Genomic DNA, 72,089 nt, shown 5'->3' with positions numbered 1-72,089 from the left:
TATTATTTATTGTTCTAGTTTTCTGTCTCCTGCTGCATTAGGTCTCTATTCTGACGCCATATTTTTGAATATCTGTCTATAGAGCTTTCCTTACGCTGTCTTCAACAACTTTCCCCAGGAGGTTTTCTTTGGTTAATAACATTCTGTAAGTAATTAATGTGACATTATGATTTGTTGCAAGAGTAGCCTGAACAGAGCCTGACCTCATACAGTCCTGTAGATCACTACTGATTTAAAGTGGCAGACCAAATTCTCCACATTAGCCTGCCCCACATTTTTAATACACCAATAAAACAGAATTACTCCAAAGGAAATAATTCTGTCAGTGGCTCTAGAGCAGTAAATAGAGTACGAATATCAGGGTATTTTCCTAAGTTACTGATAAATATATCTAAGAACCAAATTATGTATCACAGAAAATCATTGTTTCACACAATATTTTGTAGGGAAAACATAAAACATTGGCTCTCCTATCAGGGAACTATTTCAAAAGGTTGAGTATGTCCAAAATGACTAGAAATAATATTTTGGTTTTAGTTAAAAATATACTTATTTTTGGTCCCCATTTAAACAAAAGTGGATGTCCTTTGCAGTGTGCTGCAGTTTATTTAAATAAAATTAAACCAAAAACATCTCTCCATTATTTCAAATGAGGAAATTACCAAGATAGGTACCCCTCACTTTGCTGAATTGTCTAAATCATGGTTCACCATTAAATTAAATTCTCAGAATAATAGTTAAACATGGCAGTTGAGAACACTTCCTTTCCAAATTTCTAATAATAATTCTTCTTCTGCCTAATATCATTCCTTTGATCTTAATCCATGTAATCCAGCATATTTAATAAATGTAGGTGAATAACACATTTTAGGTGAATAACACATTTTAACAATAGTATAAAAATTATGGGTTCTAACTAAATATTGTTTAGTTAACTGTTGAATCTCTTTTGTAGTTTACATTTGCAAATACTAAAATATTAAATAGGACTTGATCATCATGTCCTTGTGTTCTCTTCTTTTTTTTGTGACCCTATAACTATCTTATACAACTGAATGGAATTATGGTTCTGTTCTCATTTTTTGGTTTTTAAAATTAATACATAAGAGTTGCATTTGTTATGGCATACATGTGATTTTGATACAAACAAATAATGTCTAATCCTTTCGATCAAATTGAAATAATTGCAATATTCATCACCTCAAACAAGTATTATTTATTTGTGTTAGGAAAATTCCAGATACTCTCTTCTATTTTGAAATATACAATATGTTATTAACTATAATAGTCCTACTGTGCTATTGAACATAGGAACTTATTACTTCTGCTAATTGTATTTTTGTACTTATTAACCAACCCTTTTTACCTCCACCTCTCCCACCCTTCCCATACTCTGGTAACCAATCTCCTATTCTCTGCTTTCATGATATCAGGTTTTTTAGCTTCCACATATGAATTAGAATATGCAATGTATGTATTATTGTGTCTGGCTTATTTCCCTTAATATAATTTGCTCCAATTCCACCCATGTTGCTGCAAATGAAAAATTTTTACTTTTTTATGGCTATTATTCCAGTGTGTATGTATCTTCTTAATCCATTTATAATATAATGAACACTTAAGTTAATTCTCTGTCTTGGCTATTGTGAATAGTGTCGTGATAAATATGAGAGTGGAGACATCTTTTCAATATACAAATTTTCTTTTCATTTTTTGAATATATACCCAGCAATTCCATTGCTGGGTCACATGGTAGTTCTATTTTGGGTTTTTGGGGAACCACTATTGTTCTCTACAGTGGTTTTACTAATTTACATAAATCATATTACTTGTTGTTATTGTTTTTGTCTTGTGTTTCCAGGTTTGATGATCTGTTCATCTAAACATTTTTGTTCTTACATTTTATTAATGCCACTTCATTCCAGGTCAATATTTGCCTTCATAAATTTTATTTGTGATAGTATTATTTTATTGTTTCATAGAGATGCAAGAATCATTGCTGTTGGAAGTGAAGTTTCTCTTGTTGAAGTTATTATCTTGAAAATGACTATCTCAAGAACTTAGCTGGTATCCCTCTGGATGTTCTATCAGATAGACCTGAAGATGCTGCTCTCACAAAAGTGATGATGTAACAAAGTGATGATGCAACAGTTTACTCAGTTTCTCTAAAAGGAATAATGCTTCTCCATCCATACTTCTCCATTAATTATATAACCCTGAACGAATTTTCCATTGGCCAATCAGTCTTTCCATTGAGATAGATAACTGTGTTGGGGTTTATTACAATTACCTGTTTTCATATCTGAATTTTCCGTGACTGTAAGCTCCTCAAGTCTAGGTGTTCTTTGTTTCCTTAAATTTACAGTACCAAGCAAATGTTCCACAGAGGATTGTTTGAAATAAAAACTTAGTGCATAACTAATTCTTTAGGAAAATCTGACATTTATCTTGGTACTCTAGATATACTCAGAGTTGTCTATTCAAAAGCATGTTTTCCATGACAAGTATGCTAAGAAAGAAATAAGTATATAAGGGGTTTATTGATATGTAAGGTAAAATAATGAAGGCCAAGTGATTGAGAAAATACAAATTTTAGCAACTTAGTACTTTATAAAAATATATTTTATCAATTAGTATACACTTCATTGTTCTCTGTTCCTAGATGGTAATAACAGGCATACTTGGGGATATTGCAGTTTCAGTTTCAAACACTACAATGAAATAAATATCACCACCATAAAGCAAACTGTACAATTATTTTTTGTTTCCAAGTGCGTGTAAAAGTTATGTTTATACTATACTGAAGTCTATTAAGTGCATGGTAGCACAATATATAAGAAAATAAGGTACATACCTTAATTTAAAAATACTTCACTGCTAAAAATGCTAACAATTATCTGAGCCTTAAGCAAGTTGCAATTTGTCTGCTGGTGTAGGCTCTTGACTCAGTGTTGATGGCTACTGGCCAATGAGGATGATGATTGCTGAAGGTTGGGGTGGCTGTTACAATTTCTTAAAATAGAATAACAGCAAAGTCTGCCACAATGATTGTCTCTTCCTTTCACAAAAGCTTTTGTTGTAGAATGCAACACTGATTGATAACATTTTGCCCACTATAAAATTTATGTCAAAATTAGTGAGTCTTCTCAAATCCTGCCACTGCTTTGCCAACTATGTGTACATGGGATTATTAAACTTTTGTTGTCATTTCAACAACGTTCATAGCATTTTCACCATACCTAGATTTCATCTCAAGAAATCATTTCCTTTGCTCATTCGTAAGAAGTATCTCTTCATCAGTTCAAGTTTTATCATGAGATTTCCACAACTCAAGTCACATCTTTACTCTTCTATTGAATTCTAGTTCTCTTGGTATTGCTATCACATCTCAGTAACTTACTTCACTGACGTCTTGAACCCCTTAAATTCATTCATGAAGGATGGAATCAACTTCTAAATTTCTGTTAATGTTGACATTTTTGCAACTTGCAATAAATCAAGTTGCAACTTGCAATAAATAATGCTCTCAGTGGCATCTAGAAACTTCTTTCCAGAAGGTTTTCAATTTACTTTCCCCGGATCTATAAGAGGAATTGCTGTATATGGTAGGCTACACATTATGAAATACATTTCTTAAAGAATAAGAATTAAGGGTCAAAGCCACTCCTTGACCCATAGACTGAAGAATGAATGTTGTGAGTGAGACTATCTTGAATCACCCAACCACACAAAATTTAGAAAGAAGAATTGCTTATTTAAGTCACAGGATTTTAAGAAATAAAAATGTTTGTTGCTTTAAGAAAATTAGAGTTGTGGTTTTAAGCCACTTATCTCAGTAACCGAATTCTGTAGGCATACCACCCAAGGATTAGGGATATCAACTGGCCTTGTTTATTACTACACTGAAAGATTCTGTAAGAATTTTCCAATAGAATTTGGTTCTGCACTGAATATTAATATTTATTATAAAATTTATTCCAAAAGAGAAGTAAACATTCATGGAGAATACTGTTAGTTACTTAAGATCTGGTGAAGATGTGTTTACTCTCTCTTTTAGAGTTAGGCATGCCCTCTCTCACCACTCCTATTCAATATAGTACTGAAAGTTCTAACCAGAGCAATCAGGCAAGAAAAAGAAATAAAGGGTATTCAAAGAGGAAAGGAGGAAGCCAAATTGTCTCTATCTGCAGACAACATAATAGTATATCTAGAAGACCCCATCGTCTCAGCCCCAAAATTCTTGAAACTGATAAGCAACTTCAGCAAAGTCTCAGGATACAAAATCAATGTGCAAAAATCAGAAACATTCCTATACACCAATAACAGACTTAGAGCCAAATCAAGAACGAACAGCCATTCACAATAGCTAAAAAGAGAATAAAATACTTAGGAATACAACTAACAAGGAACGTAAAGGACCTCTTCAAGAAGAACTACAAATCACTGCTCAACGAAATAAGAGTGGACACAAACAGATGGAGAAATATTACATGTTCATGGTTAGGAAGAATCAATATTGTGAAAATGGTCATACTGCCCGAAGTAATTTACAGATTCAATGCTATTCCCATCAAGCTACCAATGACCTTCTTCATAGAACTAGAAAAAAACCACCTTAAACTTCATATGGAACCAAGAGAGGCTGCATAGCCAATTCAATTCTAAGCAAAAAGAACACAGTGGGAGACATCACACTATTGGACTTCAAACTATACTACAAGGCTAGAGTAATCAAAACAGCATGCTACTGGTACCAAAACAGAGATATAGACCAATGGAACAGAATAGAGGCATCGGAGGCAACACAGCATATCTACAACCATACAATCTTGGATAAACCTGACAAAAACAGGCAATGGGGAAAGGATTTCCTGTTTAATAAATGGTGTTGGGAAAACCAGCTAGCCATGTGCAGAAAGCAGAAACTGGACCCCTACCTGACACCTTACACTAAAATTAACTCCAGATGGATTAAATACTTAAACATAAGACCTGGCACCATAAAAAACCTAGAAGAAAATCTAAGCAAAACCATTCGGGACATAGGAGTAGGCAAGGACTTCATGACCAAAACACCAAAAGCATTGGCAACAAAAGCCAAAATAGACAAAAGGGACCTAATCAAACTCCACATCTTCTGCACAGCAAAAGAAACAGTCATTAGAGTGAATTGGCAACCAACAGAATGGGAAAAAATTTTTGCAGTTTACCCATCTGACAAAGGGCTGATATCCAGAATTTACAAAGAACTCAAACAGATTTAAAAGAAAAAAACAAACAAGCCCGTTCAAAAATGGGCAAAGGATATGAACAGACACTTTACAAAAGAAGACATACATGATGCCAACAAACATATGAAAAAATACTCGTTATCACTGGTCATTAGAGAAATGCAAATCAAAACTACATTGAGATACTATCTCACACCACTTAGAATGGTGATTATTAAAAAATTTGGAGACAGCAGATGCTGGAAAGGATGTGGAGAAATAGGAACACTTTTACACTGCTGGTGGGAGTGTAAATTAGTTCAACCATTGTGGAAGACAGTGTGGTGATTCCTCAAGGACCTAGAGATAGAAATTCCATTTGACTCAGCAATCCCATTACTGGGTATATATCCAAAAGACTATAAATCGTTCTACTATAAGGACACATGTTCATTGCAGCACTGTTTACAATAGCAAAGACCTGGAACCAACCCAAATGCCCATCAATGATAGACTGGACTGCAAAAATATGGCACATATACACCATGGAATATTATGCAGTAATCAAGAATAATGAGTTCATGTCCTTTGTAAGGACATGGATGAATCTGGAGAACATCATTCTCAGCAAACTGACACAAAAACAGAAAATGAAATACCACATGTTCTCATTCACAGGTGGGTGATGAACAATGAGAACAGATGGACACAGCGAGGGGAGCACTACACACTGGGGTCTATTGGGGGGAATAGGGGAGGGACAGTGAGGGGGGAGAGTTGGGGAGAAATAGCATGGGGAGAAATGCCAGATGTAGGTGAAGGGGAGGAAGGCAGCAAATCACACTGCCACATGTGTACCTATGCAACTATCTTCCATGTTCTGTGCATGTACCCCAAAACCTAAAATGCAATAATATATATATGAAACTTGTCTCAGGTTACCAAAAAGAAGATATTAGAGCTGAAGCTAATCTCTTGTGACAAAATTAATGTTCTTCCTAGTATTTTCAGATATTTATGAGTTAGCAAGGTTTTGTTAATGTTGGGATAGCTTGTGGAGTCAACAGAACATGTTTTGAAGCTTAACTTTGCTGTCTTATTAGCTATGTGATGTTAAATTCTTGAATCTCTGGATTATATTCTTCTACAAGGTAGGACTACTAGACATCTATTGTGCAGGTTTAAATATTATATTTGGCATAATCCTGAAAACATAGCCTCATTAATGGTATTTATTGTTATCAATAAACCAACCTTGAAAAAACTCTCTATTTAAACTTCTTTGGAATAAATGAGAGAGAACCTGGCACTCTGGCACTCTTGAATATAGAAAAGACAAAGATCTAGACTCTGCCTGAAATCTGCCCACTCAGTATTTGGAGGATATATCTTTTGTTTGCATTGGAAAACTCCAAGGAACTCTGTACGTGTTGATAAGAAGTTCCTATTCAGCATGTTTAACATCACCTGCCTTACCCAAGGTGGAAAATGCTGATGTTTTTAATGGCCATAGATTAATATCTCTTTTATAATGGGTACAAATATAGACACTACAATTAAAATTAATTTAATAACTGGTGTATCAAAAAATATTAAATGATAAAAATGATAGCTGTAATATCCAATCCTATAAGCTGAACAGAGTATGTAAATATAATTTTTAGTCTTTTGTTTTCATTTTTTTATTTTTGTTTGTTTACAACCAAACTTTTATATTATTTTATTTTTATTTTTTTGAGATAGAAAGGAAAGAATAAATAAAGCAAGAGAGAAAGAAAGAAAAAAAGAATGAAAGGTAGAAAGAAAGAGAAAGAGGGAGAGAGAATGGAAATCTTGCTGTATTGCCCAGGCTAGAATGCAGTATAAAAATAAGTATTAAAAACCTCTTTTATGCCAATAACTGTGCTTACCAATGGAGACAGGAAGGAATAAGGGAGGAAAATAACAAACAAGTAGCCAACCAATATTTCATTTAAACCTGTGAAATGCTATGCGATTGCTGAGGAGTGATTTACTTCCAATTATGTGGTCACTTTTAGAATAGGTGTGATGGGATTCTGAGAAGAATGTACGTTTTGTGGATTTGGAGTGGAGAGTTCTGTAAATGTTTATTAAATTTACTCGTTCCAGGTCTGAGTTCAAGTCCTGGATATTCTTGTTAATTTTCTATCTCCTTGATCTGTCTAATACTGACAATGTGGAGTTAAAGTCTCCCACTATTATTGTGTGGGAGGCTAAGTCTCTTTGTAAGTCATGAAGAACTTGCCTTATATATCTGGGTGCTTCTGTATTGGGTGCATATATATTTAGGATCCTTAGCTCTTCTTGTTGCATTGATTCTTTTACCATTATGTAATGTCCTTCTTTGTCTCTTTTGGTCTTTGTTACTTTACACTCTACTTTATCAGAGATGAGAATTGCATCTCCTACTTTTTTTTTTTTTTTGATCTTCATTTGGTTGGTAAATCTTCCTCCATCCCTTTGTTTTGAGTCTTTGTAGATAATTACATGTGAGATAGGTGGATATTCTTGTTAATTTTCTATCTCCTTGATCTGTCTAATACTGACAATGTGGAGTTAAAGTCTCCCACTATTACTGTGTGGGAGGCTAAGTCTCTTTGTAAGTCATGAAGAACTTGCCTTGTGTATCTGGGTGCTTCTGTATTGGGTGCATATACAATATGTATACAATACATGTGGATAATTACATGCAGCATACCGATGGGTTTTGGCTTTTTATCCAATTTGGCTCTCTGTGTCTTTTGATTGGGGCATTTAGTCCATTTAAATTTGGGATTAATATTGATATATGTGAGTTTAATACTGCCATTTAAGAATAGCTAGCTGTTTTGCCCATTAATTGATGTAGATTCTTCATTATGGTGATGCTCTTTACCCTTTGGTATGTTTTTGGAATGGCTGATACTGGTTGTTCCTTTCTATGCGTAGTGCTTCTTTCAGAAGCTCTTGTAAAGCAGGCCTGGTGATGATGAAGTCTCTGAGTACTTGTTTGTTCACAAATAATTTTATTTTTCCTTCACTTATGAAGCTTTATTTGGCTGGATATGAAATTCTGGGTTGAAAATTCTTTTCTTTATGGATGTTGAATGTTGGCCCCCACTATCTTCTGGATTCTAGGGTTTCTGCTGAGAGATCTGCTGTGAGACTGATAGGTTTCCCTTTGTGGGTAACCTGACCTTTCTCTCTGGCTGCCCTTAGTATTTTGTCCTGCATTTCAACCCTGGTGAATCTAACGATTATGTGCCTTGGGGTTGCTCTTCTTGAGGAATATCTTTGTGGTGTTCTCTGTATTACCTGGAGTTGAGTGTTGTCCTGTCTTGCTAGGTTGGAAAAGATTTCCTGGATAATATCCTGAAGAATATTTTCCATCTTGGATTCATTCTCTTTGTCACATTCAGGTACACCTATCAAACATAGACTAGGTCTTTTCACATAGTCCCATATTCCTTGGAGAATTTGCTCATTGCTTTTTATCTTTTATTCTCTAATCTTGTCTTCTCATTTTATTTCATTGAGTTGGTCTTCGACCTCTGATATCCTTTCTTCTGCTTGGTCAATTCGACTGTTAAAACTTGTGCATACTTCGTGAAGTTTTCGTATTGTGTTTTTCAGCTCCATTAATTCACTTATATTCCTCTCTAAATTGTCTATTCTTGTTAGCATTTCGTCAAACCTTTATTCAAAGTTCTTAGTTTCTTTACATTGGGTTAGAACATGTTCTTTTAGTTCACAGAAGTTTCTTATTATCCACTTTCTGAAGCCTGAGTCTGTCAGTTCATCACACTCATTCTCCATCAGGCCTTGTTCCCTTGCTGATGAGGAGCTGTGATCCCTTGTAGGAGGACAGACATTCTGATTTTGGGTGTTTTCAGCCTTTTTCCACTGGTTTCTTCCCATCTTTGTGGATTTATCCACCTGTCGTCTTTGTAATTGCTGACTTCCGATTGGGTTTCTGAGTGGACATCCAGCTTGTTGGTGATGACGTTTTTTCTGTTTCTTAGTCTTCCTTTGGTGGATGCCCCTCTCCCACAGAGCTGGACCTTCCCAGGTTCAGCTGTGCTTGCTGTGAAACTCTCAATTCTCAGCATTTCTAATTGCTGTTTTTTTGTGGTGGTGGGACAAGCCGGGCCTGACCACCTGGCTCCCTGTCTCAGAGCCTTTTTTTTTTCTTATTGTTGTTGTTGAATGGTAGATTCTCTTTGAGGTATTCCAGACACCTATTGAAAGGGCTCCAGAATCTGTGTAATTTCCCTTGCGGTGTCACACTGCGTCAGCTGAAACAGCAGCGTTGAGATTCGTGGTGCTTTTTTGCCCGGGAATCTCCTGGTTTGGCTCCCTGTTTCAGTCCCCTTTTCAATTAGCTGAATGGGCAACTCTGCCTTCCTGGAGCTCCAAATGCCAACTAAAAGGGCCCCCAGTCCTGTATACTCCACACTGAGAACCGCCACACTGGCCAAAAGAGTTGCACTGGCAACCTGTGGGCCTCCTCCACTGGGAATCTCCTGGTTCCTGGGCAACAAAAATTCATCTGGGAGTGTGGTGTCCACTCACTCTCTGCACTTTCACTGGGAGCTGCAATCCTGAGCTGCTGTTAATTGGCCGTCTTGGATCTCTCAAAAGTTTAGATGTTTTATTTTATGATATTTTATCAAGAGACATTTTCTTTTTTAGTACCTTTTTACTCAACTTACTGACTGTTCATTCAAATCCAACATAGATTCAATTTCAAATAATTTTTTTCAGTGGTTGAGAATGACATCTTGTGAGATAGTTTTTAAAAGTTAGAGCTGAAGGAGGTTTTTGCACTAATTTTGTAGACAATAAAACTGAGTCCTAAAGTTATGAAATGATTTGTTCCAGGTCCCACAATGTAGAAGGAATGTGGTTAGAATAAGAAAGTGTAAGCCTTCTTATATTTTATAAGTGCCAAAATTTAAAAGTTTGCTAGAAGAAGGGTATTTCCTTTTATTAGAATAGAATTCTAAAAGATGAATTATAATATTTCCAAAATATTTAAAAATATATAAACTGACATATTGAATATTCCTATATAAGATCACTCTTAATTGGTCTAATTCATAGTAAAATCTTTTAGTCTGTTACCAATCATTCTGTTATTTGACATAAAGAAAAAAATAGGTCAGAGCAGTCTGAGCTATTGAGGCATGCAGGCCCAGAGACACATGAGCATGGGACTTCAGCACACCCTCTCTGTACCTGCACCTGTGCCATTGTCTTTGTTTCTGGAATTGTAATACAAAGAACAATGTATTGCCAATCAATAGCTTATGTTATTTTAATGTAAATTCTTGGTAGACAACTCAAAAAGTGCCTCTTCCTTTCCTTTAAAAATCTACTTGTGCCATGGATGGTGGCTCATGCCTGTAATCCCAGCACTTTGGGAGGTAGAGGTGGGCGGATCACCTGAGGTTGGGAGTTCGAGACCAGACTAACCAACATAGAATAAACCCCATCTCTAAAAAAATAATCCACTTGTGACAACCACTAGTCAGAGTGCATATTCAGGGCAACTTGAATCTATGCTACTGGGTTGCAGTCCTCAAGCTTGGCCCAATAAACTCTCTACTTATATTAATTTTTCCCCAGCTTCTCCCTTTAGGTCAGCAATATTATAATGTATTTTAAGAGATTGGGCTTTGTCATAAATTTTGTAGCTCATCTATGTTGCTACAAGTGTTGTCATTTATGTTAATACCTCTTCTATCAAGACCCCAGGACACTGTAATTCCTTTAAACTATTCATTGTATTTGTCTCACAAAAAAGTCAGTTACGATGTATTGGGGGCAATATTTGTATTCATCTTCCCAGCTCTGGTATCTCTTTTTTACAATAGTTGTTCCTTCTTTTGAGCCCCTTTCCCACTAATAAATGTGTAGCTACACAATGCATTGTTGCTACTAAAACTAGACACCTCTTCATCCTCAGGGCCTATACCATCACTGAATAAATGTGGCAGCACATTTATTAGTGGGAAAGAGGGGTCATTTTTTCTGGAAAAAAAAGGAAGACAGTCTCCCCATGTTCTGATGTGAGAAACAAAATATTGTATCCTCCCTTGTGGGTTACATTATTTTGAGTAGTTTTCAAAGCAGCATTGTTTATGTCTCAATATTTAACAGATTTTCTTTTTTCATGATGCTTCCTTCATATTTTGTCTATAACTCAATAAATCTCCTAGAAGAAAACTCAGCTAAAAGAAGATTGTTCAAGCAAGCTTAGACGAGTTATCTTGGACTCAGAAAAGAGAAAATATTCTGGGAAAAGCATGACACTTTTTATTCCACATACCACGTGCCCAATCTTTCCTGGAACTGGGTCTGTGTTGAAGCAATACAATGACAGGACTGAAAATTAGAAATACCCTCTGCAGCATATATAGTTTATGCTATTTTTTGTTTATTTTTAATATAATATAATTTATATTAGGGAAATAAATACTGAGTTTTAAGTGCAACTGTAAATGAATTCGCATACATGCACAGTATACATGGGATTATTTTAAGTCATGAATTTTAAAAAGAACTTCCTCAGAGAGATGAGAACAGATTTAAAACCAGCTGGTGCCAGGCTATATTTGGCATATGGAACCTAGATTTAGTTATTCTCTTCAAAGTCCATGAAAACCATTCTAAAAATACTATTCAGCATGTAGGACAAATGATTGAGGAATTCCTTTAAGCAATCTCCAAGTGATGGGAACAAGGTCAAATGTCATCACAATGTGCTGTAGCTCTCAAGGTTTGAATCCCTAACTAGGTTCTCTGAAGCAGCCAGAGCTATCAGTGCTGCAGGGAAGCCAGTGGTATTTTGAAAGATGTAAGGGCAGCAGAATGTTTTTCTGCATTTTTGTGTGCTGGCATAGACTTGTGGTTTTGTTATATAAAAATATGTGGAAGATGCTAAGTTCTGAGAACCAGACTACTGGGACAAAAGGTGGTGCCTATCTTCCCCTCACAAACAGGCACCAACACACTCTGTGTGCCTTTGTTCTCAGAGACCTCTGTGTTAATTGCTGAACACATGGAGTTTCTCTGTGTCAGGATTTTTATTAAATCATCTCATGTCCCATCAGTATCCCCTACCTTATTAGTACTTATTTTAAAGAAAACTGATTTTTTTCTACACTCTGATTGTAAATGCCCAAGATTCTTTTACTAACTTCTCTGAAAAATTCTTACCCCAACCAGCTTTGCCTTCTGACTACCTTTCAGAAAATTCCAGCTTTCTGAATCTTAGTATACAAACAATTGGACAAGGGATAGACCTCTGGTTCAATCTGTTTCAATAAGATTACCTCTCTCAGAAATTTAGACTTGCAACCTAGAAAATTCAGTTTGCTTCTATCTGTTAAAACCTAGGAATTTATTTAAATTCTAGGCCTAAATGGCTGTATTTCTCTTTTATTCAAGTTCAGCAAAGAGTGGGCTGCAGTTGGCTCCAGTTCCTCTTAAGAACTTGTACTTACTTGGCTTCTGTATGACAATTCTCTTGGAGTTTTCAGATACATTCTCTTATTATGCTTACCTCAGCTTGGGTGGATTCTCTTTCTTGCTATTAAATACTTACAGTTAAATACAGCTTGGGAGAGAATTGTTTATTTAGCTAAGATGAAGTTTTGGAATCCCCATATTCAGAATGGCCATTGGAAACAGGCTTTCTTCTTCCACATAGATTCTGCTGTTCATTATTTCACAGCAGTTTTATGGTCCTGCAAACGTGAAGACAGATACGTATGGTGGCCCCATTATCTCCTTAGAAATTGAAATCTCATGGAAAGAGATTGCTTCAAAACTTGGCTTCATCTAGACCTTTATATGTAAAGTCGATTTCATTCATGCTTCATCATTTTTTGGAAAGATGTATCTTTTAGAGAATGCATTTGAATCCAAATAGCATTTTCTCATCATTACTGATTTTTAAAGTTTCTATGAATCCTGGTATATAGGATTCAGTGTCAACTTGGATGTTTTATATAAAAACCTAACTCTCTCATATGGATCTGGCTTTTTCAGATTTATATATTGTTATGAAACCATGGGCCTATTATTTGTATCTCCTCTTATTTTTACCTGTATAAACAGAAGGTTTTTTTTTCCAGCTATTTACACAGCTCAGTCCAAAAAGTATTCATATTCTTCCCATTATAGATTATTTGAAATTAAAAAAATCTCCAAAAAAAGTGCATGCAAAATTATATCACCAACTACTTCAGTTAAGCAGAGCCAAAATATCTCTGAAAGCATCTTGTGTTAATAAAGTTGAGTCTATCTTCTTACAAAGAAAAGTGCAATTATTATTTGTTATTAAGAATTAGAAACTTTACAGCAGAAAACAAATGCAAGTGCTAAAAGTCACTTGCAAATGTTCTTAAGAGAAAGAAAAATATTGTTTGTGCATAATTCAAAAGTTTGTGATGTATTTCCAAATACCCTGATGTCTTCCATTATTTCACAGCTTTTTTTTTTTAGGAGAAAAGAACACCATAGCAACCAGTTTTGACTGGTAATAAAAGGATGACTTAACTGGTTTCTTATCATTTTGCTACAAAATTAACAATTTTCTCTTAACCTTACTTTTCAATATCTTCTGATATTCTGTAACCAACCATCTGGAATATTTGTATGGTCAGAGGAAAAATGTGACATATGACTCCCTATAACTTAAAAATTTACAAAAATAAAATCTCTGTGAGAAAATGGTGTGTGTGTGTGTGTGTGTGTGTGTGTGTGTGTGTGTGTGTGTCTAAGTTCCTATCATTTCCAGGCACCAATAATCTTCTTTACTGTGGTTCTCTTTTTATATAGTTACAATACACAATGTTAGAATATATTAGATAAAATTAGGCTAAGTATCTCCAAAAGAGTTACTGCTGAAAGTCAAATGAAAAATAAAACCATTTTTGTTTGTATAAATAACTTGAGAGTAATCAAGATAAATGGAAGGTACCAAGAAACTGGACGATGGCTGATGCCAATTCATGAAGTAAAGGAAATTCATTTGCTATCATAGTATTGTAGACAGATTGGATTTCCTTAGGCGATCCAGATGAAAGAAAATGAAGTTTAAGTAATACAAAAAAATATGTAATATTAGTGAAAAAGAGAGTGGGTGCATAAATCATGGCTGGAAGATGATATCACATCAGTGAGGTATATTGAGAGAATTTTTAAGATGCCAAAAGTTACAAAAGGCTCTAGTAAAAACATTTTTACACTATTGTTTAATGGATTAAATAATAGCTTCCATCACTATCTCTTGAGTAAAAATACATGTTAATTATAAATTCATAAGACTGTTTTGTCTTACATGAAGAGTTGCTAACTTTAAAGAAATAATGAAATGTCTGAGTTCCTTATTTAAGAAATGAGTTATACTTAGAAGTAATTTATAAAGAAGTAGAAAGTGGATTCAGACATGAAATTATGTGTACATATGCCTTCCAGGAATTAAAAAGCATTTTTTTAATCATAAGACTTTAACATGGATTTGGAGGTGTCTTATCTCTTGATAGAATCAAGAGATGATAAGACAGATGATAGGATCAGAAATCTCCAAACTCTATCTAATCTATCTCCAAACTCTGTGTAGATTACAAATAAAATTTTACATAGTATCCATAAGTGAGTACAGATCTTGGTTTGGAAATCTGAGGTATATATTCCCTAGGAATAAACATACAAGGGCTTGTCTTGAGAACGCATGGGATACCAACATCAGCTATCACCTGTCATTCGGACTGTGGAAACATGCGGGAAATGGTTTATATCGATGTAAGCTTTAACATAAGTAAACATTGGCTTAAGACAATGCTTTAGTGTGGGAAAAGAAAGATTATTCTGACTATGGTACACAACAAATTTTAGATTGTCCTAAGACATGTAGACATATACTTGAGATATATGGAGAGAAGATTACGTTGATATGTGAGTACAAACTATTAAAAGCCACTTTATAAATTACATTGTATGTGAGATAGCCAGAAATATAGTAAGCGAATGAAGTCCTCCATTCTGAAGAAAAATCTATGAGGCTTTAAAAAAACAAGCAGAAATAGCTATGCACTGGTACTGAATCATTAATGTCTCTAGATATGGCATGATAATTCCAAGAAGCCACCTTTTACAAGCTTCATATCAGCTTCTGAGAGGTAATAGAAACTGTGGCCTAGGTCTCAATAAACTTAGAGATGGTACTTCAGCCTTCTTACAGCTGACATCAAATAGGGGTCCAGGTCAAGGCACAACAAACATGATTCATAACATGTAGTAGCAGAAATAATGGCTTTAGTGTAGATGAAAATTTCCTTAGGGACTTTTAGATCTGCTTTTGGAAGAACTCCAGGAATGGACAAGACACTACAATCAGGTTGCCACTGGAGTAGATAAGGATTTAAGACACCAGAATAAAATTATTTTCTTTTTTGTGGGGGGTGCTAGGGCATGGAGTCTCACTCTGTCACAGGCTGGAGTGCAGTGGGGTGATCTCAGCTCACTGCAATCTCTGCCTCCCATTTTCAAGCGATTATCCTACCTCAGCCTCTCGAGTAGCTGGGATTACAGGCGCGAACCATCACACCCAACTAATTTTTGCGTTTTTAGTAGAGTCAGAGCTTTGCCATGTTGGCCATGCTGGTCCAGAATAAAATTACCTTCTAATCCTATAGGAATATTGGCATTCTAGTTTTTTTTGTTTTGTTTTCCTTTATTCTTGTTGTTGTTGAGCTCATGCCAGCTACAATTGCAAATAAGAAGAAATATTTCAAGTCCTTTCAGAATATTGATGAGATATAGTTTCTTAACACAAGGATTATTGTTTAACCAATATTCTTTTCTTTTTCCTGGAAAACACTCAACATCTAAGATATTAAGAAATAAGAATGTATGTGTAGCAAAGGTACAGTTATATCCTGTAAAGGAAAACCAATATCTTGTTATTTTTGATAGGTACCGATAGATGAATGATTTTGTTTTTAAGGGTTGAATAGATATAATAGGTGAAGTCTGGCTCTGGTCTCAGCCAACCACTGGAACATAATATCCTAGCATTATAGATATAACTTGAAGAACATGACTGTGTATGTATTTGCACAGTGTTATTAGCTACTTGTCAGTATAACATATATACTATAGTTGTCATGCAATATGTGGACCAAAAGATTTGGTGGTATAGACCTATAGCACTTAACTGAAATACCCAGATTCACAAAGCAAATGTTACTAGAACTAAAGGGAGAGATAGACTCCAATACAATAATAGTTAGGAACTTCAAAACCCAACTCTTAGTGTTAGACAGATCATTTAGTCAGAAAAGCAACAAAGAAACATGAAATTTAAACTGTACTGTAGACCAAATTGACTTAAGAGATATTTACACCTGCAGAATACTCTTTCTTTTCATCAGTGCAAGGAACATTGTCCATAATATACTCTATTTTAGGACACAAAAAATCCTGGTCAAAATGTACAAAAAACTGAAATCGTATCAAGTATCTTTCCTGACCTCAGTGAAATAAAACTAAAAATCAAATCAGAAACTGCGCAATACATGGAAACATGTTCCTGAATGACCAATGAGTCAATAAAGAAAGTAATGAGAAAAGTTAAAACTTTCTTAAACAAATTAAAATAGATACCCAGCATTCCAAACCCTGTGTAATACAGCAAAAGTAGTATTAAGAGAAAACTCCATGGCAACAAATGCCTACATCACAAAAGTTATTGAGAGGTGGAGGCAGGAGGATCACTTGAGTCCAGGAATTTGGGAGAAATCTTGGCAAAATTGCAAGACTCTATCTCTAAAAAAGAGAAAATTAAATGTTAAAATAAATGAGCCAGGTGTGGTATAATGTAGCTGTAGTCCTAGCTATGTAGCAGGAAAAGTGCTTGAGCCTGAGAGCTGAAGTGAACTATGATTGCCTTACGGTACTCCAACCTGATATTTAGAGTGCATTCCTGTATTTAAAAAATTGTTAAAAATTTCAAAGAAACAACCAAATAATGCACCTTAAGGATCTACAAAAGCAAGAAAAAACAAACAAACAAATCTTACAAATAGTGGAATAAAATAGACAATAAAAATCAAAGCAGAAATGTAAGTAAGACCCAAAATAAAAAAGATTAAGGAAAATGAAAGTATTTTATTTTTATTTTTGTAAAGATAAACAGAACTGACAAACCATTGGCTAGAGTAAGGAGGAAAATAAGACCCAAATAAAAAAATTCAGAAGCAGAATAGGAGATATTACAACTGATATTACATACATAAAGCATAATTAGAGACTATTATGAACAACTGTATACCAACAAATTGAAAATCAGAGGAAATGGGTAAATTCTGGAAACATACAACCTACCTACACTGAACCAAGAAGAAATAGAAAATGGGGGCATACCAATAACAAGTAATGAAATAGAGTCAATCAAATGTCTCCAAACAGAAAAAAAATCAGGACTAGATGGCTTTACTGCTCAAGTATACAAAGCTTTTAAAGAAGAAATAATACAATTTTTTCTCAAGCTAGCCCAAAATATGAGAAGAAATTATTTCAATTTCAGTTTACAAGATTACCTTTGCCCTAATATCCAAACCAGACAAAGACACAACAACGAAAAAGATAAAGGTACAGAGCAATATCTCTGATGAGCATAGATGCAAAAATTTTCAACAAAAGACTAGCAAACAGAATCCAATTATACACCAAAAAGACTATACATTGTAACCAAGTGGGACTTATTCCAAGAATCCAAGTATGGCTCAACACTTATAAATCAATAAACACAATATATCACAACAATGGAATAAAGGACAAAAACTGGATGATCATCTCAATAGACACAGAAAAAGCACTTGATAAAATACAATATCACTTTATGCTAAAAACTCTCAACAAGTTAGGTACAGTAGGAAGGTATCTCATCACATTAAAAACCACATAAGACAAATGCATAGTTAACATCATTCCAAATATGGAAGAGCTGACAACTTTTCCTGTAAGAACTGAAACATGAAAAGAATGCTCACTCTCAATACTCTTACTTAAAATAACATTGGAAGTCCTAGACAGAGCAATTAGGGAAAAGAAAAAAATAAAGGGCATTCAGATTGGCAAGAAGGAAGTCAAACTGCCAGTTTGCAGATAATATATTTTATTTTATATAGAAAAACCTAAAGACACCACTAGAAAACTCTTAGAACTAATAAACTCAATAGATTTGCAGGAAATAAAATCAACATAGACAAATAAGTAGTGTTTTGATATACCAACAATGAAGTAGCTGAAAAAGAAATAAAAAATAATTCCACTTAAAATAACTACCCCCAATATCTAAGACATTTAATAAAGGTGGTAAAAGATTGAGGCAAGTAAAACTATATAATATATACAAAAAATTAAATGGGACAAAATGGAAAGACATCCAATAATGAATTAGAAAAAATACTACTGTTAAATAGCCATACTACCTACAGTGATCTTCAGATTCAATTCAATCTCTATCAATAACAGTCTTCATAGAAAGACAAAAAATTCTTAAATTTGTATTGACCCAAAAAAGATCCTGAAGAGCCAGAGAAATTTTGTGTAAAAGGATGAAGCTAAAGGTATCACATTACCAGACATTTATGCTGTTTAGCTATATTAAACAAAACAGTATGATACTGACATAAAACAAATTCATAAACCAATGGAAAGGAATAGAGAACCCATAAATAAACCCATGTGTTTACAGCCAATGGATTTTTTACAAAATCACCAATAACATTCATTGAAGAAAGGCTAGTCCTTTCAAAAAATGATACTTGGAAAACTGGCTATCTATTTTTTGAAAAAAATTAGGCTTCTATTTCTCACCATATACATAAATAAATTCAAAATTGGTAAAGATGTAAATGTAAGACCTCAAATGACAATAAAAGAAAACTGAGGGGAAACACTTTTGAACATTAGTCTTTTCAAAGATTTTACAAATAAGACCTCAAAACACAGGCAACATAAGCAAAATTAGACAGATGGGAAAATTTCAAACAAAAATCTCTGTAAAGCAAAGAACATAATCAACAGAGTAAGGAGACAACTTTCAAAATAGAAGAAAATACTTTGAAACTATTCATTGGCAAGGGATTAATATAAAAAATGTACCTATGCAACAATCCTGTATGATCTTAACATGTACCCCATAACCTAAAGTACAATAATAATAATATGTGTGTGTGTGTGTGTGTGTGTGTGTGTGTAAGGAACTCAACAACTCAACAACAAAGTAAACAATCCAAATAAAAAAACAAGCAAACAAACTAGAAACATAACTCAAAAGAAGACAAACAAATGACCAAAGAGCATATTTGAAAATGTTCAAAAGCACTAATCGTCAGGGAAATGCAAATCAGAACCACAAAGAGATAACATGTTACTCCAGTTAGAATGGCTATTACCAAAAAGAACAAAATAGCAAATGCTGGTGAGGATATGGAGAAAAAGGAATTTTGGTAAACTCTTGGTAGTACAGGCAATATGAAAAATGGTATGGCGATTCCTCAAGAAAACTAAAAATAGAGTTAATATATCTTCCAGCAATCCTATTGCTGGGTGGGTATATATCTAAAAAATGGTACCAATATGTCAAAGAGATATCTGCACTCCCCTGTTTATTCAATGCCATTCACAATCTCTGAGATATTTAATCAACATAGTGCCTATCAACAGATGAATGGATAAGGTAAAATAATAAATATGCACAGTGAAATACTTCTCAGCTATAAAAATGATACAAATTTGTCATTCGCAGCAGCATGAATGAGCCCAGAGGACATTACATTAAGTGAAATAAGCCTGGAACAGAAAAATAAATATTACATGTTCTCACTCATATGTAGAAGCTAAAAAAGTTGATCTCATAAAAGTAGAAAGTAAAATAATTGTTATCAGAGACAGAAAGGTAGAGGGAAGGAGAGATATAAAGAGGTTTGTTAACTGATACAAAATTACAGCTAAATAGAAGGAAAAAGTTCTAATGTTCTATAGCCCTGTATGGTGCACTTTACTGCATATTTTCAAATAACTAGAAGAAAGAATTTGGAATGTTTCCGACACAAAAAAATGATAAATTTTTGCAGTGGTAGTGTCTCTAATCAACCTGATTTGTTTATTTAACTGATTGTATACATGTATTCAAATATCACACAGTACTACACAGATATTTCCAATTATTATATGTCAGTTGATAATATAACTATAAAAAGAATTAGATTCTACAGTTTATACTCCTCTGTGTCATTTTCTTTCTCTATATCTTACATATAAGTATAGGTGAATCCACATTGTTTCCTCATATGTTATGATAGTGAAACCATTTGTGCAGTAATCTAAAATGAATTCTCCACCATTGTTCATGAAAACAAATCTACTCTCTTGCACTTATACTAGCAATTTTATTTTATGTCTTTTATATCATTATTGTTTTCTTTCTAATGAGTCATTTCAATTAACGTGTAGCAATGGTATTTTGTCTACTCTCTACATGAAAATCAAATCAAAACAAAAAAAACCCTACTTTTGTTCCCACAATTTTCTTGTCTTACTTGTTTTTGCTTTTTGGAATATAAAAGATAACTCATAAAGGGATTTATAAAACAAGCTTTTAGATAAAATTTGCTGATTTGTAAACATTCTTTGAGCTTAACTGATAAAAACTTCTAACACATCGTTTTTGATCACATCCCTCATCTATTATTTTGATTGTGCTATAGGAATGCATTGAATATTAGTTAATTTTATTCCTTATGGTATGGTTTGGATCTGTGTCCCGCTCAAATCTCATGTTGAAATGTAATTCCTAATGCTGGAGGTGGGGTCTTGTGGGAGGTGATTGAATCATAGGGGTGGTTTCTCATGGTTTAGCACCATCCTCGGCTTCTTGCTGTTGTTGGGATAGTGTGTAGCACCTTTGCCCTCTTTCACTTGATCCTGTTCCAGCTGTGCTACGTACACCGGCTTCCCTTTCATCTTTTATCATGATTGTAAGTTTTCTGAGGCCTCCCCAGAAACAGAGGCCTCCCCAGAAGCAGAAGACACTTATGTTTGCTGTACAGCCTGCAGATCTGTGAGTCCACTGAACTTCTTTTCTTTATAAATTATCCAGTCTCCAGTATTTCTTTATAGCAGTGAGAGAATGGACTAATACACATATTAATATATTTTAGTGGACATATAAAAATTCTCACAGTGAGAGGGGTCAACATGTCAGACTAGAAGCATCTCTTGTGCACTGCTCTCAAGGAGAGGAAACAAAAGGGCTAGAGAACATTGACCCTGCAGGCCTATCATCTTAGAAACCACATGGGGATCTATCAAGGCATCAGGGAGACACAGAGAGCAGAGAGGAGCAGAGCTGAGGATCAGCCTGTTTTGGCTCACCATGCAGCCAAGAGAACTTTTCCAACGCAGGAAAGGCTGAGTGCTCGAGAGCCCCCTGGGGGATTCACACTATCTAAAGGCATCAGTGCAAATCTAGGAATGGTAAAATCCCCCTGCCTCCCCTCACTCCCTTACTGCACTTCTAGACAGACGCAGAGAGCCACCGAGATGTTTTGTGGACATAACTCTTTAGTCCAAGGGGACTTTACAAGGCTTGAGCCTCAGAGTGGACCAGCACCATTGCCATATCCCTAATAGAGGCTGCGGTCAGGGTGCCTGGAAAGTGTAAAATTGCTTTACCCCCACTCATCAGATGGGGCTCAGCACCAGCTTCTGACCCGGTAGTCCCATTTCTGCCTGAACTTGGCCTGCAGCCGCATCCTCCTACTGTCTCAGGAAACACCCAGATAGTGGAGCGTGCAACTCCACCCACTCTGTCACTGCTAGCCAGGCAGGCAATGCCAGGTAGAGCTTCCGGCCTAATGGTTTTGCTTCAGTGTGAACTCATCCAGACGGTGTAGTCTCCTGATATCCCAGGAAATACCCAGAGGTCAGAGCAGGTGACCACACCCCCCCCCCCGGCCATACATGGCCTGGTGGAATGGCTGGGTAGGCTTCTGGCCCAAAAGTTAAACTTTGTGAAGACAGAGGAAGGGCATAACCTCCTGTTGTGCCCAGAAACACCTGTACAGCAGGGTAGGGAACCTCACCAATCCTACCACTGGTAGACAGCAGGACAATGCTTGTTAGAGCTTCTAACCCAGTGATCCTGCTTCTGTGTGAACTCAGAAGGCTAATAGGTGCAACCTCCTATTGTTCCAGGAAACGTGTGAATAGCAGGGCAGGTGACCCCATCTACTCCTGACACTTGTAGCCAGGTAGGAAACACTGGCTAGAACTTTTAGCCTTTCACTGTTCTTTCTGTGTGAACTCAGGTAGGCAGAGACACTTGTGATCCTGGGAAGCATTCGAATGGCAGGCTGGGAGAACCCACCCACCCCCACCATTGGTAACCAGGTGAGCAATGCCTGCTAGTGCTTCTGGCTTAGCAGTCCCACTTCTGTCTGAACTCAGCCAGTGGGCAAAGCCTCCTGTTGTCTTGAAAGCACCTGGATGGCAAGTGACCTAACACCTAGCCCAGCTTCCATCTTAATTTGCTCAGGGATATAGCCTTCTGTTGCCCTAGAAACATGCAGATAGCAGGGCAGGCAACTCCATTTACCTCTGCTTCTTGTAGCCGGATGGCCCAGACCCAATAGAGTCTCCAGCGTGCTGGTCCCACATCTGCCTGAAATATGCTGTTAGGTGCCACCCTGTGCTCCCAGAAGAAACACTCAGAGAGCAAATTAAGGCTGAACCAGCAAGGATAAGCTGTTTGTCAACTGCAGTCCTTGCCTTATGTAACCTCATAGACCAGAACACCCAATGAAAGATATACAAGCACAGAGACAGTAATTGCAGGGGGTGACTCCAAGTCCTAAGAGTGTAGTAGTAATAGAAACTAGTCTACTAAACCCACTTTACACAACAATCAAACCCCCAGGTAATCAAAGAAGATAAAAAAGGAAAAACAATCTAAAAGATTGCAACTTCAAAGACTGAAGGAACATCAGCCCACACAGATGAGAAAAATACCAGTATAAGAACTCTAGCAACTCAGAAAGCCAGAGGTGTCTTCTTATCTCCAAATGATCACACTAGTTCACCAGCAATGGTTCCTAACCAGGCTCAAATAAAAGAATTCAGTCGGTATTAAAAGGATAGTAATGAAATCTTATGATGAATAGGAACAACATTATCAACATTCAAGAGGAAGTTGAAAACCAATTGAAGGAATCCAAGAAATATAAAAATAAAAAGACACAAAAGATAAAAGATGAAATGACCATTTTAAGAAAGAACCAAACTGAACTGATAAAGGTGAAAAATTCACTTTAAGAATATCGTAACACAGTCTCATGTTTTAACAGCAGAATTGACCATACTGAACAAATAATTTCAAAGCTCAAAGACCAGTTCCTCAACATAAACAGACAAAAACAAAGAAAAACTAATAAAGAAGGAACAAAACCTTTGAGGAATATGGAACTATGGAAACAGACCAAATCTACTACTCATTGGCATCCCTGAAAGAGAAGGAGATAAAACAAGCAACTTGGAAAACATATCTGAAGATTTCATTCATGAAAATTTCCCCAATCTCATTAGTGAGGCCAACATTCAAATCCAGGAAATGCAGAGAAACCCTGCGAGACACTATGCAAGGTGACCTTCCAGAAGACATGTAGTCATCAGTTTCTCAAAGGCCAAAATGATAGAAAAAATATTAAGTGTAGCTAGACAGAAGGGACAGGTCACCTACAAAGGGAATCCCATCAGGCTAACAACAGACCTTTTTCAGCAGAAACACTATAAGCCAGAAGAGATTGGGGGCCTATATTCGGCATTCTTAAAAAAATTTCCAACCAATAATTTAATATCGAGCCAAACTAAGCTTAATAAGCAAAAGAAAAATAAGATACTTTTCAGAGAAGCAAATGCTAAGAGAATTCATTACCACCAGACCTGCCTTACAAGAGGTCCTTAAAGGAATGCTAAATACGGAAAGGGAAGACTGTTTCTGGCCACCACAAAAATACACTTGGGTACATAGACCACTGATGCTATAATGCAACTATACAATCAGATATTCATAATAACTGAAAATAGAAGTACCATTTAATCCAACAATCCCATTACTGGGTATATACCCAAAGGAATACAAATCATTTTACTGTAAACACACATGCATGCCTATGTTCATTGCAGCACTCTTCACAATAGTAAAGTCATGAAATCAATCTAAATGCCCATCAACGATAGACTGGATAAAGAAAATATGGTATATATACACCATTGAATATTATGCAGCCACAAAAAAGGTACAAGATTATGTTCTTTGCAGCAACATGAATGGAGCTGAAAACCACAACTCTAAGCAAACTAATTCAGGAACTTAACATCAAATACCAGCGGGGCACAGTGGCTCACATCTGTAATCCCAGCATGTTGGGAGGCCAACACTGGTGGATCACAAGGTTGGGAGCTAGAGACCAGCCTGACCAATATGGTCAAATTTTATATCTACTAAAAATACAAAAATTAGCTGGGAATGGTGGCAGGAGCCTGCAGTCCCAGCTCTTTGGGAGACTGAGACAGGAGAATCAATTCAAACTAGGAGGCGGAGGTTGCAGTGAGCCGAGATCACAATACTGCATTCTAGCCTGGGTGACAGAACAAGACTCCATCTCAAAAAATAAATGAATGAATGGATGAATGAATAAATAAATAAATAAATGAAACCAAATATCACATGCTCTCATTTATAAGTGGCAACTAAACACTGAGTGCATGTGAACACAAAAAAGGGAACAACAACACTCAGGCCTCCTTGAGGGAGAAAAGTGGGAGGAGGCAGAGGATCAAAAAGCTACCTATGAGATAATACATTTTTTACCTGAGTGACTAAGTAATCCATACACCAAACCCTCATGACACGCAATTTACCTATATAACAAACTTGCACACGTGTTTCTCAACCTAAAAGGTTAAATCAATATTTTGTCTTAAAGTTATATTGTCATCATGTATAGATACACTTGTTCTATAACAAGTTTATTGAAAGCAGGAGAAAACTATTTCATAGGGACTCTGGTAGTGACTTTATTACTTTAGAAAATGTGTGAGCTCCTATACATTATGTTCCTGCTTCGATATTAACAGAAAATTAATGGGTTGACTGAAGAAAGATATTTTGTCCTCTCTTATCTAACTGTTTTCTAAGCGAATCAAAAATCAGTAATATAACTGAAAAAAAAAAACTAGTGTGTTTATTTTCTGTCACCTGATTAATAAAGATTTTTGTAGTTCTCTGAATTCATTGTCAGTCAGAAACATTTTATTTCTTTCAGTGAGATTAGTATATAAGAGTATGTTGTATTGTGCGGAAACATCAGCATTTTCTTGCCTGATTTTATAGGTAAGAGTATCTAATGTGCTTTAAGATCAAGGGAAAATGTTTATGTTTGAGCATCTCTCTGATAGTTTTTAAAATTAACTTGTCATTCTGTAATGTTTGCATGGCAGTAACAGAGATTAGATAAATCCCAAAAGAGTGAATTGTGACAGATAAGAAATTAGTGAACAAAAAAGACTTGACTCATATAGATTCAGTTACTAGCACCTACAAGAATAAAATCAATAATAGTTCAAGTGAAAAATAAACATTACTCTTTAGTTATAGCTTTGGCATTCTTAACAAAGATGTGGCTTTACACTACTGTGTAACTACTGAGATAACACATAAGATTAAGTAGTAAAAATAAAAATATAGCAGTTTTAATATTGTCATTAAGAAAACTTTTAAAAATGAATACAGTTGCTTGTTTTAGATAAATTATTTATTTTCATGACTCTTAGAACATTATTTAAATGTTATGTCTCCTAAGAAATAAATATGCTGTGACATAGATATATAGTACAAATTATTAGAAAATCTATACTTAAAATAAAATTTACTATCCCAGTAAATCTACAGACACCAAACTGAAATAATGTGCTTTGAAAACAAATATGTACACATTTTCTAATCATAGATTTCAATTGTATGATGGCTTGAAAAAAATAGTTTGCGTGTATGTATGTGTGGTGATTTCAAGCATATTTAAAAATATAGCAAAACTTTATGTGCCAAAATATGCCAAATATGCAAAATATGTCTAGTTGGTGAAACTGTATATGATTTAATATTTTAGTGTTTCATTTGTTATCATTTTTATGGTTAGTTTTTAGAAGCCTGAAACAAAAATTCATATTTCTGTTCAGTTCCCTATTTGAACAATAAAACCAAAGCTCACAGATATAACATGGAAAATGTCTTACCAAAGCAAATTCCTAAAATACTGTAAATCATTTAAACTTTATAACTACATTTATATATACCAATATATATTTTTTCAGGGAGGGGAGAGGGCACAATTCAACTACCAAAAATACCCACCAAAAAGTTATTTAAAATATCAAAGTAAAATAGAATACTTAAACAGATTAGCCAAGAGCCTATACATTACGGGCACTCAATGTTTATCTCACTTTACCACTTTTGCCTCTGTGTAACATGTGAATAATTGTGAAAATACAATACAATCAATGTAATTGTTCTTTAACTTATGCCACCCTGGTCTAAATTCTTTCAGGAAAATATTATAAAAATGTTTGAAATGTAGTGCTAAATGTTGCCTAGTATACATGTCCTTTTTCCTTCCTTTTCTGGTTTTATAGAAGTCTACATTTTTTATTTTATTTGAGCTATTTTGCAACTCTTCAAATTGTAGAAAACTGCTAATTATATAAATAGTTGCCTATAGTAATGCAAATTAAATTTTTAGGTGAGGATGCAAACCATCTTACTCATAATGAGCTATTTATTTATTTATTTATTTAAAATATTTTTTTAGATGAAGTCTTGCTCTGTTGCCAGGCTGGAAAGCAGTGGCACAATCTCGGCTCACTGCAACCTCCACCTCCGGGGTTCAAGTGATTCTTCCACCTCAGCTCCCCAAGTAGCTGGGACCACAGGCGCATACCATCATGCCTGGCTAATTTTTGTAATTTTAGTAGAGACAGGGTTTCACCATGTTGGCCAGGATGGTCTCGATCTCTTGATTCACCCACCTTGGCCTCCCAAAGTGCTGGGATTACAGGTGTGAGCCACCGCGTCCAGCCCATAATAAGGTATTTTCTATTAATATTTTTCATTTTTTTCCCTGTATGAGTGTCTGCTCTTAAGAGTCTCATTTGAGATAATTTTTATCATCTTATTGATTTTTCCATTAGTTTCTGCGTCAGATAACATAACTTTATCTGTGTTTATTTTGGACCACACATATAGCACCTTAACTCTAAGATTCCCCAAGGATTGGTTCTTAATGGGCCTTATCTCTGGGAGGAGAAGGGATTAGGGATACAGAACTCTCCCTAGACCCAGAGCATAGTAGTAGTTTTGTATAAGTGTAGGAGCACTTCCCGGGGCTTTATTCCCCAATATCAGGACAAACAAGGACATACTATGGGCCCACTTCGAGCAGCTATCCAGACAGGATCACAGGGTGCAGTCTGAGTGAGAGTGCTGGCATTTGCCACAGATTCTGTTCACAGCTCAGTCCAGAGACAGTGGGAGATAAACTCCTCTCAGCTTCACCCTGAGGATAAAAGAAACTGGAATATTCAGTTCACACCTTGACCTTTCCAGTTGCTTATAGATGGTCTGGCTCTTATCTGTCTCAAGGTACTGACAGAACTTGATATATCCTAAATTTCTGGGGAGACACCAGAAATGGAAACACGGTTTGAACAAACACAACATTGAATAGCCACCTTAAAATATCAGGAACATTCCATCCAATAGCAACAGAATACACACATCCTTCTGAAATACACATAGGCATTCTCCAAGATAGATTATATGTTAGGACATAAAATAAGCCTTAAAAATTTAAGAAGATTGAAATAATATAAATTATCTTTTCTAACCACAGGGGTATGAAACAAGAACTCAGTAATAGAATACATCCTAGAAAACTTACAAATATGTAGAAATTAATATGTTCTTGAACAATAATTGCATCAAAGAAGAAATGAACATAAAATTTAAAAAATATCTTTAGACAAATAAAAATGGAAACACAACATACCAAAAACTTATGTGATGCAGAAAAAGTGGTTCTATGAGGGAAATTTATAGCATTAAATATCTATATAAAAAAAGAAGAAAGGTCTTAAATAAACAGCCTAATATTACATCTCAAATAACTAGAAAAATTAAAAACTAAGCCAAAAGTCAGCAGAAGGAAGAAAACAAAACAACCAGAACAGAAATAAATAAAATAGACTATAAAAACAATAGAAATGTAATGAATAATTTGTTTTTAAAAAATTGACAAATTCTTAAGTAGACTAACTTGAAAGAGAGAGGGAGAAGACTCAAGTAAATAAAATCAGAAATACAGGAAGAGATTTTACTACTGATACCAGAAAAGTACAAGGGATTGTGAAAGTATACTGTGAAGAATTATGTGTCAAAATTGAGTAACTCAGAGAAAATGGATAAATTTATAGACTCACATAACATACTAAGACTGAATTATGATGAAATAAAAAAATCTGGGCAGATAATACTCAGTAAGGAGATCAAATTAGAAATAAAGTCTCCTGTCAAAGACACTTTGGTCCTATTAAAGCCAGGACCAGATGGCTTCAGAGTTTAATTTTCCAAACATTTAAAAAACTAACATCAATCCATTTCAAACTCTTCCAAAAATTGAAGAAAAGGGATTATTACTTCCAAACTTATTTTGTGAAGCCGGAATCATACTGATACTGAAGCCAGACAAAGGCACTGAAATAAATAAAAATTACAACTCATATCCTTGATAAACATAGTTGCAAAAATCCTTAATAAAATACTACCAATGCATATTTAACAGTAAATTAAAAGGGTCATTCACCATAATCAAGTGGGATTTGTTCTTAGGATAAAGATATGTTTCAAATATGTAAATCAATGAAGTAATTCACCATATTAACAGAATAAAGGACAAAAAACATATAATCATCTTAAGTACATAAATAGCATTTGACAAAATTTGTCTTCCTTTTGCAATAAAAACACTCAAATAATTAAGTATTGATAAAATGTTTCTCAACAAAATAAAGGCATATATGGAAAGCCTACAGCTAACATCATACTCAAAGTGAAAGTTGAAGGCTGTTCATTTTAAGATTAGGTGAAAGACAAGAATGTTCACTCTCACCACTTACATTCAATATGGTGCTGGAAGTCGTAGCCTGAGCAATTAGGTAAGAAAAAGAGATAAGTCATCAAAATAGAAAACAAAAACAAAAACAAAAACCACTTTCTTCTTACTGACAATGTAATCTTAGATGCAGAGAACTCTAAAAACTTGACAAACCTATTGGACTGATAAACACATTCAGTTACCAAGTTTAGTGAAGTTCCAGGATACAAAAATCAACATAAAAATGTTGGCATTGGCAGGACACAGTGCCTCACACCTGTAATCCCAGAACTTTGGGAGGCCTAGGTGAGAGGATTACTCTAGGTCAGGGGTTGGAGACCATCTGGCCAAATTGATGAAACCTGATTTCTACTAAAAATACAAAAATGAGTGAACTGTGGTGGCAGGCACCTGTAATCCCAGCTACTTGGGAGGCTGAAGCAGGAGAATCTCTTGAACCTGGCAGCAGAGGTTGCAGTGAGCTGAGATTGTGCCACTGCACTCCACCCTGGGTAACAGAGCATGACTCCCTCTCAAAAAAAAAAGTCAGTATTATGCTTAACAGTAAAGTATCTAAAAAAAAGGTAAGAAAATAATAACATTTAGTAGTGTCAAAAAATAAAATAGGAGTAATTTAATCAAAGAGATGAAAGATCTGTACACCAAAAACTATTATAAAACATTGACGAAATAAATTTTAGATGACACAAATAAAAAGAATGATTTTCTCATATTAGTGGAGTGGAAGAACTGACATTGAAATGTCTTTACTTCTCAAAGTGATATACAAATTTAGTATAATTTCTATCAAAATTTCAATGTCATTTATCATAGAAATAGGAAACAAAAACTATTTTGAAAGCCAGATGGAACCACAGAGTCTGTTAATAGCCAAGGCAATATGGAATAAAAATAACAAAACTGAAGGCACCACATTACCTAATTTCAAAATATAATGCAAAGCTGTAATAATCGAAACAACATGACACTGGCATAAAAATAAAATAGACACATCAACCAATGAAATAGGATAGAGAGTCCAGAAATCCATCCCTGCATTTATATTAACTTAGTTTTTTTTCACAAGGCACCCAGAACACACAATAGGAAAACCACAGCCTCTTTAATAAGTGCCACGTGCAAAACTGAATATCCCCCTGAAAAATATGAGGCTGGATCCTTATCTTGTGCCTTACACAAAAATCAAGTCAAAATAGATTAAAGATGTAAGTATAAGATCTGACAATGTACTACTTCTAAGAAGAAAACATCGGAGTAAACTCTACAACGTCAGTATTGGCAATACTTTCTCGGAAATGACTCTAAAAGCACTGGCAAGAAAAGCAAGCATAGGTAAAGGTAATGAAATAAACTAAAAAGCTTCTGTTGCTACAAAGAAAAAATTAATAGAGTGAAGAGAGAGCCTAGAGATTGGGAGAAAATATTTATAAATCATATAGCTACTAAGAGGCTAATGTCAGTATATATAAAAAACTCAAACTACTCAATAACGAGAAAACAAATGCCAATACTAAAAATGAGCAAAGGACCTGAATAGATAATTTTTAGCAAAAACATTACTTAGAAATGGCCATCAGGTATATGAAAAATACTTAATATCTCTCATCACTGGAGAAATACAAATAAAACCACAATAAGATATCACCTGGCAAGTATGCCTATTATTAAAAAGACAAAGACAACAAGTATTAGCAAGGACATGGAGAAAAGGAAATCCTTAAACTCCCTTTGTGGGAATGTAAATTAATACAGTCATTGTGGAAAGCAATATAGAGATACCTCAAAAAATTAAAAATAGAACTACTGTATGATCCAGCAATCTCACTGTTGTGCATACATTCAAAGAAAATAAAATAAATATATCAAAGAGATATCTGCACTCCCATGTTTACTGCAGCATTACTCACTATAGCAAATATATAAAATTAACTTATATTTTCAACAAACAGTAGTGAATGGACTAGGAAAATCCAGTACATTTGTACAATGCAACACTAGTCTTTAAAAATATAAAGAAGTCCTGTCATTGGTGATAACATGAATGATGCTGCAGGCCATTATGTTAAGTGACATCAGCCAGATACAAAAAGGAAAATACTTCATGAGCTCACTTTTATGTGGAATCTAAAAAAGACAAACTAAGCAGAGTGCAGAATAGTGGTTATTTGTACCTGAGGGGCTGTGGTGTCAGAAAGAAGTTGGTATAAAGTACAAAATTTCAGTTAGACATAAATAAGTTTATGAGCTATGTATAATGTGATGACTATAGTTAATAACAACATATTCTACACTTAAAAATTTTTAAGAGAGTAGTTTTTTTAGTGTTCATCCTCTAAAATGATGTAAGATAATCCATATGTTAATGAGCTTCATTTAGCCCTTCCATAATGTATAAATATGTCATATCATACACCACAAATATATACAGCTTTTACTTTTTAATTTAAAAAATAAAATGAAAGTGATTTTTTTAAAGCATAAATATATAAGGAAGTATATCACATTAGTGGATTACATGACTCAATATCATTAAAATATCTACCCATTTGATCTTGTTTAATATTATTTTACAGATTCAATACACTTATGGATGGGGAAAGGGGTGATATTAATCAAAGGGTACAACATTTGAGTTAGACAAAAGGAATAATTTCTAATGATAAATTGTGTAATTTGATGACTATTGCAAAGAATATTTATTGCATGTTTCAAATTTGCTAAAAGAGTAAATTCAAATGTTCTCACCACAAAGAAATGAAAAATATGTGAGGTAATGTTGTATTAGCCTGATACAATCATTCCACAATTTATTCATGTATCATAACATCACATTGTACCCATAAATATATAATTATTATTTGCCAATTAAAATATAACAAGACTTTTTTAAAAGAAAATATTCGTACTAGTGTTGTCAATAATGCAGATAACTTATTTGAAATATATTATCAAACATACCAATTTTTTGTTGTAGATCATGAAAATAAGTTAGAACATGTGTTGTAAATGTGAAATACTTGCAACCTGGTGGAGCTCTTTGAAAATTTAATTTCTTTATCTAATAGAAATGGAGAAATCCTGGTGGATCTAATATCACCGGAATCTCTATTTCAAATTTCTTATGAGTCTAAAATTTGTCTCAGACTAGAAACCTCAAAGAAGGAGGAGACTGATAAGAAATATTATTTTTGTAACTGTTGTTTCATGATTCCTCAAGTCATTTAAAATAAACATTCATTGAGCACTCACTACTTGCCAGTTACTGTGTTAGTTAGGCTGGAGGAAATGTCTCATTTAATATCCAATATATTCACTATAGCCTTATGAGGTAGTTGATATTGTTATATCCATTTTATAAATTAGGAAAGTGAGACTCAGAAACAAAAAAAATCCAAGGAGACTCAAATTAATTACTTGCCTATAGCTTATAAGGGCTTAAGCCGGGATTCAAATCAGGTTTTTTTTGTGTGTGTGTGACCCTGGGTCCTATTTTCTTAACTACCCTAAAATTTATCACAGTGTGTGATATTTTATAAAAATAATGAAGATATCTCAGACTCTTTATTAATTCCAAGATCAAAATGGTTTTCAAGATAATTACTCAACTCCTTAGAGCTGTTATTTATTATAGATGTGGTTAATCTTTTCTGTTCATTTCACAATAAATACAGGCAAATGATTCTGTTTGGTCCTGAGAATCTACTATGAAATACTACAGATAAATCTTTCTAGATTTTGTAGGGACCATGACGTTTTATTTTTTGATTTATTAGATTTACTTGATTTTATTGTCCATGCTGCGGCTGCATGGTTTTAAAGTATAAATCAGCGAGTCCATACCCAAAATGGCCATCACAGACTAAAGTGAACATCTATTGGAAATAAGCGTGTTACTTTATGCTTTGTAATTAAACTCTAAGCCTATATTTTTGCTTAAATTAAAGTTTCTTCCTTTCTTGGAATCAGACATTTTTGCTGGATACTTTGATAGGGCTATCTTTTTCAGGAGAGTTTTGGGATGAAAAGACCATCATATTTCCTAACCACACATATGGTGTAGTAAGGTGAGTAAATATTTATGGGTGAAGAGGTCTTGGAGCTTTATGCATTAGATACATTTTTTATTGCACTGAGGAGTTGATTAGAGGGATAAGACATTTACATAAAGAAAAAATTATATAACAAACACCAATATGACACATTCTCCAAATCTGTAAAGTTTTATTTTGTTAAGAACATTTTAATTCTGAAAATAAGAACTCTGAATATTCACATTTTAGCATTAACGAAAGTATGCTCATTGCGAATATTTTTTCAATGATTGTCATCTGATATATTGCCTTATCATTTTTTTAGGTATTAAGAAAGGAAAAATGAAATCGTAAAAATTTATCTAGAATAATTTTATCTCGTTCAAGCCTCTTCATTTTGTGAAACTTGCATTTTAGAAAATGTTTATATACTCCAAGAAGCGTGATCTACAGTCATCTCTTTGGAACTGGCATGCTTTCATGTTGACCTACCAAATATGCTAAGATTCCTTCCTTGAAAGGAGACCTTGCTCATTACTGTGAGAACATTGTAGTCTCTGGAGTAACCTAAGGAGGAAACTTTTCCATATAGATCAGTATCTAATTTGCTTGGATATTAGACAATATTCAGGTTTAACTTAATGTATCTGAAAAAGTTAAGAGGGATAGTTATATACCATTTTTTAAGAATAATATATTCAATCATTTAACCTTTTAGTTTTTCAAAGTGTAGGTATAAAAAACTGGGAAACCATATGGAAAGCATGTCTCAATTGCTTATTTCAATACGAATTTATTTTCAATTTATAGTAATGCTAATAATTATTTGCTGTTAGTTACCATTAAATGGATTTGCCATTAAGTGTATTAAATACATATGAGTATTGAAAAGTTATTCATCATATTTTAATAATAATTTTCTTTTCTAAAAATACATTTATTTCCTAGAGCAGTTTCAGGTTCACAGGTTCATATACACATACATATCAACATGCCCATCTGTCAACATTCCTCATGAGAGTGGTATGTTAGTTAGAATCCATGATCATACATTGACACATCACTGTCACCTAAAGTCCTTTGTTCTATGTTTTATGTTAGAATTCATTCTTGGTGTCGTTTTTCCTTGAGTCGGGTCAACATATATTGACATGTATCCAGTATTGTAGTTTATAGAACAGTTTCACTGCCCTAAAAATTTTCTCTCCTCCACCTATGTATTCCTCCTTCACCCTAACCCTTAGTAAGAACTGATCTTTCTACTCTTTACATAGTGTTGCTGTTTCCAGAAAGTCATATAAGTATTGCAGGAATCATACAGTGGTAGCCTTTTCAGATTAGTTTCTCTCCCTTAATAATATGCATTTCAGTTTTATTTGTGTCTTTCCATGACTTGAAAGCTTATTGCTTTAGAGTGTTGAATAACATTTCATGAAATGGATGTAACAGTTTATCAGTTCACCTACTGAACTACATCTTGCTCACTCCCAATTTTGGCAATTTTGAATTTTTTTTTTAAGAGCACTCTGTCACCAGGATAGAATGCAGTGGCACAATCTCGGCTCACTGCAACCTCTGCCTCCAAGGTTCAAGTGATTTTCCTGCTTCAGCCTCCTGAGTAGCTGGGACAAGTGTGTGCCACCACACCTGGCTAATTTTTGTATTTTTAGTAGAGACAAGGTTTTACCATGTTGGCTAGACTGGTCTTGAACTCCTGACCTCCAGTTATCCACCCACTTTGGCCTCTCAAAGTGCTGGGGTTACAGTCATGAACCACCACACCTGACCAAGTTTTGGCAATTATCAATAAAGTTATTATAAATATCCATGTTCAGGTTTTTATATGGACATAACTTTTCAACTAATTTGTGTAAATACCAGGAGAACAACTGCTGAATGATATGATAAGATTTTCTTTAGTAACTAACTGTCAAAGTATCTTCCAAAATTATTTTATATTCTAAGCAGCAGTGAATGAGAGTTCATGTTGCTCCACATCCTTGCCAGCTTTGAGTAGTTTTTGTGATTTTCCCAAATATGTGTGTAGGGGTATTCTATTCTAATAGGTATGTAGTGGTATTGGTTTCTAATAGATGTGTGATGATAACATATTTTTTCTGAAATATTAAAAATATACTTAATAGATATTTCTATCTTTAGACAAAGTGTTGCTCTGTCACTCAGACTGGAGTGTAGTGGCATGATCTCTGCTCACTGCAACCTCAGTCTCCAGGTTGTAAGTGATTCTCTTGCCTCAACCTTCCAGCTGGGATTACAGATGCGTGCCACTACACCCAGCTAATTTTTGTATTTTTAGTAGAGACAGGGTATTACTATGTTGGTCAGGCTGGTTTCAAACTCCTCATCTCAGGTGATCCACCCCCTCGGTCTTCCAAAGTGCTGGGATTACAGGCAGGAGTCCCCACACACAGCCTTCTTCTGTTTGGAAATATATAACAGATTATTGTAAATTATAGTCACCCTACTGATCTGTCTAATACTAGGTCAGATTGTTGTCTTCATTTGATATTCCCTAATGTCATATGATGTAATCACTTCTTCATATGAAAATTTGCCTGACATATGTCTTCTTTGAGATATCTGTTTAGATATTTTTGCCCATTTTTAAAATTGGGTTGCTTATTTCCTTATTGTTGAGCCTGATAAATTTGGATGAAAGTCTTTATTAAATGAATCTTTTGCAAATATTTTCCTCCATTGTGTGACTGGTCTTTGCACTCTCTTGACATTTGTTTTTGCAGAGTAAAAGTTCTTAATTTCAATGAAGTACAACCTATCAGTTATTACCTTCACAGATTGTGACTTTGGTGTTATATCAAAAAAGCATCATCAAACTCAAGGTCATCTTGATGGTCTCTTATGTTAGCTTTCTGGAATTTATAGTTTCGCATTTTACATTTAGGAGTATGACACATTTTAAGTTTTTGTGTTGTTTTGTTTTTGATGAAAGGCCTATATCCAGTTTTTTATTGTTGCTGTTTTGTTTTTTTTTTTTTGTATGTGGATATCCAATTGTTCCAGAACCATTTACTGAAAAGAGTAACCATTTTTTTTCATATTACTGCCTTTGGTCTTTTTTAAATTAACTTTTTTTATTGACAAAATATTGTGCATATTCATGGGGCATAATGTTATGTTTTGATATATACAATGTAGAAACATTTAATAAAACTAATATATCCATCACCTTATCTACTTTTCTTGTTTTTTTTTAGACAGAGTCTTACTCTGTCACCCAGGCTAGAGTGCAGTGGCTCAACCTCAGCTCACTGCAACCTCTGCCTCCTAGGTTCAAGTGATTCTCCTGCCTCAGCCTCCTGAGTACCTGGGACTACAGGAGTGAATCACCACTCCCAGCTATTTTTTTTGTATTTTTAATAGAGACAAAGTTTAATAGAGACCATATTGGTCAGGCTGGTCTTAAACTCCTGACCTCATGATCCACCTGCCTTGGCCTCCCAAAGTACTGGGATTATAGGCGTGAGCCACTGTGCCCACCCTATCTACTTATTTGTGGTGATTGGCCTTTGTTAAAAATAAGTTGAAAGAAGGAGGCCAAGATGGTCAACTAGACATAGACAGGAAGAACTTCTCCCTCCAAGACAGATCAAACATCAAGTAGACAAGCACACTCTGAACAGATCTTCAGAAAGAGGCATTTAGAGTGAGTGGAAGGAGGGAGGACACAGAGACTCCAGGCAGAAAGACAAAGAAGCTGGGAACTGTGCATGGGATTTTAAGCACCAGGGCTCATTTCTGCCCCCAAGTAGCTTCCAGGAAAAAAGTGAGTCAAATAGGTGTGAAATGGCCCACACTTCACAGTATTCTAGAATTCCAGAATTCTGGCCTACAGAATTCCAGAATCCTTGCTGTAGGAGACCCCATATCCCCCATGGACATTAGAAGCTATTTAAATTGAGTGATAGGGAAACACCTCAATCAGATGTAAAAATATATTTTAGTATTATTAACTAAAACATGTGATATTGGTTTAGAAATTGACTGATAACACAATGCATGTAATGGAAAGCCCCAGAACAACCTGGAATTAACAAGGAAACTAGAATATTTCATTTTGCCTAAGAGAAAAATTTCTAATATACAAATAAATTAGATAACATAAATAGTTCACAAGGGAAAAGAAAAATATTAATTAGCACAGATTCAAGAGAAAAGTGAAACAATATGAAAAGTGACAAACAAACATACAAAGAGATATTAGCCCTTAATAAGAATCATGCAGTGCAAATAAAAACTAGTTGGATACAGTTTTTATTAAGATATCTAAGTTGAAAAATTAAAACAAAATGAATAATATTTGTGTGGACTGAAATGTGGGAAAAGAGCAGTCTCCTGGTGGTGTGAATAGAAACTCCCCATTGGGTATACAGCTTCAAAATGTGTAAAAATTTAAAGTATGTATATTCCTAAGCAAATATTCTATTTCTAGAAATTCATTTGAGAAGATAATTGGACAAGGGTATGAAAATACATTTGCAAAAAAAGATTATCACAGGATTATTTAAAACAGTAAAAATAAAATGAAAGAAATAGGGACTAATACAATATTAAGGTATATAAAAGATTAGATTATATGATGGATTGGCATTAAGACATACAATGGATTAGGTTATATAATGGATTGGCAATAACATATTGTATCGCTGTGCATTTCTTAACAACAATAAAATGTAGTAGGATATATTACCACATGGTGATGTGATTTTTTTAATAAAAAAGGCAGGTTATACAGTTTATTAGCATGTGCAATTAATATACATGATTAATATACTTTTTTTTTCTGAGAAAATACTAAGGGCAGCCAGAGAGAAAGGTCAGGTTACCCATAAAGGGAAGCCTATCAGACTTACAGCAGATCTCTCAGCAGAAACCCTACAAGCCAGAAGAGAGTGGAAGCCAATATTCAACATCCTTAAAGAAAAGAACTTTCAACCTACAATTTCATATCCAGCCAAACTAAGCTTCACAAGCAAAGGAAAAATAAAATCTTTTGTGAACAAGCAAGTACTCAGAGATTTCATTACCACCAGGCCTGCTTTACAAGAGCTTCTGAAAGAAGTATTACACATAGAAAGGAACAATTAGTATTAGCCTTTCCAAAAATATACCAAAAAGTAAAGAGCATCAACATAATGAAGAATTTACATCAACTAATGGGCAAAACAGCCAGCTAACATCAAATGGCAGTAACCCTAAATTTAAATCGACTAAATCCCCCAATCAAAAGATACAGCCAAAACCCATATATGGGTTTTGCATATATGCAAAGAAGTAGAGAATAGAGGAACACCCAGATACATAAGACCTATAAAGAGACTTAGACTCCCACACAATACTAGTGGGAGACTACAACATCAATATTAGATAGATCAACGAGACAGAAAATAAGGATATCCAGGACTTGAACTCAGATCCAAAACAAGTAAAACTTAATAAACATTTATAGAACTCTCCACTTTAAATACACAGAATATGCACTCTTATCAGTATCACATCACACCTACTCACAGGTTTAAATGAAATATCAGTTGGCCATTATAAAGCACAATTATTGGCATAAAAGAGGTTTTCAATACCCATTTTTAGAATAAAGCAACACTCCTGTTCTCTCTCCCTCTTTCTCTTCCTCTTTCTTCCTCTCCTTCATTCTTTTTTTTTTTCTCTCTTTCTTAAAAAAAAAAGAGAAATGGTAGTGGTACCCATGTTAGAGGGCTGTACATTTTAAATTGTATTCTTCAGAGCTCTGATGTCATGTTTAGGAGCCTTAAGGGCCTTCTCAAAGGGTGATGGGATGCAGAACCATGAGCTTCAAGACTCCTGAGTGATTTCAGCCACAACAGCTCTCATTTAAGTTTCAAGAAATGGTTCATTTGGACAAATTATGACATTATTCTAAAAATAAAAGTCAGGGGAAGAGAGGACAAAGAAGTAGAGAAATTCCTGTCCAGCTTTTTAGTTAGTATAAATCAGGGTTTCTCAAATCAGCACTATTGACATTTGGGGCTGGTAATTCTTTGTTGTCAGCTGGGGGAACAAGGATGTCCTGTACATTGCAGGATGTTCAGCAACACCCCTGGCCTCTAGGTGGTAGCATCCACATCACAACTGTGATAGTGTGATGGCAAAAAATGCCTGAAGATTATTTTGGGGTAGCCAGTATTATACCCATTGCCATAAGGGTATATTAGTAGATTCATGAAGCACCTCCTTTCTTTCTTCAGTTCAGCAAGTTTGCTATTGATAAAAAAATAAATATATATAGTCGATATGAATAAAACAATGTCAAAAATTTTATTTGTTTAGTGAACTATGTGATGTTTTGCTAAATTTAAATTTTTAAATTCAGAATTTTTGCAATTCAACTTTCATAAGCCATGTTGCCTATGATTCAAGTTCTCATTCAGGGATCTTGGTCCATATTGGGAGAGGCTCCTGCAAAGCTTCTGCCCTGGGATCCTGGCACAAGCTGCTGAGGGACAGCTGAGTCTCCTCTTCTCCACAGGGCACTCCATTTCCCAAATGACAGACCAGGTGGACTCCTTGGCTGAAATGGTATTACAAAATAGGAGAGGATTAGATCTGTTGTTCTTAAAGGAAGGAGGGCTCTGCGCCGCACTCAGCGAACAATGTTGCTTCTACACAAACAAATCCGGGCTCATTTGGGACAGCCTTGCAATGGTTAGGCAAAACTTAAAAATAAGAAAACACCTCAAGGAGGTCTTAGAAAATTGGTACCAACAACTGTTCTCTTGGTCCTCCTGGATAGCATCCCTACTCACTGGATTAGCAGGACCCTTGATCCTAATGGTCCTAGGGCTAATATTTGGACCATGCCTTTTAAACATGCTTCTCAGATTTATCCAGGAAAGAATAGATTCAGTAAAGTTAATGGTTCTGAGATCCAACTATGGGCCCCTGTACTGAGAAGAGGTAAACAATTAAAGATTTAATACATGTTAAAAGAATGGGGGGAATGTGCTATAGCTGGAACCTGAGCAACACCATTTTACACAAGACAAAGCTGTTTTCCAAAAATAAGTTGTAACGGCCGCCCCATTCTCCTCACAATGACAGCTAACCTTGGCTTCTCTAAATAAAACTGCTAGCTTGCTCTGCAAAATGTCCACTATGTAAAGCTGCTTACCTTTTCTTATCAGTAACTGCCAGAATTGCTAGACTTTGCTTACCAGTAATGACCAAAGTAAGCAATCCAAGCTAATTCCATCTTGGCCCTGGTGACTTGTAGTAAGTAACTAAGATCTGTAATTTCCACCACTACCCAGATGATGTGTAAACTAATGCTTATCTTGACTTCTGTAAACCACTTAGGTAACAATCGAAGTGACAACAAGTCCCCTAGCCCTTGGAATGTCCAGAGACCCTCACCCTCATCTCTGCCCAGGAGGTGATTTACGGAATCCCCTGGCCCTCAGATCGTCTGAATCCCTTCAGCCCCACTCCTGCCCCACACCCTCACCCTGGAGGTGGTTTAAGGGCATAAAAAGGTCTTGTCACCCTCCTTTTGGGGCCATGGGTTGGAGAGACGTGAGTCCTCCATGGCCTCTGGCAATAAAGACCCTGCAATTCGGCATTAAAAAAAAAGGCCTGCCTGCTTTCATGTTGTGCGTTAACTGTTACAACTTAGTAGACACTCAAATACTGAGTACTTGAAGGGGGACTCAAGCAGGCAGGCCTGTGATTTTCCTGTTAAAAGCAGAAATTAACCACACCTTGGAGGATGTATAGTTTTGAAGGATATGGCATGTTACCAATAAAATAGAGCATTCAGTTCCTGAATTAGTGAGACAATGAAGATAAAGACAGGTATTGTGTAATAAAGGAGGAGAAATTTAGGTGTAGCCATCAACTCTAAAAATCAAGAAGGTTGAGAAATACTGTAAAACCATAGAACTGGGCTGGGCTCAGTGGCTCACAGTGGCACCTTGAGAGACCGAGGGGGGAGGATTGTGTGAATTTGGGAGACAAGTCTGGGCAGCCTAGTGAGATCCTCATCTCTACAAGAACAAGCAGGGCCTGGTGGCACACATCTATAGTCCCAACTACTCAGGAGGTGGAGATGGGAGGTTTTTTTTTTTTTTTTGCTATGAAAGTGCTTTATTAGGCCAAACTACTTACTATGAAAATGCTTTAAAATGCAGCAGGAGGAGATGTAAAGACTCAAATAAGTGTGTAGTAACAATGGCTATCAGAGCACACTAAAAAATCTACATTGCTTCCCCCTTTACCTAGACAAGGAAGCTTCTAGGCTACTTCCTCCTCCTCAGCACTCTCCTCAAACTCCTCCTCCTCAGCTGTGGCATCTTGGTTTTCCTGGTATTCTGACACTAGGTCATTAACGTTGCTCTCGGCCTCAGTGAACTCCGTCTCATCCATGCCCTCGCCCGTGTACCAGTGCAGGAAGGCCTTGCGCCTGAGCATAGCTGTAAACTGTTCGGACACACATTTGAAGAGCTCTTGGATTGCTGTGTTGATACCAATGAAGGTGGCCGACATTTTTAGCCCCCAGGGTGGGATGTCACAGACGGCTGTTTTCACGTTTTGAAGGAGCAATTCAGCAAAGTAGCTGCTGTTCTTATTCTGAATGTTGAACATTTGCTTATCCATCCCCCTCATGGACATGTGACCTCTGAAAATGGCAGCCATGGTTAGGTAGCGGCCATGACAGGGGTCACAGGTGGCCATCATATTCTTAGCATTGAAGAGTTGCTGAGTGAGCTCAGCCATGGTCAGAGCCCAGTACTGCTGGCTGCCCCAACTGGTCAGTGGGGCAAAGCCGGGCATGAAGAAGTGCAGCCGGGGAAATGGAACCATGTTCACGGCCAGAATTCAGCTGGCCCAGGAAGTGCAGGCACATGGTGACCCCACTCATGGTAGCAGTTTTAAGGTCCTGGAACAGATGTCATAGAGCACTTCATTATTGATGCAGAATGTCTCGTCTGCATTTTCAGTGAGCTGGTAGATGGAGAGGGTGGCATTGTAGGGCTCCACCACAGTTTCTGACACCTTGGGCAAGGGCAGGATGCTGAATGTGTTTATGATCCTGGCTGGGTACTCCTCGTGAATTTTGCCCATGAGAAGGGTACCCATGTCAGACCCAGTCCCCCCACCCAGGAAGTGGGTCAGCTGGAAACCCTGCAGGCAATCACAGCTCTCAGCTTCTTTTCTCACAACATCCATCACCGACTCCATCAGCTCCACGCCTTCTGTATAGTACCCCTTGGCCCAGTTGTTCCTGGCCCCACACTGACCAAAGCTGAAGTTGTCTGGCCCAAAGATCTGCCCGAAGGGCCCTAAGCTCACAGAGTCCATGGTGCCTGGATCCAGATCCATGAGCACAGCGCGGGCCACGTACCTGCCACCACTAGCCTCTTTGTAGTACACAATGATGCGTTCTAGCTGCACGTCACAGAAGGTGTGACCCAAACCAAGAGTAAAGAACGGCAAGCCATCCAGATCACCATGCTGTTCACAGACAATGGGACCTTCGAGACGGTGTGGCAGGTCAAGTTCTATAATTGCCACAAGCGGGATCACTGCCAGTGGGAAAGCCCCTTCTCCGTCATTGAGTATGAATGCAAGCCCAATGAGACATGCAGCCTGATGTGGGTGAACAAGGAGTCCTTCCTGTGAAAGTGGCCCTTTCTGATGCTGCTGGACAATCTTTTAAGAAACCTACTTTTAGATAAACCAGCGAAAGCCTTAAACAAGGCATGCCACACCATTGCTGTTCCCCATCTGGTACTGATGACTTACTAGCCCTGGTTATTTTGAAAGTGTAATTCCCCTCTGATCCAATATTCTTCACGTACAAGATGATATGTACCACCCCCAAGAGTATTTCCATCTGTATTTTGTGATGGTGTTCCTGCATCCAGTTGTTCTCGGTCATGCTATTGACCACTCGTGACTGCAGTTCAGTGGAACTGGCAGGCTTGTCCTACTCTTGACCATTCTACTGACTGACCTTGGTGTTTTGTTTCCAAGTGAAGTGATTCCTTCTTTTTTTTCCCAATGTTAAATTTAAAAATAACGATGTGTATGGGTCCTCCCATGTGTAATATGGTTATATGTAACTTGCAGTGTTCGTCAGCTTTCAAAGCAGGCTTTGTGAAAATATGATGCAAACAGCAGTGAATGGGACTCAAATGTGTGCTTCCTATAAACAGCTCAGCTTTTTAATGAAAGGATGATAACAAACTAAAAGGACAAACAGGTATGTATTTACAACGTATTAAAACTCTTTTAAGTAACTTAAGAGTTACTTAAAGTATTGTGCAATGGCCTAGTAGAAATGGGGGAAAAGCATTTGCTGTGGACCACCATCAAAGTGACAGGAGTTGTAAGGTTACCCCTTTGACAAGCTTCCATAGTCTTCAGACATCCACACTTATGGCATCCCTACATTCTTCTTCACTTGAACTTTGTAAAACTGTGTATGGACCTGTAATCAACTTTTGATATTTCTTAATAAAGACATTGAAAAAAGAAAAAAAAGAGTGGTCAGAGCCGTGCTCCTGCCGAGGGTCTGCTGAGTGATAGCAGCTGCTCCACTGCGGACGCCGCGCCATGACGGAAGAGGAGCTGGAGGCGCTGAGAAGGCAGAGGCTGGCCGATCTACAGGCCAAGCATGGGGATCCTGGTGATGTGGCACAACAGGAAGCAAAGCACAGGGAAGCAGAGATGAGAAACAATATTTTAGCCCAAGTACTGGATCAGTCAGCCCGGGTCAGGTTAAGTAACTTGGCACTTGTAAAGCCTGAAAGAACTAAAGCAGTAGAGAATTACCTTATACAGATGGCAAGATATGGACAAATAAGTGAGAAGGTATCAGAACAAGGTTTAATAGAAATCCTTTAAAAAGTAAGCCAGCGAACAGAAAAGACAACAACAGTGAAATTCAACAGAAGAAAGGTAATGGACTCTGATGAAGATGATGATTATTGAACTAAAAGTGCTTACAGACTAGAACTTAACAGAACAATTCTAGGACAGAAGTTAAGATCTGATTATTTACTTTGTTTATTGTCTATAGGCCTTTAAAAAAATAAACTTGTTATGCAAAATTAAAAAAAAATATGATCTAACTGGAAAACAATCCTGTACCACCTCCCAAAGAATCGTGGGCTTTTTTTGAATAAATAAACAAAGTAGACAAAAAAAAAAAAAGTGTATTTTGTTTGGATCCACAATGTATGGATGTGTGTTTCCATGCATGTTTGTTCATGTGTGACTGTGCATGTTATGTTTCTCCATGTGGGAAAAGATTGAAATGTAAGTTTTATTTATTATTTTAGAATGTGACATATGAGCAGCCACACTTGGGGGAGGGGAAGGTCGGTAGGTAAGCTGTAACAGATTGCTCTAGTTGCCTTAAACTATGCACAAAGCTAAGTGACCAAACTTCTCGTTTTGATTTGAAAAAAAGTGCATTGTTTTCTTGTCCCTCCCTTTGATAAAACGTTACCCTTTGATGGGCCTTTTGATGTGAACAGAAGTTTTCTAGGACAAAATATAAGGACTAATTTTAAACTTCAAACATTCCACTTTTGTAATTTGTTTTAAATTGTTTTATGTATAGTAAGCACAACTGTAATCTAGTTTTTTTTTTAATTGCATTTTAGGTTTTGGGGTACATGTGCAGAACATGCAAGACAGTTGCATAGGTACACACATGGCAGTGTGTTTTGCTTCCTTTCTCCCCTTCACTTACCTTTGGCATTTCTCCCCAGGCTATCCCTCCCCAGCTCCCCCTCCCACTAGCTCTCCCCTTTTCCCCCCAATAGACCCCAGTGTTTAGTACTCCCCTCCCTGCGTCCATGTGTTCTCATTTTTCATCACCCGCCTATGAGTGAGAATATGCGGTATTTCATTTTCTGTTCTTGTGTCAGTTTGCTGAGAATGATGTTCTCCAGATTCATCCATGTCCCTACAAACGACACAAACTCATCATTTCTGATTGCTGCATAATATTCCATGGTGTATTTTTAAGAGAAACCGGTGCTTTCTTCTAGTTCATTTGTAATTCCCTTGTTACTGTAAAAGACTGTATATTAATTATGTTTACAGTTTGTTGCAACAGCCATTTTCTTGGGAGAAAGCTTGACTGTAAAGCCATTTGTAAAAGGCTTTGCCATACTCATTTTAATATGTGACTGTTGCTGTTAACTTTTGATGAATAAAAACCTATCTTTAAAAAAAAAAAAAAAAAAAAGCAGGCAGGTTTGCCTGATCAAGACTGTGAGGAGGAGGAGAATCAGCTTCAGAAGAGCTGCAGCAGGAGTGGGAAGCCAAGCAGGAGAAGATCAAGAGCGAGGAGATTGAGATCACCTTCAGCTACTGGGACTGCTTTGGGCACTGGTGGACAGTCAAGATGAGAAAGGGCAATACCTTGCAGCAGTTCCTGCAGAAGGCGCTGGAGATCCTCCAGAAAGACTTCAGTGAGCTGAGATCTGCAGGGGAGGAGCAGCTCATGTACATCAAGGAGGACTTGATCATCCCGCATTATCACAGCTTCTATGACTTCATCGTCACCAAGGCATGGGGGAAGAGTGGGCCGCTCTTCAACTTTGACATTCACGATGACATTCGGTTGCTCAGTGATGCCACCGTGGAGAAAGATGAGTCACATGCAGGCAAGGTAGTGCTGAGGAGCTGGTATGAGAAGAACAAGCACATCTTCCCTGCCAGCCGCTGGGAACCCTACAACCCCGAGAAGAAGTGGGACAAGTACACGATCCACTGAGCGTCTGGGAGGCTATGTGGCCTCAGCTCTTCAGCTCCCTCAGTGTGCCCCATGATATCCCGGGACCCCAGGCACCCACTCCCCTGCCACCATGCCAGGCACACTGGGAGGAGGACAGCAGCTGCTCGTGTCCTGACCTTGGCATGTCAGTGACTGCTTTATTCTTTTACAATAAAGAAGTGCACATGTCAGAGCCGGAGCACCTGCAGTGTGAGACACCGCACTTTGTTTCAAAAAAAAAAACAACAGAAAACAAAAAACATTTTCCCTGTCCAGTCTATCATCGATGGGCATTTGGGTTGATTCCAGGTCTTTGCTATTGTAAACAGTGCTGCAACGAACATTCGTGTGCATGTGTCCTTATAGTAGAAAGATTTATAATCCTTTGGATATATAACTAGTAATGGGATTGCTGGGTCAAATGGAATTTCTATTTCTATTTCTATTTCCTCAAGGAATCACCACACTGTCTTCCACAATGGTTGAACTAATTTACACTCCCACCAACAGTGTAAAAGTGTTCCTATTTCTCCACATCCTCTCCAGCATCTGTTGTCTCCAGATTTTTTTATGATCGCCATTCTAACTGGCGTAAGATGGTATCTCGATGTAGTTTTGATTTGCATTTCTCTAATGACCAGTGATGATGAGCATTTTTTCATATGTTTGTTGGCCTCATGTATGTCTTCTTTTGTAAAGTGTCTGTTCATATCCTTTGCCCACTTTTGAATGGGATTGTTTGTTTTGTTCTTGTAAATCTGTTTTAGTTCTTTGTAAATTCTGGATATCAGCCCTTTGTCAGCTGGGTAAACAGCAAAAATTTTTTCCCATTCTGTTGTTTGCCCATTCACTCTAATGACTGTTTCTTTTGCTGTGCAGAAGCTGTGGAGTTTGATAAGGTCCCATTTGTCTATTTTGGCTTTTGTTGCCAATGCTCTTGGTGTTTTCATCATGAAGTCCTTGCCTACTTCTAAGTCCTGAATGGTTTTGCCTAGATTTTCTTCTAGGGTTTTTAAGGTGTTAGGTCTTATGTTTAAGCCTTTAATCCATCTGGAGTTAATTTTAGTGTAAGGTGTCAGGAAGGGGTCCAGTTTCTTCTTTCTGCACATAGCTAGCCAGTTTTCCCAACACCATTTATGAAACAGAAAATCCTTTCCCGATTGCCTGTTTTTGTCAGGTTTATCCAGATTGTATGATTGTAGATATGTTGTGTTGAATCCGATGTCTCTATTTTGTTCCACTGGTCTATATCTCTGTTTTGGTATCAGTACCATGCTGTTTTGATTACTGTAGCCTTGTAGTATAGTTTGAAGTCAGGTAGTGTGATGCCTCCCGCTGTGTTCTTTTTACTTATAATTGACTCTGCTATGCGGGCTCTCTTTTGGTTCCATATATAGTTTAAGGTGTTTTTTTCCAGTTCTGTGAAGAAGGTCATTGGTAGCTTGATGGGGATAGCGTTGAATCTATAAATCACTTTGGGCAGTATGGCCATTTTCACAATATTGATTCTTCCTAACCATGAACATGGAATGTTTCTCCATCTGTTTGTGTCCTCTCTTATTTTGTTGAGCAATGGTTTGTAGTTCTCCTTGAAGAGGTCCTTTATGTTCCTTGTTAGTTGTATTCCTAGGTATTTTATTCTCTTTGAAGCAATTGTGAATGGAAGTTCATTCTTGATTTGGCTCTCTTTAAGTCTGTTATTGGTGTATAGGGATGCTTCTGATTTTTGCACATTGATTTTCTATCCTGAGACTTTGCTGAAGTTACTTATCAGTTTCAGGAGATTTTGGGCTGAGACCATGGGGTCTTCTAGATATACTATCATGTAGTCTGCAAATAGAGACAATTTGGCTTCCTCCTTTTCTATTTGAATACCCTTTATTTGTTTTTCTTGCCTGATTGCTCTGGCTAGAACTTCCAGTACTATATTGAATAGGTGTGGTGAAAGAGTGCATCCTTGTCTAGTGCCAGATTTCAAAGGGAATGCTTTCAGATTTTGCCCATTCAGTATGATATTGGCTGTTGGTTTGTCATAAATAGCTTTTATTATTTTGAGATATGTTCCATCAATACTGAGTTTATTGAGGGTTTTTGCATAAAGCGCTGTTGAATTTTGTCAAAGGCCTTCTCTGCATCAACTGAGATAATTGGTTTTTGGTTTTGGTTCTGTTTATGTGGTGAATTATGTTTATAGACTTGCATATGTTGAACCAGAGTTGCATCCCCAGGATGAATCCTACTTGATCATGGTGGATAAGCTTTTGGATGTGCTATTGCAATTGGCATGCCAGTATGTTATTGAGGATTTTTGCATCTATGTTCATCATGGATATTGGCCTGAAGTTTTCTTTTCTTGCTGAGCCTCTGCCAGGTTTTGGTATCAGGATGATGTCGATCTCATAAAATGATTTGGGAAGGATTCCCTCTTTTTGGATTATTTGGAATAGTTGCAGAAGGAATGGTAACAGTTCCTCTTTGTGTTTCTGATAGAATTCAGCTGTGAACCTATCTGGACCTGGGCTTTTTTTGTGTGGTAGGCTCTTAATTGCTGCCTCAACTTCAGATCTTGTTATTGGTCTATTCATGGTTTTGACTTCTTCCTGGTTTAGGCTTGGGAGGACACAAGTGTCCTGGAATTTATCCATTTCTTCCAGGTTTACTAGTTTATGTGCACAGAATTGTTTGTAATATTCTCTGATGATGGTTTGAATTTCTGTGGGATCTGTGGTGATTTCTCCTTTATCATTTTTTATGGCATCTATTTGGTTATTCTCTCTTTTCTTTTTTATTAATCTAGCTATAGTTTGTCTATTTTGTTGATCTTTTCGAAAAACCAGCTCTTGGATTTATTGATTTTCTGAAGGGTTTTTCGTGTCTCTGTCTCCTTTGTTCTGCTCTGATCTTAGTTATTTCTTTTCTTCTGCTAGGTTTTGAGTTTTTTTGATCTTGCCCCTCTACCTCTTTCAATTTTGAGGATAGGGTATCAATTTTGGATCTCTTCTGTCTTCTCATGTGGGCACTTATTGCTATATATTTTCCTCTAGAGACTGCTTTAAATGTGTCCCAGAGATTCTGGTATGTTGTGTCTTCATTCTCATTGGTTTTGAAGAACTTCTTTATTTCTGACTTCTTTTTTTTTGTTAATCCCATCAACATTCATGAGCCAGTTGTTCAGTTTCCATGAAGCTGTGTGATTCTGGGTTGGTTTCTGAATTCTGAGTTCTAACTTGATTGCACTGTGGTCTGAGAGACTCTTATGATGCACTCTTTTGCACTTGCTGAGGAGTGATTTACTTCCAATTCTGTGGTCAATTTTAGAGTATTTGTGATGTGGTGCTGAGAAGAATGTATATTCTGTGGATTTGGGATGGAGAGTTCTGTAACTGTCTATCAGGTTTGCTTGTTCCAGGTCTGAGTTCAAGTCCTGGATATCCTTGTTAATTTTCTGTCTGGTTGATCTGTCTAATATTGACAGTGGAGTGTTAAAGTCTCCCACTATTATTGTGTGGGCATTTAAGTCTCTTTGTAAGTCATTAAGAACTTGCCTTATGTATCTGGGTGCTCCTGTATTGGGTCTGGATATATTAAGGATTGTCAGCTCTACTTGTTGTATCGATCTTTTTACCATTATGTAATGTTATTCTTTGTCTCTTTTGATCTTTGTTGCTTTAAAGTCTATTTTATCAGAGATGAGAATTGCAATTCCTGCTTTTTTTTCTTTTCTCTCCATTTGTTTGGTAAATCTTCCTCCATCCCTTTCTTTTGAGCCTTTGTGTATCCTTGCATGTGAGATGGGTTTCCTGGATACAGCACACAGATGGGTTTTGAGTTTTTATCCAATTTGCCAGTCTGTGACTTTTGATTGGTGCATTTAGCCCATTTACATTTAGGGTTAATATTTTTATGTGTGAATTTGATACTGTCATTTTTTTTTTTACTTTTTTATTGCATTGTAGGTTTGGGGGTACATGCGCAGAACATGCAAGACAGTTGCGTAGGTACACACATGGCAGTGTGCTTTGCTTTTCTTCTCCCCTTCACCCACATTTGGCATTTCTCCCCAGGCTATCCCTCCCCAGCACCCCCTCCCGCTGGCCCACCCCTTTTCTCCCCAATAGACCCCAGTGTTTAGTACTCTGCTCCCTGTGTCCATGTGTTCTCATTTTTCATCACCCACCTATGAGTGAGAATATGCAGTATTTCATTTTCTGTTCTTGTGTCAGTTTGCTGAGAATGATGTTCTCCAGATTCATCCACGTCCCTACAAATGACACAAACTCATCATTTCTGATTGCTGCACAACATTCCATGGTGTATATGTGCCACATTTTCCCAATCCAGTCTATCATCAATGGGCATTTGGGTTGATTCCAGGTCTTTGCTATTGTAAACAGTGCTGCAATGAACATTCGTGTGCATGTGTCCTTATAGTAGAACGATTTATAGTCCTTTGAATATATACCCAGTAATGGGATTGCTGGGACAAATGGCATTTCTATTCTAAGGCCTTGAGGAATCGCCACACTGTCTTCCACAATGGTTGAACTAATTTACACTCCCACCAACAGTGTAAAAGTGTTCCTTTTCCTCCACATCCTCTGCAGCATCTGTTGTCTCCAGATTTTTTAATGATCACCATTCTAACTGGCATGAGATGGTATCTCAATATGATTTTGATTTGCATCTCTCTGATGACCAGTGATTATAAGCATTTTTTCATGTGATTGCTGGCCTCATATATGTCTTCTTTTGTAAAGTGTCTGTTCATATCCTTTGCCCACTTTTGAATGGGCTTGTTTGTTTTTTTTCCTGTAAATCCATTTGAGTTCTTTGTAAATTCTGGATATCAGCCCTTTGTCAGATGGGTAAACTGCAAAAATTTTTTCCCATTCTGTTGGTTGCCGATTCACTCTCATGACTGTTTCTTTTGCCGTGCAGAAGCTGTGGAGTTTGATTAAGTCCCATTTGTCTATTTTTGCTTTTGTTGCCAATGCTTTTGGTGTTTTCTTCATGAAGTCCTTGCCTAATCCTATGTCCTGGATGGTTTTGTCTAGATTTTTTTTTAGGGTTTTTATGGTGCCAGGTCTTATGTTTAAGTCTTTAATTTATCTGGAGTTAATTTTAGTGTAAGGTGTCAGGAAGGGGTCCAGTTTCTGCTTTCTGCACATGACTAGCCAGTTTTCCCAACACCATTTGTTAAACAGGGAATACTTTTCCCATTGCTTGTTTTTGTCAGGTTTATCCAAGAATGTATGGTTGTAGATATGTTGTGTTGCCTCCGATGCCTCTGTTTTGTTCCATTGGTCTATATCTCTGTTTTGGTACCAGTACCATGCTGTTTTGATTACTGTAGCCTTGTAGTATAGTTTGAAATCCGGTAGTGTGATGCCCCCGCTGTGTTCTTTTTGCTTAGAATTGGCTTGGCTATGTGGGCTCTCTTTTGGTTCCATATGAAGGTCATGGTGGTTTTTTCCAGTTCTGTGAAGAAAGTCAATGGTAGCTTGATGGGGATAGCATTGATTCTGTAAATTACTTTGGGCAGTATAGCCATTTTCACGATATTGATTCTTCCTAACCATGAACATGGACTGTTTCTCCATCTTTTTGTGTCCTCTCTTATTTCATTGAGCAGTGGTTTGTAGTTTTCCTTGAAGAGGTCCCTTACATTCCTAGTAAGTTGTATTCCTAGGTATTTTATTCTTTTTGTAGCAATTGTGAATGGCAGTTCCTTCTTGATTTGGCTTTCTTAAGTCTGGTGATTGTGTAGAGGAATGCTTGTGATTTTTGCACATTGATTTTAAATCCTGAGACTTTTCTGAAGTTGCTTATCAGTTTCAGGAGTTTTTGGGCTGAGGCGATGGGGTCTTCTAGGTATACTATCGTGTCGTCTGCAGATTCTATTTACATAAACTAGTAAACCTGGAAGAAATGGATAAATTCCTGGACTCCTGTGTCCTCCCAAGCCTAAACCAGGAAGAAGCTGAAACTATGAATAGACCAATAACAAGGTCAGAAGTCAAGGCAGCAATTAAGAGCCTACCACACAAAAAAAGCCCAGGTCCAGATGGGTTCACAGCTGAATTCTACCAGACACACAAAGAGAAACTGGTACCATTCCTTCTAAAACTATTCCACATAATCCAAAAAGAGGGAATCCTTCCCAAATCATTTTATGAGACCAACATCATCCTGATACCAAAACCCGGCAGAGACCCAACAAGAAAAGCAAACTTCAGGCCAATATCTATGATGAACATAGATGCAAAAATCTTGGTACTGTCATTTTGATGCTAGCTGGCTGTTTTCCCCATTAGTTGATGCAGATTCTTCATTTTGTTGATGCTCTTAACCATTTGGTATGTTTTTGGAGTGGCTGGTACTAGTTGTTCCTTTCTATGAGTAGTGCCTATTTCAGGAGCTCTTGTAAAGCAGGCCTGGTGGTGACAAAATCTCTGAGTACTTTCTTGTTCACAAAGGATTTTATTTTTCCTTCACTTATGAACCTTTGTTTGGCTCGATATGAAATTTTGGGTTGAAAGTTCTCTTCTTTAAGGATGTTGAATATTGGCCCCCCTCTTTTCTGGCTTGCAAGGTTTCTGCCAAGAGATCTGCTGTGAGTCTGATGGGCTTCCCTTTGTGGGTAACCCAGCCTTCCTCTCTGGCTGCCCTTAGCATTTTCTCCTGCATTTCCACCCTGGTGAATCTGACGATTATGTGCCTTGGGGTTGCTCTTCTTGAGGAATATCTTTGTGGTGTTCTCTGTACTTCCTGGACTTAAATATTGGCCTGCCTTGCTAGGTTGGGGAAGTTTTCCTGGAGAACATCCTGAAGAATATTTTTCAGCTTGGATTCATTCTCTTTGTCACATTCATGTACTCCTATCAAACATAGATTAGGTCTCGTCATGTAGTCCCACATTTGTGGAGACTTTGTTCATTCCTTTTTGCCCTTTTTTCTCTAATCTTGGCTTCTCATTTTATTTCATTCAGTTGATCTTCGACCTCTGATATCCTTTCTTCTGCTTGGTTGATTCGGCTGTTGAAACTTGTGCATGCTTCATGAAGTTTTCATGTTGTGTTTTTCAGCTCCATCAATTCACTCATATTCCTCTCTAAGTTGTCCATTCTTGTAATCATTTCATCAAATCTTTTTTCATGGTTCTTAGTTTTTTGCATTGAGTTAGAACATGTTCTTTAGACTCATGGATGTTTCTCATTACCCACCTTCTGAAGTCTGATTCTGTCATGTCATCACACTCATTCTCCATTCAGCATTCAGCTTTATTCCCTTGCTGGTGAGGAGTTGTGATCCCTTGTAGGAGGAGAGGTGTTCTGGTTTCAGGTATTTTCTTCTTTTTTGCGGTGGTTTCTTCCCATCTTTGTGGATTTATCTACCTGTCGTCTGTGTAGTTGCTGATTTTCAGATTTGGTCTCTGAGTGGATGTCCAGATTGTTGATGATGAAGTTATTTCTGTTTTTTAGTTTTCCTTTTAACAGTCTGGCCCCTCTGCTGTAGGACTGCTGAGGTCCACTCCAGGCCCTGCTTGCCTGGGGATCACCTGCAGCAGTTACAGAACAGTAATTGTTGCTACCAGTTTTTTCTTCTGCTATTTTTGTCCCAGAATGATGCCCGCCAAATGTCAGTCTGATCAGTCCTTTGTGAGGTGACACTTTGGATATATGGGAGTCAGGGAGCTGCTTGAGGAGACAGTCTGTTCTTTATAGGAGCTCAAGTGCTGAGCTGTGAACTCCATTGTTCATTCAGAGCTGCTAGGCAGGTACATTTAAGTCTCCTGCAGCAGAACTCATAAACTCCCTTTTTTTCCCCAGGTGCTCTGTCCAGGGAATTAGGGCTTTATTTATGAGTATCCGTTGTGCTGCTGCCTTTTTTTTTTTAAGTTGAACAGTTGACTCCCAGGTGTTTCAGTCACCTGCTAAATGGGTGCCGGAATCTGTGTGATTTTCCGTGAGGCAACCCACTGTGCTGGCTGAAACAATAGTGCTGCCCGGGAATCTCCTAGCCTGGCTCCCTGTTTCAGACTTGTTTAATCAGATGAATGGGCAAATTTGCCTTCCCAGAGCTTCAATTGTCAGCTTAAAAGGGCAACCAGACCAGTGTATTTTGTATGGAGAGCCGCTGCATTGGGGCACTGGCAAAACAGCCGCACTGGCTGAAACAGCCATGCTTGCCAAAACAGCCGTGCTGGGGACCTGTGGGGCTCTTCCGCCTGGGAATCTCCTGGTCTGTGGGCAATAAAGATCCATCTGGAAATGCAGTGTCCACTCTCCCTCTGCACTTTCTCTTTGAGCTCCAATCCTGAGTTGCTCCTAAAGGGCCATCTTGGATCCATGGATAAACATAGTTACTTTTAACGTATATTTACATATCATGTATATTAATGCAAATTACATTGGTGTGAAAGTAGAAATAACTGGATAAGTAAAAATAATCTGGTGCTGTGATCATCAGCTGAAGTGTGCAAAGCAGTTTTGGCTAATTTTCATCATCCAATGAGAGCCAGTACTTGACCTATAATTATGTAATTAAAAATGGGTTTATATTTCAGATTTAGATTAGATTAAGCTAAACCTACTCTAAAAGATTAGAGCACATTTAATCTTTGTTATGTTTTATTACCATGTTTCACTGAGTACAAGATCTTTATACTGTTAAAAAAAATAAGTTGTGAAGATGGAAAACAGTGGTGATTAATAAAAATAATAAATTTATTTAGTTAACTACATATTATTCATTTTAATGGGCTTTTGACACTGATGAGATAGAGTTCAAGGAGTTAGCACTATAAATTGTGTGGTTCTCATTCAGTTAAATTTTCTTTAGGCAAAACTATACTTGAGTTTGCCAATGTAGAAAGGACATGTACTTTGAAAAAATAGGTTAAAACAAATGCCACATATACTACTGGTATTCCATTTTTAAACTAAGAAGGTAAAATATTTTTAGTAACTATTTTCTCTAACTCTTTTCAGCTATAAGGTAGAGAACACACTGATTCAAAGCTCACAAATATATAAAATAAAATATTCTTTAAAAATACTTTAAAATTCTTGTACATTTTAAAAATGTTTACCAAATTTATGCACATATCACAGTGTAAACTATTTTTGAATGCAGAAATGATGTCTAAAACCACTAATATATGACATATGAAAATTCACTTTATTTCCTACTTTGGCATAATAAACTCTTCCTAAATAATATATAGAGTATTATTCAACATTTAGGAATATGACAACATATTTTCCTACAGAGTGGAGCACTCTGAGCTTTAGAAATATCATGAGGAAGATGCAGGAAGATATGATCACATCAAAATGAGTAGAGAGATAACATAAAGGGTGAGAGAATTGAACATGCTATATAGTCTTTTTCATATAAGACTGCTCAAGATTTGAGATATAAAAACATCTTTCCCTGTGTTATATATATTATATACATATATATACACATATAACAAATATATATTCACACAAACAGCATAGAAAAATATGTGTGAGTGTATATATACATATACATATATATAAGGTTGAGAAAGAGAGAGATAAAGAGGAGAGTTAGATTTTCTACAGCTACATATATGAAAGACTGCTGCAATTTCCCAAGTAGGAATACAGCTTATACAATGTATTTTTTTCTGAGAGTATATGTTGTGGTGGTGAAATATACAGATATCAATAGACTTGGAGATTGATACTATAATGTGATTAGTCACAGAATGTTTATAAGAAACAAGGTGCTGGGTAGTTGGAGAATAAGGGTACTCTGTCATTTTGTGAGAAATGAAAATGTATCTTTTCTTGCATCAATCTTGCTCTAATGCTGAGGAAAGTACCACTAAGCCTTTATCAACTACATTCTTTCAGGTTAATATAGTGCAGAAAACAGATTTAGTTCAGTTTGTAGTTTATTTTACCCATGTTGCCAAAAACCTATATTGGCAAATACATAAATAGTATGGTCTTATTTGAAAATGTTGGACATAAATTGAAGTTTGTAATAATTTTATGTTCATATTTCACATGGCAAAGTAAGTGTGTTACGTAGTACTAAGAAATCTGAGTTTACATATCATCGTGGCCCCTCTGTTTTTTCTTTTTCTTTCCTTTTCTCTTCTTTTGTTTTGCCAGAATTATTGAGAAGGAATCATGCCTCGGAAGGTTGAAATAATATACTGTGTCATTCCTAAAGAAATAGCCTTAAGCCTGAAGCAATGGAGTTACAAAAAATATAAAGTATTAATCCAAATTTGAAACATCTTAAATATCATTAAAAGAACAACATTCATATAAATAAAAAATTAAATATTATCCCAAATAATTTATTTGACACTTTATGACCAAAAAGACAAGACTGGGACCACTCTTTTAGCCTGAAACAGATGAGATGTTAAGAAGTATCAAGGTTAACAAACTTCAGATATGAAATCTATTTCTGAAATTTGAACATATCTTGTAGCCTATCTGAGCTTTTAATGTGTTGTTCAAAAATTGAATATATTAGCATAATCCCTAATAGCACTTATTAAAATATAACATATGAAAAAGAATATATGAACTAAATATACAGAATAGAAAATGTATGAATACTCATGCTCCCAACAACCATATTGTGTTAGTCCAATTTCATTGCTATAAAGTAATACCTGAGACTGGATAATTTATGAAGAAAAGATATTTATTAGGCTTATGGTTCTGCAGGCTGTACAAGCATGGCACCAGCATCTGCTCAGCTTCTGGTGAGACCTCAGAGGTTTTTATTCATGGCAGAAGGTGAAGCGAGAGGAAGCATGCCAGATGGAGAGAGAAGGGGCAAGAGAGATGCCAGGGTCTTTTCAACAACCAGTTCTCATTGTAAGGGAAGGATAATACACTCACACCAAGCCATTCAAAAGGGTTTCATCCTGATTACCAAGCACCTCTCATGTGTTTGGGGATTATATTTCAACACAAAATTTGGAGGAGACAAACATTCAAACTATGTGACGTGTTAACAAAATACTGCATATATATTGAAAGCCCTATTTTTCCCTTGTGCATTGCATTTTTCTTCATTAGGCATAGAGATCACTATTATTTCTCTAAATTGTATATCTTTTTTATTTTGTATTTTATTTTACTTATAAAAATAGAATTCTACTGTATATAATTTCCAATTGTTAACCAATTTGTATTTCATGTATTTAGATTTTGAATTTTACCACAAAAAAATCATACTTTATTGCACACTTCTCCTGTTAATGTATATTTAGGTTATTTCTAGTCTCAGGCTTTTATAAACAATATTTTTGTAAATGTCCAAGTACATGCTCATGTGCGATAATTTGTTCATTTTCACCTTTTCCTCAAAATTTTTAGGTATACTCTTATTATAGCTGCTTTTATCAAAGCTTCTATTCTTTCTTTATTTTTTTCTTTTTCTTTCCTTCTCTCTTTTCTTTTCTTTTTTTTTTTTTGAGGCAGAGTTTCATGCTTGTTGCCCAGGCTGCAGTGTGATGGCATGATCTCAGCTCACCACAACCTCCTCCTCTCTGGTTCAAGAAATTCTCCTGCCTCAGCTTCCTGAGTAGCTGGTATTGCAGGCATGCACCACCATGCCTGGCTAGTTTTGTATTTTTAGTAGAGATGGGGTTTCACCATGTTGGTCAGGCTCACCTAGAATTCTCAACCTCAGGTGATCCACCCACTTCAGCCTCCCAAAGGGCTGAGATTATAGGTGTGAGCCACCATGATTGGCCTCTTTATTTTTTAATCTATATTTCAGTTTTGCTGGTTGCAACACTTCCCGATTACATATTAGAAAATGTATTTCTTTTTGGTGGATCCAAAATGGCCGAATAGGAACAGCTCTAGAGTGCAGTTCCCAGTGAGAATAACGTAGAGGGTGAGTGATCACTGCATATCCAAACAAGTTATTACCACCCACAGACCAGGAGATTCCAAGGCTGAAAAGCTTCATGAGTTTCTAGCATGGCTGCTTCAGCTGGCACAGCGGGTCTCTGCACAAAACCTCACACAAATCTGGGTGGTCATTTCAACTGTTATCTGGAATGCCTGGGAGACAGAGCTGCCCATTCAACTGAAAAAGAGGGCTGAAACAGGGAGCCATCTCATCTGGTTCCACAGGTCCCACTCCCACAAAGACCAGCAATATTAAACACTCTGGATTGAGAGTTTCACAGCAAGTATAGCTGGACCTGGGATGGTCCAGCTCTGTGGGGGGAAGGGCATCCACCATTACTGAGGCAGTCCACCATTACTGAGATAGTCCACCATTACAAAGGCAGACTGCCATTACTGAGGAATTTCTAACTATACCTCTACAAACAAAATCACAAGGAAGTTCACACAGCAGCTGGGCAGAGCCAACGGCAGCTCAGCAACATCTCTTCTGGCAGACTGTGACTAGGCACCTCTTTGCTGGGCAAAGATTAGAGAAAAAAGAGTAAAAAGAAATGAACAAATCCTCCAAGAAATATGGGATTATGTGAAAAGACCTAACCTACATATGATAGGTGTACCTGAATGTGACAGAGAGAATGAATCCAAGCTGGAAAACAATCTTCAGAATATTATTCAGGAGAACTTCCCAATCATAAGGCAGGCTAATATTCAAACCCAGGAAACAAAGAGAACACCACAATGATATTCCTCAAGAAGAGCAACTTCAAGGCACATAATCATCAGATTCACCACTGTTGAAATGAAGGAAAAAAATGCTAAGGGCAGCCAGAGAGAAAGGTCAGTTTACCCACAAAGGGAAGCCCATCAGACTAACAGAAGATATCTCAGCAGAAACCCTACAGGTCAGAAGAGAGTAGGGGCCAATATTCAACATCCTTAAAGAAGAGAATTTTTAACACAGAATTTCATATCCAGTAAACTAAGCTTCAAAAGCGAAGGAGAAATAAAATCATTTATGAACAAGCAATTGCTGAGAAATTTCATCACCACCAGGCCTGCCTTATAAGAGCTCCTGAAAAAAGCACTAAACCTAGAAAGGAACAACCAGTACCAGCCACTCCAAACACATACCAAATGGTAAAGAGCATCCACACATGACGAAACTGCATCAAATAATGGGCAAAACAACCAGCTAGCATCAAAATGGCAAGATCAAGATCAAACTCACAAAAAACAATATTAACCTTAATGTAAATGGGCTAAATGCCCCAATCAATAGAAACAGACTGGCAAATTGGATAAAAGGTCAAAATATTGGTGTGCTGTATTCAGGAACAAATCTCACATTCAAGGACACACATAGGCTTAATTAAAGGGATGGAGGAAGATTTATCAAGCAAATGGAGAGGAAAAAAAAAGCAGGAGTTGCAATCCTAGTCTCTCATAAAATAGATTTTGAAACAACAAAGATCAAAAGACATAGAGAAGGGCATTACATCATAATAAAATAATCAATTCAGCAAGAAGAGCTAATGATCCTCAATATATATGCACCTAATACAGGAGAACTGAGATACATAAAGCAAGTTCTTAACGACCTACAAAGAGACTTAGACCAATAACAAGGGCTGAAGTTGAGGCAGCAAATAATAGCTTACCAACCAAAAAAAGCCCAGGTCCAGATGCATTCACAGCCGAATTCTACCAGATATACAAACAGGAGATTGTACCACTCCTTCTGAAACTATTCCAAACAATCCCAAAAGAGGAAATCCTTTCCAAATCATTTTATGAGACCATCATCATCCTGATATCAAAACCCAGCAGAGACTCAACAAGAAAAGAAAACTTCAGGCCAATATCCATGATGAAAACAGATGCAAAAATTTTCAATAAAATACTGGCAAACTGATTACAACAGCACATCAAAAAGCTTATCCATCACCATCAAGTAGGCTTCATCCCCGGGATGCAAGGCTGATTCAACATATGCAAGTGTGTAAATGTAATCTACCACATAAACAGAACCAAAGACAAAAACCACATGATTATCTCAAGAGATGCAGATAAGACCTTTGACAAAATTCAACAGCCCTTTATGCTAAAAACTCACAATAAACTAGGTATCCACGGAATATATCTCAAAATAATAAAAGCTATTTATAAGAAACCCACAGCCAATATCATACTGAATGGGCAAAAACTGGAAGCATTCCCTTTGAAATCTGGCACTGGACAAGGACACCCTCTCTCACCAATCTTATTTAATATAGCACTGAAAGTTCTAGCCAGAGCAATCAGGCAAGAAAAAGAAATAAAAGGTATTCAATTAGGAAAGAAAGATGATAAATTGTCTCTATTTGCAGAGACAATTTAGAAGACCCCATTGTCTCAGTCCAAAATCTCCTGAAACTGATAAGCAACTTCAGCAAAGTCTCAGTATACAAAATCAATATTCAGAAATCACAAGCATTCCTATAAACCAATAACAGACTTAAGGAGAGCCAAATCACGAATGAACTGCCATTCACAATTGCTACAAAGAAAATAAAATACCTAGTAGTACAACTAACAAAGAATGTAAAGGACCTCTTCAAAGAGAACTACAAACCACTGCTCAAGGAAATAAGAGAGAACACAAACAGATGGAAAAACATTCCATGCTCATGGTTAGGAGAATCAATACTGTGAAAATGGCCATACTGCCCAAAGTAATTTATAGATTCAATACTATCCCCATCAAGCTATATGACCCTCTTCATAGAACTGAAACAAACCACCTTAAATTTCATATGGAACCAAAAGAGCCCACATAGCCAAGTAAATTCTAAGCAAATATAACAAAGCTGGAGTTATCTCACTACCTGACTTCAACGTATACTACAAAGCTACAGTAATCAAAACAGCATTGTACCAAAACAGAGATGTAGACCAATGGAACAGAACAGAGGCCTCAGAGGCAACCTCACACATCTACAACCATCTGATCTTTGACAAACCTGACAAAAACAAGCAATGGGGAAAGGATTCCATTTAATAAATGGTGTTGGGAAAACTGGCTAGCCATGTGCAGAAAGCAGAAACTGGACCCCTTCCTGACACCTTACATTAAAATTAACTCCAGATGGATTAAAGACTTAAACATAAGACCAAACACCATAAAAACCCTAGAAGAAAACCTAGGCAAAACCATTAAGAACATAGGCATAGGAAAGGACTTCATGACTAAAACACCAAAAGCATTGACAGCAAAAGCCAAAATAGACAAACAGGATCTAATTAAACTCCAGAGCTTCTGTACAGCAAAATAAACAATCATTAGAGTGAACTGGCAACCAACAGAAGGGGAAAAATTTTTGCAATCTATTCATCTGACAAAGATTCTAATATCCAGAATCTACAAAGAACTAAAACAGATTTAAAAGAAAAAAAAAACCCATTCAAAAGTGGGCAAAGGATATGAACACACACTTTTCAAAAGAAGACTTTTGTGATACCAACAAACATGAAAAAATGCTCATCATCACTGGTCATTAGAGCAATGCAAATCAACACCACATTGATATACCATCTCACACCAGTTAGAATGGCAATCATTAAAAAATCTGGGGACAACAGATGCTGGAGAGGATATGGAGAAATAGGAACGCTTTTACGCTGTTGGTGGGAGTGTCAATTAGTTCAACCATTGCGGAAGACAGTGTAGTGATTCCTCAAGGTCCTGGAAATAGAAATTCCATTTGACCCAGCAATCCCATTACTGGGTATATATCCAAAGAATCATAAATCATTCTATTATAAAGACATGCAAACATATGTTCATTGCAACACTGTTTATAATAGTAAAGACCTGGAACCAACCCAAATGCACATCAATGATAGACTGGACAAGGAAAACGTGGCACATATACAACATGGAAAACTACACAACCATAGAAAATGATGAGTTTGTGTTCTTTGTAGAGACAAGGATGAATCTGGAAACCATCATTCTCAGCAAACTAACACAAGAACAGAAAATCAAACACTGCATGTTCTTACACATAGATGAATGTTGAACAATGAGAACACATGGACACAGGCAGGGGAGCATCACACACTGGGGTCTGTTGGGGGGAAATAGGGGAGGGACAATGGGGGATAGGAAGATTGGGGAGGGATAACATGGGATAAATGCCAGATATAGGTGACAGGGGGATGGAGGCCGCAAACCACACTGCCATATATGTACCTATGCAATAATCCTGCATGTTTGGCACATGTACCCCAGAACCCAAAGTGCAATAAAAATATATATATATAAAAGAAAATGTATTTTTGATGATGTAATTTATTGCTTATACTCTCATTCATAACTTCTTTATATGTTAAGACACTTAGTCTTTAGTATTACTTTGAACTGCTTTTCAAGTGTATCCTAGTAAAAAGGTTTTTTGTGTATCTGTTTTTACCAGGTCTCTGGTATGACACTAGCAGCCAGAACAATTTTATACGAAATGTTAAGTTTTTCAAGAATCAAGTGGTAATTTTACATAACCTATTTCAGAAAACACAGAAAAATAAAAAGTTTTTAACCTATTTTCTAATATTAGAAAAATCTTAATATAAAACCAGAAAAAATTGTTATAGAGGCATGAAACTGAACTCAATTTTTCCCCTAAATATAGATTTAGCCAACAGTAACAAAATATGAGCAAATCTAATCTGGCATTTATAATAAAGAGAATATATTATGGCATAGTATTTATCACAAGAATGCAAGCTGTGTTTAACATTGGAAAATTAATTTAATTGATATGTTTTGGCTCGGTGTCCCCATTCAAATCTCATCTCAAACTGTAATTTCCAGATGTTGCAGGATGGTCTGGTGGGAGGCGACTGGATTATAGGAGCAGTTTCCCCATGCTGTTCTCATGATAGTGAGTAAATTCCCACGAGATCTGATGGGTTTATAAGTGATGGGCTTCCCTGCTCTCTCTCTTGCCTGCTGTCATGTAAGATATACCTACTTCCCCTTCCTTCATGATTGTAAGTTTCCTGAAGCCTCTCGAGCCACGTGAAAAAGTGAGTCAATTAACCTCTTTCTTTGATAAATTATCCAGTCTTGGGTATTCCTTTATAGTAGTGAAAAAGCAAACTAATACAGAGAATTCATTATATAAGTAAAATAGAAAAAAATACAACATATATAAACAGATTTTTAAAAAGCATACCAAAATTCAAACACCTTAATAAGAACATTTAGCCAACACAAATAGAAGGAAGCATTCTTAGCTTGATGAAATTAATCTTAGCAAAACCTATAGCTCCATCAAACTTAATGGTGAGACACTGAGTGTTTTACAACAACACAGGGGACAAGATAAAAATCACCACTTCTGTTTAACATTATACCGGGAAGTCTAGACGTTCAAACAGACAAGTGAAAATAAATAAAGATAATAAACATGTGAAAGGAGGAGGTAAAATTGTCATCAATAAGAAATGTCATGATTGTAGATATAGGCAATTCTGTAGAATCTACAATAATCTAAAATAAACAAATTTATCAATATCAAGACATACAAGAAAAACATATAATAGGCAAAGTCAAGATATAAATGAAAAGGATGTATTATCTACATTGGTTACAAACAATTCAAATACTAAAAGACTATCATTTATAATAGTTTCAAAAAGTATCAAATAATTAGCAGTAAATGTTTCAAATTTTAGTCAAACTCTCTGTCTTAAAATCTACAAAATGTTAATGACAAAATTTTGAAAAACCTAAATGTGTGAGGATATCTACCATGTTTATGGTTTGAAGCATTCAATATTATGAAGACATTTACCTATTGTTTGATGGATCAGCAGGGTGACTGCAGTTAACATTAATCACATGCAAAAATAGCTAGAAGAAAAAAATTCAAATATTCCTAGCACTAAAAATGATAAATATTTAATGGGATAGATATACCAATTACCCTGTTTCATTATATGAGTGCATCATATTATCAGATGCTATGCCCAAAATATTTACATCTGTTATATGTTAATAAAAACAATACAAAGAAGTTAAATTTTATAAAAGATATCAATTTTTCTAATATTGATCTATAGATTCAACACACTTACTCTAATGGTTAATTTTAGGTGTCAACCTGAGTAAATTGAAGGGTGCCTAAATGATTGGTGAAGCATTGTTTCTGAGTGTGTTTGTGAGGGTGGTTTTAGAGAAGATTAACATCAGTCAGTGGACTGAGAGAGGAAGACCTACTTTCAGTGTGGATGGGAAACATCCAGTCAGCTGGGGACTGGGCTGAGAAAAATGGGTAAAAAATGGGACCAAGACTCTCATCTGTCCCCAGTCCAAAGCAGGATACCTTTTTATCCCCTGTCCTTGGATATCAGACTCCAGTTTATTTGGCATTTGGACTTTAGGACTTGCACCAGTGGCATTCTGTGGACTCTAAGCCTATTGGCCTCAGACTGGGGACTGTACAATTGGCTTCCCTGGTTCTGAGGCTTCACACGAGCCACATTACCACCTTCTTTGGTTCTACATCTTGCAGACAGCCTATCATGGGACTTCTCCACTTATGTGATCATGTGAATCAATTCCCATAAAAAATGTTCTCTTATATATCCTATAGGTTCTGTTACTCCAAAGAAACCTAGAGATCTCTAATATATTCTTAACTAAAATTTTTTGAAGAAATTAACAAGTTCATTATAAATTTGGTAAGAAACACAAAAGACCTAGAATAGGCTGTACTATTACATAGTCAAAAATGAAATTAGAGGGCTAAAATATTTCATTTCAAGTCCTACCATAAAGTTTCATAAAGGCAGTGTAGTATCATATAAAAATAGAGACATAAACACTATAAAATGGCATAGATTGGCTGACAATAGGTATGTACATAAAACTTGAATTGATTTTCAGACAAGAATCTAAGAATCCCATAAAGATTTATTAAATGAAAGCTAAAATTTAATATTCTACTTATATGAAGTAGAACAATAATGCAAATTAATTTAATGAAACAGTAATTCGGAATTGGTTGTCACATAACAGCAAAATTGACTAAAAAGAGGCATATTTTATGTTGTGGTACATAGGTATAAAAATTTCAAAATTCATGAAACTGAATAATTAGGATCTTAGAATTTTAGTCTGTATTAAGTATACCTCAATGAAAATTAAATTAGAAAACAGGCTCAAAATGGCAGAAATATAAATAAATAAAGTACAGTAACATTGTTCTGAAATTGTCTTTTGGAACTCTCTAGGGATAAAACATGAGAAATAGGAAAAGACTGATGATTTGGCTTTCAAATTCTCTTAAAGAATTTGAAATTAATCCTGTAAGTTTGGGAAGTTACTGAAGGATTTTATGTAGTAAATTTCACCTGATCAGTTTTGCCTTTTAGAAAGATTTCTTGGGCATCTGACCTGTTAGGAACCAAATGCTACTGGACATAAATTAATGCTGTCAGTTGGCTACTCGGTTACGAAATAATAAGGATCATGACTTGAGAAGTAACTGTGGCAATGTAAAATAAAGGGAGAGATTTAGAAGGCAGAAAATGAAAGTTGCATGTGGTGAGTTAGAAAACTGTCAAAGCTGCCTCTTGGATTTCTAGATATAGAAGGCATTTCTTCAACAGGATAGGAACCATAAGAGCAAGGGCTTTTTTGGAGAAGATAACAGTCTTTTCAATTTAAATATATTGAACTTGGTGTGCCTGTGTATCATGTAAGTGAACAAGTTTAGCAAAGGACGATTAAGTGAACTTTGACCTAGAATAAAAGTCTCTTCTTGGACAGAGTTTTAAGTCTATAGCTGGTATGCAAAACCATGGATTTTTATGAATATTGTCAATGGATTCCCACAAAGACCACTAGGAACACACCTGTTGTTGAATAGTTGAGTGTTTTACTCACTGGGGCAAAGGAGAACTTACCCCATGGAAAGCCAGCTCAATACTTAAATGGTAAAAAAGATTTAGCCTTGTTAGCTGAATTTGGAGACAGTTAATAATAGCAGGGCTTTGCTATAGATGGGATGATGTTACAAAGTATAGTTAAATCTATGGTTCGGTATATTTAAAAATATTATTTATATGGAGTAGAGATGAGAGTAAAGCTAAAGCTATAATTAATAAATGAGCAGGTGGTCACTTATTTTAGCCATGATAGGGATATCTTTGGTACATTGTGGTCTGGAAAGTCTTTTACTTTTCTCTGCATTCAGACATCATTATGAGTGGTCTTATTTTTGTCTTGATTCATTATAGTCGCAGAATGGCCTTGTCTGATGTTGATGTTCTGTTCTGTTACTGAATTGTTTCTGCTAAGCAAGAGAACACCAAGATCTAGCTTTGTTAGACAGCTGAAGTACAGAAAAAGAACATGTATAAATGTGCTTCATAATATTTAGTGAAGTTTAATCAGCTGAATAGTCAAGTACCAGGCTAGCATACAGCAATAGCAGGACCTGAATGTTAGAACAACCCAACTCCAGGAAGCAATTTCTCTTTCTTAATATGTATCATAACTAGGGAGATTGCATTTGGGGACTGAAGAAGTGCTAAACCAGAATTTTTAGAAATAGTAGCAATTAAGAAATTTTAAGAGAAGATATCATTTAAAAGACTTGGGGAAATCACAATGAAGGTTTAAGGAAGAGATGATGAAATCATGGATATGAAATATTTCAAGGAGGATGTGATCAGGAGCATATACACTAACTAATGACTGAAAAGTCTACATAATATTTAACGAGTATAGTTATCTTTTTAACATTCATTTCAGTTGCAGGGAAGGTGTACGTGTTTTTGAGGGAGAGGGTGCTTGAAAACACTGAGGCATGCATAACCACATTTCAATAATTTGTTCACAATAGGCATGATATAGTCATAGAATTATTTATGAAGCTATAATCCTTTTAACATTTTATTAAATATTTATTAAGCATTTTAACATGCCTATGTGAAAATGGCCAAATTAATCACTAAGATTTAACTAGGCACAATTGTTTTTTTGTATAAGCTAGATTTCTACCTATATGTGATAAAAAATAAATGTGGAATACCAGAGAGATGATCCAAATTATTCAAAAATTAAATCAATGGTAAATAATTTAGTTAGATCTTATCAAGTGGTAAAGCACCTACGCTAGATTTGCCATATTTCTTCTACCTTAATTAGGTGATAAAATCCAAAGTAGCTAAAAATAATAAATCTTGAAGTGAAAAGATTCAAGCTATCTGAGAATTCCAGTTTTAGACATCGTATTTTAATTTTGTATTGGCTCAGAGATTATATAAGGGATCAAACTCTTAATTATAATTACAGGGAAATCCCTGCAGCTCTAGATCACATTGCCTGATCAAAAATCTCATTTCTGGGCAATTTATGCACACTAATAAACTTTCTGATCTGTAATTCTAACCCCAAATTAACCTGATGTATAATGCATAAGGATTTAAGATCCTAAGAAGACATACTAGTATATATAGAATTGTAGCTTTTTTTTTTTTTTGAGACAGTGTCAGCTCACTGCAACCTCTGACTCCTGAGTTTAAATGTTTCTCCTGCCTCAGCCTCCCAACCAGCTGGGATTACAGGCATGCACCACCATGCCTGCCTAATTATCAGTATTTTCAGTGGAGACAGGGTTTTACCATGTTGGCCTGGCTGGTCTTGAACTCCTGACTTCAAAGTATCTGCCCACCTTTGCCTCCCAAAGTGCTGAGATTACAGGTGTAAGCCACCACGTACAGCCTAGGATAATAGCTTTAATCAGATCTACATCTTTAATATATTTTTTATAATTTTAAGAGTAATTTTGGTTATTTGGTATTTAAAATATACTATTTAAGATAATATGACAATACATGGTGACAGATATTTTTATTCCAATTAAAAATACTAATTAAATATTTTAGGCAAGCGTTTTTAAGATGAAACAAAATTTAGCAAACTTTGCAAACAAATTAGCATGTTTAGAAAAATGTATGAATAACTACATTTATAAATTTAACTTGTGAAATTTTTAATAAGATTGTAAAGGAGTTTGGGAAGGATATGTTTGTTAGAGTACTTAAAATAAAATACACATACGCATTTTACAATATTTAGGGAAACAATTATATTCATTTCTAAAATACTTAAGGAACATTTGTTGTTAGCTGAAGTATAGAAAAGGAGCATGTATAAATGTTCTTCATAATATTTAGTGAAGTTTAATTGACTACATTATCAAGTTCTCTTAATTATGATTGTTAAATTTTACTAAACTTAGAAATAATGAGATATTTAAAGTGAATTTAGAAGCTTAAAGAAAATTAGCATTTGAATTTATACTTTTTACAATTTGGTATACTTATTTTTTTACAAAAGGAAATGAATATTTTACACTGATAAGTGCCATTTATATCCTTTAACAGAGGGTAGATATATTTATATGATTAATAAATCAAAGGTGCCAATCACTATAAGATTTCTAGTAAATAAAATCATTTGAACAGTGAATATTTCTTTGAAATTTGACTGTATTACATAGATATTTCTACTGGCATATTTTTTGGAGTATGTCCTAGTTCTGGACTTTTTTCTTTGAGAGATGGTGCACATTACAAATGATCTTCAATACAAATGAAAATAGATTTCCAGTAAGTCTGTAGATATGAATTAAAATTAACATATGTATTAACATAAGATGTTCTGAGAGAAAAAATATACATAGAGTCTGTTTTCCAGGAAAAATACATAAAGAAATAAGTTTGTTACAATAGGTTTGTTATAGGCAGGTTCTCTGACTTAAAATTACTAGCTGTATGGCAGGGCACTGGAATATGGTTTGGAGAGAAGCTAGGTGAAAAATGTGAAATGTATGGAAGACTTTTTTTTAAGTACAAATATGATTCAAGAGATATGATTTATAAAATATAAATCACAGCATGAGGGAGTTACTAGTGTTTAATTAGAAGAATTAAATAATCATATTTTGCATATTTAAATCTAATAATAACTTATTCACATGACTAGGTAGATTAAAATATATTTAAATAAAATTAAAATAAATTGTTCAATCATACTGAGTGCTAATTTGAAGTATTTGGTTTTGTTATTGTCTGTTAACTGAAATAAGTGATTTCAATTGAATTGGAATTCTTGTTGTGTGGCCAATAAGCTCTGCTGGAATGCTTGGTACAGATAAATGGGATACTAGATGTTGAACTGTCTTAATTTGAGCTGCAGCTAAGCTTTAGTCTATCTCTGCAGCTTGCTAGCGCTTTGGGAGATTTCTCTGCTAGCTTTCCTTATCTAGAAGTTTTAATGTCAGATCCTTTCTGGAAATTGAGAGAGGATTGTGACAGAACACACAGATAATCTCTAGTGATGAACAATTCACTTTGAAATATATAAAGCATTTTCTCAAAAGAAACAGGGAGTCGTTGTTGGCTATATATGTCATTTCTTCTATTTTGGGTTTTTGTTTTTATTATACTTTAAGTTCTGTGGTACATATGAAGATACAGAGACAAAGTTTGAAATGAAATTTACAAAATTCATTATATTATGGCCTTTAGTACTAGTGGTCTGTCTCTCAAGGCAGATTCGTCAAGATAACACTGGACACTATTACCTGCATGACCCTATTTTACCTTTTTCTCTTGGTTCAAATGTCTATTTAGTGTGAGAATGAAGTGTGTTCAGGAAACCAATGAACTTCAGGAAACTTGGTGACAATAAAGCATATTGCCCTCACTCATTATATGCATTTTAAATATAAAATCCATACTTTTTAAAAGTTGGCATTTAAATTGAGAGATTTTTGAGAGTAAACACTGCACCTTCATTTCTATACCTTTATTTCACAGCACAGTGCCCATATAGAGTAGGTATTTGATACATTTATCTACTATATACTTGTATACATGAGACTTCTTAATTCTGGTTAAACAGAACCTTCTAATAATTATGCTCTGGCTTTAGAGACATAAAGTAATTTTGATAATGTAGAAATTAAAGGCTTTAGATTAATTTTACTAAATTAATTAAATATGACAAGGTGGTGAATACTTTTCCTAATACATATTGTTATGTAGTCTTATAAAACTTTATGCTAATCATAATAAAGCTATTCTTTATCTCCCCTGAGGTTACAAAGACAAGTTCTAGTTGTCAATATCCAAACTCACTTGTCAATATCCAAACTTTATTTTTTGTTCATTTTCTAGGTATTAAATATAATCTGGCTAATTAGGGAACAGTGTATTTTGATGATTTTTTATATCCTTTTTGTTTTGAAAAGACAAGGAGAAAGAAATAAGAGAATTTAATTTATTGAATCTTTACTGAATGTTTCAATATATCACAGAAAGTGTTGGGATAGAGTAAAAAGTAAGTCATTGTGCTTTTTTGCTTTAGAGTCTGAAGCAAGTGTTTACAGACTAGCAAGAAATGATAATATAATAGATTCTGAATGATAACTTTGATAGAAGTTGGATATTGTGTCTAACGAGTTATCTTTTTGTAATTGTTTTAAGTTAGCTATTCTATACATGAAAATTAGAATTTTACTATATGGCTCATTTAAATCATTTGCTACAGTTATATTTAAGAATTAATAAAAGCTAAAAAGGACAAAATTTCAACAAGTTTTATTGAAGAGCAACTAATCAGTTAATAATACTGTTTTTCCACATCCTTTTCAATTATTCTGTTTTCTTTTTGTCAAGGAAATTTGGCTGGAAGAAGTATGAGGAACATAATAATAAATTCTTAGTATGTTGTTTTATTTCAATATTAAAATTATCCAATGTATATAAACTACATTACCAGATATCGTAATTATACTAGCCAGGATGGAATTGTACTTTTGTATTTAAGCAATGCTGCTTGGAACTATAGGTTTCTAAATTAAGCATCAGCAATTACCTCTTACACATTTTCTTTTAATAATATGTTAAACAGCATAGCTTAATTTGGAAATAATTTTTTCAAAATACTTCAGAAATTAGAATTTTCAAAAATAAATAATAATCTTAAGCACCTAAGCTCTTTTTTTCTATCCTTATAATTATGTATAGAAAATAAAACACTGTAGTTAATAATGTGTTTTGGAAACTTTCTGGAAGCTCCAAATAAGACTTGGAAGATGGATTTATTTGTTGTTTAATTTTTACTTAAAAATCTAAGCAGTACTGCTAATTTTTACAGACAAAAATTTTGGCTTAATAAGATCATATCTATGACAGGATGAATAAAAAAAAGAAATAAGTAAATCTTAAAGCACATAATATTGAAAATAAACATGTGGCAGAAAATGGAATGAAGTGAGAAGTCCATGAAATATATGTATATTTCATATACATACATATATATATATATATATATATATATATATATATATATATATATATAAAATCTGTGAGAAACAAAAAAATTAATGCTGTGGTCATAGTTCTTGAAAAACACTGCTTTGTACAAGTTTTTGGTTTTTTTTATGGCTTCAAATGTCCCATCCTGAGATCACAGCCACTGACAACTACTTTATGTACCATCATCTACCTGTTACATGATGCTAATATATACCCATGCTTTGTCTATTCCTCAACAAATAGGTTAAACCTCTCTTTCAAAGCATGCTTAAAATCAATCTCACTCACTAATGTTTAAAACATCTTTCAAGTTTTAAAGTTCTTATAAAGTGCCTTGTTTTTGTAATTCATATTTTCTCCTACATAAGTCATGAAGGCTAACAACTGTCATGTTCATCCTTCCCACAAATAGCTCCCATAATTTAGTTTTTCTT

At 35.7% G+C, this 72,089-nt stretch overlaps 3 pseudogenes; 2 read left to right on the top strand and 1 right to left on the bottom strand.

Annotated features, from left to right (window-relative positions):
- Positions 1–41,847: 41,847 nt before the first annotated feature.
- On the bottom strand, positions 41,848–43,504 carry LOC100894401 (tubulin beta-8 chain pseudogene; annotated as a pseudogene).
- A 589-nt stretch (positions 43,505–44,093) lies between these two features.
- LOC100395983 (programmed cell death protein 5 pseudogene) lies at positions 44,094–44,679 on the top strand (annotated as a pseudogene).
- Positions 44,680–44,919: 240 nt separating this feature from the next.
- On the top strand, positions 44,920–46,561 carry LOC100407605 (protein FAM50A pseudogene; annotated as a pseudogene).
- Positions 46,562–72,089: the final 25,528 nt, after the last annotated feature.

Source organism: Callithrix jacchus, chromosome 1, assembly GCF_049354715.1.
Source record: "Callithrix jacchus isolate 240 chromosome 1, calJac240_pri, whole genome shotgun sequence".
NCBI classification, from domain to species: Eukaryota; Metazoa; Chordata; class Mammalia; order Primates; family Cebidae; genus Callithrix; species Callithrix jacchus.
Note: the sequence above shows the minus strand (reverse complement) of the source record. Positions and strands in the feature narration are given on the sequence as shown.